The sequence below is a fragment of the Salminus brasiliensis genome, chromosome 14, assembly GCF_030463535.1.
Source record: "Salminus brasiliensis chromosome 14, fSalBra1.hap2, whole genome shotgun sequence".
In the NCBI taxonomy this organism is placed as follows: domain Eukaryota; kingdom Metazoa; phylum Chordata; class Actinopteri; order Characiformes; family Bryconidae; genus Salminus; species Salminus brasiliensis.
Window position 1 is genome coordinate 28,263,386 of NC_132891.1, and position 72,089 is coordinate 28,335,474.

The 72,089-nt window shown below is 39.0% G+C and overlaps 1 protein-coding gene across 1 annotated transcript; it reads right to left on the bottom strand.

The window, feature by feature from the left end:
• Nucleotides 1-6,259: 6,259 nt before the first annotated feature.
• Nucleotides 6,260-11,380, bottom strand: zfp64 (zinc finger protein 64 homolog (mouse)). Its single transcript, XM_072696775.1, has 6 exons — nt 11,110-11,380; nt 10,695-10,850; nt 10,212-10,358; nt 10,042-10,104; nt 9,702-9,953; nt 6,260-8,843 (listed from the first exon to the last, which is right to left on the bottom strand). The coding sequence occupies exons 1-6, from the start codon at nt 11,129-11,131 to the stop codon at nt 7,375-7,377; spliced, it is 2,109 nt and encodes a 702-aa protein (XP_072552876.1). The 5' UTR covers nt 11,132-11,380; the 3' UTR covers nt 6,260-7,374.
• Between the last annotated feature and the right edge of the window lie 60,709 nt (nt 11,381-72,089).

A 72,089-nucleotide genomic window follows, 5' to 3' on the forward strand; every position in this document is an offset into this window, starting at 1 on the left:
TCTTACTTTACATAAACTTCTGTTCTAAGTTAAGAACAGTTTTGCCTTCTCCTGTAAAGTCACCATTTCAGAGATGTTTTTCAGTGGACGATATGCAGATATTTCCTAATATGTTTCATGTTTAACATACCAACGCCACAATAGAAAAACTCAGCTCAACTAGGCTTTTGCTTCAAACAATGATCCGGTGCTTGAAAAAGCTGAAAGAAGGTTGGTGGTCTTAGGAAACACTGTATCACACTAAATGGGCCTTTTACAGCAAAATGGAGCCTGGGCCATTACAAATGCTATTGCTGGGCTGCAGTGTGGAATAGCATTCCTTTGTCCATTAAAGGACTTTTATAGGGCTTTAACCAGCACAGTCAGGCACTTTTCATTGGCTGAAAAAAACATACTTATTTCTCCTCCCCCCAAGAGCAACTGTTTTAAAACACAGCTCTCCATCCTGAAAGGCAACAACAGAGTTTGTCACATTTCCTGACAGGCTTGGATAGGTGAAAACAATAGTGTAGTGAATGGAACACGATTGCTACCATAGAACAGATGCAAACTACTTTCAAACTTGTATAAAAAAATCAGTTTATAAATATAGGCTTAATCCTAGTCTGAAAAATTAGTCCTTTATGCACTTTATGTCATATTAGCCCAGTTTAAATGACATCTCTGCTCAAAAGTTTGGAATCCATGTTTTCATAAAAACATACATAAATGTACATAATGTAAACCTTAATTTAGTTTAATATAAATGTATCATTTGATGCCAATAAGCCTTCATGCTGCACGTAAAAAAATAAGTAGAACAAGTTTCAAAATAAAGTAAAAGTGGGGATCAAATCTCTCTCTCTATCTCTCTATCTATATATATATGCCTCATTGTCTTTCATAGTGTAAATGTGTCAGACTGCTTTGCAAATAACTTCTGTTATCAGAATGAAACAAAAAAGCAAAATTTCAAATGCAAAGGTGGCAAAAATTCAGAAACATCAGAAAACTTTCAAAACATTGAAAAACTTTTTTTCTGTTAGCAAGAATTTGTTAGCTAGGTATCCTATATAAATATTCAGCTGTAATTGTTATAGACATGATCCAGTGATCAGAAAACCCAAGTGAATCTTCATAGTGGGCTTAAATTCCAATAGCATTATTATATTCTGAATGAAGACTTTAGATTCATACAAACAGAGCCCTAAATGGTAGTAAACCAACAGGGAGGGGGCCAAGCACACATGGTGAGCGATGGAATGCATCTTTTGTTATGAGCTGTGATTGCTCCCACACCCAGTGTGACATTGTGCTGCTTTTTTAATAACAATTGCGTCTTTATGACACAATGGTCCATACACAGATTAATCCCTTTTTACAAATAAACCTCTCTAATTCATTCAAATGTAAAGCAACCTTTTTCTTTTCTGAGAAATGCATCTTCAGCGTGATGAACGCATATAGGCCACTGATTGAACGGAAGGCAACACGCAATCAAATGGCTTTTGTGCACAGATGGTCGGTCTGTCCAGTTTTTTAGAATTTTACCTCAAGAATACGCACAACTCAAGAGATAAAAGAAGCCACTTTTGCCGGGGACTAAAAACCTCTTAGAACATATCAATACTTTGATTTTTCAAGGCAGAAAGATGCTTATATGAGGTGGAGGGAGCAAAAAAAAAATCCATATCAACATTGACCGGGCCAGTTAATTACATTAGAAGCCATTCAGGGCCTTTTGGTAATGGGCCGCCAAATTGCATGCAAACAAAACAAAGGTCAAAAGCATATTGTTATCAAGCTGTGAAAGAGCCAGGCCAGTTTTGTTGCATAATGGCTGATAAGCAGATCCCCCCATCCTGCTTAAAACCTCATTTCGACTCCCATCCCCCAAAAAAGAAGATAACAAAGAGCAATACAACAAAAAACAAACAAAGACTAAATGTATAGAACGAAGCAGAATTGTTTTCTTGGGTGCTCTTCCCTTCATACTGGGGTAGTTCCTGCTGTTGCATCTTCCTGGTTACCTTCTCTGGCCATGTTGACGTCAGATGTGCACGCGTCGCAAAAAAGAAAAAAAAAACTATTTCTTTGAGCAGCTGCGAAGGGACTCTGGCTTTTTCGGGAGCCCTTTTACGACCCCATTCAAAGGCTGACATTTCAAACACAGGAAGGAAGGAACTGAGAAGGGCTTTACAGTATCAAGAGGTCCATTTCAGCTTCCTGTCACCTTTTTAAGCAGACCTAACAGAGCAGAACACCACATGCTGACCATATATATTTCACTTTTGATATTTCCTGTCTCAGGATAATCAGAGCAATCGTATTGAGACTGATGAATTCCCCAACTGGAGAATGACCCCACCCCCTCCAATTTCTAGAGCTAAGTATCTCTCTATAAGGAAGCTCATTAGTTGTGGCCTGCTTTAGTGGCAGTTCTTCCTAATCAGTGATCTTGTGGACAGGACCACCAGGATGACCAAAGAGACCCCAGAGAACTCATTAACAACAATCCAGAGTACATCAAGCAGCTACACTCTTAAAAACAAAGGTTCTCAATTTCATGAAACTTTTATTTTTATAGAATCTTGACAACATGTGGAGTTTAAAAAGGTTCTTCACACTAGCACATCTTATCTCCAAAGATTTAAAGAACCATGCACTCAAAAAATGTTTTTAGTACTGTTAATAGTACTTTTAGGAAGAGATGGATCCAAAAAATGTTTGCCATCTGCAAGTCACCATCTGCAAGATCACATCAACAAACACCTACACAAGAAAGAGGAGGTATGACAATATGGGAGAATGAAAGGAAGAAAAGAAAACAAGAGAATGAGTGAGAGAGAGAGAGAGAGAGAGGGGGGCAAGACAGGATAGAGAGAGAAACTGGGAAAAACTCCACCTCCTTATGGATGCCTGGGATTAGGCTGTGAAAGTCTGTAAGATAATAGATCAAAGAGATGCAGCAGAGAGCACTTCTTGCTTTTTCCCACATAGCAATCATCTTTACGCATAATGGCATTTTACAAGGACTCAGGATGGAGAGCTTTATGACGGGGGGTTGGGACAAGGCCATTCAACTGGGATAATAAAGCAGAAGTAAGGCAAAAAAGTTTCACATGGATCAATAAGCACATAGCTAAAATGACCACTATTAAAGAATAATAAATAATAAAGAATAATACACAGCAACTCAGAATGATCAATAAACTTAGCAGAACATTCAGTTTTTCCAACAATGCTTTTAGCATTTCAATGTGAGCAGCAATGCTTTAACAGTTTACTAACAACAGAAAAAATGAAAAGTTAAAAAGCCCTACAATACAAACTTAAAATTCACAGGTATTTATGAGAGGTCACATTCCAACTTTTCCCCTCCACCTGGATTACATCAGTCTGAACACTGTAATGGATTTTCACTGACACCTATAGGTAGATTAGAGAGTCACATCAAGGAAGATAATGTGCAGTGATAAAATATAGGGAAAGGAAAGGAAGGAAAACACACTAAGTAGGATAAAAGTTTCTTAGGGGACTCCAGAGTAAACCATTCACTCATAAAGTAATGGTGCTTCAAAAGGTTCTTTGAGCGATGCCATTAAAGAGCCACTTTTGGTTCCATAAACTTTGTAATCAAGATATAGAGAATTATACAGAGCTTGGTTGAGAATCTTTGCATCAAGTCAAGGTTCTTTATACCTATAAAAAGCTTTTTCATGGAACCAAAACTGGTTCCTCTGTGCTATTGCTCCAAGAACCATTTAAAGCACCTTTATTTTTAAAAGTGCAGCATTTTAACAGTGCAAGCAACTCAAGTTTCTGAAATGCTCTGGTTGGACCCTTCTCAGAACAAGCAACTCTGATAAGCAAAAACTGATAGTTTAGCACTGGCTGTAAAAGAGCTATTTTTCCACCACGAGATACCACATGATAAGGACAGATCCTGATAATTATGATACTTGCAGTGCGATTACTTCCGCATGTCTGTCTGAACCACTGATATGTGCATGTTTAAGGACTGCTGTCTGATGTTAAAGTGTGAAGGAGCCTAGTTGTGGTTAAGTACTTTCAAAAATATAATGTAATCAGATCCAAACATTGAAATAGAAACGACAAATGTATCATTAATGTCTGTACTGCCAGTGTGGATTGTGTTTATGATTTATGTGCCACAAATTGTATGATAACCTGTATACTTTGCATATCTATGAGAGCATGTACAGTCTGTATATCTATCAATGTGAATAGCTATCCAATAGCCTAAGGGCAATATTTGACATAATTCATGTATGTTTATAATTTTTGTATGCAATTATTGTGTTCCGCACAGCTCCTGTCAGAGTCCTAACTTTGGTGACTGACTGTGAGATGTTTGATATCTTCTCCCCATGTCCATGTGGGTTTCCTCCCACCAAGAACACACATGGTAGGTGAATTAGCCATGCTAAACTGTTTCTAGGTGTGTGTGTGTGTGTGTGTGTGTGAGTAATTGGGTGTATAAGATACCCTGCAATAGACTGGCTTGCAGTCTAAGTATTTCTGCCTTATCCCATAGCAAATCTGACCATGAAGAAGCAGCAAATAAGATGGATGGCTGGATATAGTTATGATTCCATGTAAATCCTGTCAACCTTTTGATGAGACAATAAAAGTTGTGTGATTCTGCAATAGTATTAGCCAACATAATACTCTACTGAACAGTGTCTCACCTTTGGTTAAACACCGTAAATTAGTGGCACAGGGCCGACCAGGGCATAACGTATGTTATGAAAGAGAGAGTGAGTGAGAGAGAAGGTCAGGGCTGAGCTGCTAACGCTATTGGCCATGACAGAAAAATCAATGCACATTTGTTCCTCAGAGAGACCCGCTCAGATGGAGTTTTAGCTTTCTTGCAAAGCCTCACAAAAAAGACAGGGTAGGAGACAGCGACAACAAGGTCGCCAAATATTGACTGTTTTCAACACAGGGCTTCTGCTTTCGGAAATATGAGGAAATTGACTTAAGTTTAGGGAGCTCTTATTGCGGACGTCTTGAAGCACAATTCAATCCACCAAGATGTGCTAATAGCTCTGACAAATATACAGGGCAAACGTGACCTGATTGTTGCAAAACCACAAAACAACCCCCAAGCCGATGTCCATCTAAAGCATCACTTAATTTGCAAGAACCTGCCTTCCTCAGCATGTCAAGCCAACTAACCAAAGGTCAGGCCTAGAGTTTTGCACACGTTTGTGGTCTGTCACAATTGGTCAATTAAACCTGGTCATGTGATTTAAAAATGAATTGACAGTGACTAGATGTTCAGTAAGAAACAAAGCCTGATAGACACACTCACTTATGTATTTTTTTTTTTATATATTTAAATTAAACATCATCTTTGAAAGGCCATTTTTATTATTTGATTAATTGTCCAGATAAGTATTGCTGGCATACCAATACATTGAATTGTGACAGACCTGTATTCAGTAAGGTATAGGTTTCATGGGAGTTGTTGATTATCACACACAGGTGCTCTTGTCAGCATCCTCAGCCTGTCAGAGGAAGAGGCCGCATACATTATCTGCATGGACTAGCGCTGTGTGAGGGTGCAGTCATGGCATGTGGCACAGGAAGCGGTCTGCTGCAACTCCGGTGGTCAGGCAAACGTAGGGGCAAAACACCACATTCATATTTCATGTCTTTGTCTCTGCATCTCTGCAACTGCCTGAGAGATGTTATCTGGTAACTGTCACAGGAAATAAGATTATTCACACATGTGTCTGAGCGCAGACACAGACTAACTGTTTAAATGTGGAGATGAAGTAAGTTATCAGCACAGCAAATCTGGGCCTCAAATGTGTTTCAATTTCTGCTCGACTGTATTATCTTACATTTTATATGAGTTTTTGTTTGGGGTTGGCTAAATGTTACTGCACTGTGAAGTACTTTAACTATACAGTAAACACTGCAAAGGGCCTAAATGATGTGGGCCAATTCCAGCTACATAAAACACATTCATAAAGACTGTGCTATGGAATATGGAATATGGAATAATCTCAACATATAATTGTTGGCACTGGCATGAGCCTAACTGTTGCAAAGGTGGTCCCAATCATGTGCTCCAATAGCTCTTTGTCGCCATCTTCAGGGAAGAATAGAATGTTTTACATTTTTTGGATACATATTGAGAGATGAATGTTTTAAATATTTAGGAAAACACTGGGACAGTGTAAATAAGTATGGATTTTTATAGCGTGACACAGAACTACAGAACTGTAGCCAATTCTGAAATGCCAGAGAAAGGTATAAAGAATTTACAATGAATCTATAATAAAACAAGAAAAAACAGGAAACCCTAGTTTTGCTGGACCGCCATTAGCTGCATAGAATCGTTAATGGCATTTGGGGGGTTTGGGAACAAAATATATGCTATATTATCAAAAAGGTGTTGTGGCACAAAATTACATCTTTTATGTTTCAAATACCATTTAATGTGAGATAATGGCACCTTTTGGCAGCACACAAAGCTGTTAGGGCAAAATGTCCTCAACCCATCAGTACGAGAAAATGTCTACTATGTAAACATGACATCCTTGCGCATGTGCATTTTAGCAAATCCGTCAGTCACTCACAGAGCCAGTCAGTAAGCAAAATTGCCTCCTCTAGGCCAGACCACCAATGTGGAATCTTGTTACATCATTTATCATTTTGTAGCTTATAAAACACCTAAAATACCTTTTGCTAGTTTGTAATATTTTGCTGTTAATAATGATAAAATAACCCAAAAAAGGTCATTGGTAGTTAATTTCAAACTTTTGAACAAACAGTGTAGCAGTTACTACACTTTTTGTTTTGTTTTTATGGTTGAAACACCAACAGCTGATTTATACCAACACTCACAAGACATTCAATGTTACATGTTTCATGTGTCCAGTGTAACTGCGCTTATTGAATCTTTGTTAACAGCGTATGGGTCATTAATAAGACAAGCTTTTTCCAAAGCACATCAGATCAACAGATGTGTATGTTATGTATAGACTGCCACCTGCTTAATGGCACATTAAATATTCCAGACATTTCCCAAACTATTTATATAGAGAACTACATGAGAGAATGACAAATTTAACTCATGATAATTTTTCCCAATAAAATAATATGAAAGCATACATTCCACAATTCCTGATTCTGTATTAGTGACAGACAAATGTCAAAATTCCTAAAAGCTGTAATAAAGAACAAAGCACTATTTTACCAAGCCAATTTTTTTTGTTTACAAATTCTCATAGAAAAAGTGTCATTTCTGTTAACATAACAATAATTTATTTCAAGTTTATTTCTATTGCTTAATTTATCATAAAATGTTCACGTCAGTGACACTGAAAAACTAAAAAGTGTTAAGTGTTTGTGCTTTAATCAGTCCTCACTGCTATCAGCTGTATTAGAGTCAGAGAAGATATTATGGGGTGATAGCTGGTACATGGATGGCTGTTGGTCTTGTGTTGAGATGGACAGCGGGACGCTGTGTACAAGAAGAGTACTGGAGGCCTCCATTCCTAAAGTGGACATTACCAAGCCAGGTGGTACCAAGCCTTCACCTGGAACCTGGTCAACTGACTGTTTGGGCATTTCCTGAGGAGACCTGTCTATGTGTAAGGGCAGTCCGAAGGAGGAGTCTGTCGTTGCAGTGACTGCAGAGTTGCCCTCTGTGACCACAGTGACCTCTGTACCCCCTTGCTGGATGAGAGCATGGAGGCTGTCCAGGTCTGAGCAGGCTGTGATAAAGGTGTGGCTGCTGTCCGAAGAAGGAGCGGAGCAGGTGCTGATAAAGCTCTGAGTAGGGTCTGTAGTATGAGAGGAAATATTTGTTGGTAGTAAACCCTCTTGAAGTGGGTTTTCTTCTTCATTGGGACTAATATGAGTTAGCAATACTGTCTGGTGCTCGTGGTTTCCCTCTACTGCTGTGCCAATATGCTGCACTGGTGTTAGCAGACTCACCTGCTGTATTACGGGGTTCAGAAGCACGTCTTGTCCTTCAGAACCGAGCAAGACTGCCCCAGGTTTCGAAGAGGGCACGTCCACTGTCGACTGGAGGAAAGTGCCCTCTGCACCCAGAGGAGGTGCGACAATGATCTTAAGTTGTGTGCTGCTAAAAGAAGGGATTGAGTTCTTTGCAACGGTCAATGAAACCTGGCCAGAGTCCTGCAGAGGCATTTTAGCCATGGCTGAGGTTTGTGACTGTGCTGTGGCATTGTTCTGCTGCTGTTGTGCATTATTACTGTGCTGCCTTTTATGACTGCGCAGCGAGTCCTCCCTTACAAATGAAGCATCGCACAAGTTACAGCGATACGCACGAGTTGCCTCAAGCCTGGCCCGGTATCGTGAGCCAGGGGGTTTGGGCGACGGCCCCTGGTCGGCTCTGCTCCCTCTGCCGGCCTTAACCCGCCTCTCAACTTTCTCCCCATGGCATTTCCTCCTATGAATAAGGAGGTTGCTGTGCTGCTTGCTGGCGAAGGGGCAGTGCTCACACTTAAAAGGTCGTTCATCTGAGTGCACACGCTCATGTATCTTGAGTGCCCCTTTGTTGGAGCAGGAGTATGAGCACAGGCTACACTGCAGTGGCTGGGCAGGCTGGTGCTGGCGGGAGTGGTGGCGCAGGGCTGCTTTGGCTGAGCAGCGAAAGTCACACTCTGGGCAGCTGTATGAGCTGGCTGCACTGTGCTTCAGCTGCACATGTGATTTTAGGTTGGCCTTCATGGCGCAGCGGTAGTCGCAGAGATCACACTTGTAGGGCTTCTCTCCCGAGTGGACCCGGCTATGCCTCTTCAGGTCTGAATTGATTTTGAATTTGGCATCACACTGGTTGCACTGGAAGGGAGCGTCTCCTGCAGGTGAGCAGGTGAAATCACAGAGAACAAAGAATTTATTCAAATCAAACAAAACAAAACAAAACAAAAACACAAACAAAACAAAAAACCCTCATTTGTTGCCACTGAAAAAGACATTAATGACTGCATAAATGCCACATTTAATACAATGGTTTGTTAAAGATTTAACTGTTGAAAATATTATATTGTGTATTACATAATAAGATGTGTTGTCTAGTAGTCAAAAAATATGAAGCTTTTTTGATGACCTAGTCAATTTACATAACCATTAGGTTTGAGACCATAATTGTTTTTTTTTTTTATCAGTTCTACTGTCTTATTGGAGTCATAACCCAACCGAATTTCTTGGCCGTATGTAAACTTTCAGGAGTGTGCCTCTTAATGATGCTGCATCTGTTTCTTACTTTTTGTCAATTAAATTCTCTTATTTTATTTTCTTTCCCCCCAATAAACCCACAACAAAAAACACTGCTGACTCTACACTGCAGTGATTGGGCTGAAATCTGCAGGAAATGCTTAACCAAGCATCACAAGAAAAAATAGAATGTATCTGAACCAATCCTGAATCAAATCTCGCCTGAAAGACCACACATTTGCCAGCAATGTCATGTCATTTGTCCCATGAGAATAGTAGAGTGTTACAGCATGATTATCCTTTTTTGTTTATTTACCTTGCTTTTTGTTTATATTAGTGTACGTATGTGTATAGGAAATAAAGTGATAACTTGCCATCTTTTGCACTCTCTTATCTATTTACCAAGAAGTAAAGGACAAAGAAACTAAACTGTATTTTGGTAAATGCTTCAAAAAAGAAAGAAAGAAATAAAGAAAGCACAAGTCAGTAAATGCACGAACCTGTGTGAGAGCGCAGATGAACGGTAAGCTGGCTGGAGTTTCGGCTAGCGTACGGGCAGATCTGACACTTAAAGGGCCTCTCGTCAAAGTGGATACGCAGGTGCTTCTTCAAACTGCTGCTGTCAGCAGCAGCATACGGGCAGTGCTTACATTTGTGTGGCTTCTCCCCTGTGTGTGAACGGCTGTGCAAATTCAGTTTGTCCCGTCGGCTGAACCTCTTGTGACAGAGTTCACATTCAAAAGGCCTCTCACCTAAACAAAAAAGCACATTTTGACATGGTCATTACAAATAATGTAGGTAAAATTGGTCAGTTATGCAATAAGAGTAGACAGTTCTTACCGGTATGAGTTAGCATATGCCTTTCCATGTCTTTTTGGCCATACTGTGTTTTGAATGTACAACCTAACAACAGACAATGTGTTCAGAAAAACAAAAGAAAAAATATCATAATCATAAAATATCAATATCATAAATGCTTTTTTTCTAATGACATTACTAGTCATACAAACCCGAGAAGCAGCATATGTGTCTCTTTTGAGCCAGTGCAGGTTTTAGCTTTTTTGCAGGTGTTTTCTGTGTTTTGGTCATTGTCTTCTTTACAACCTTTGACACACATGCTTGAAATGCTTCCTCCAAAGCAAAACCTTGAACAGATTCTATACAAAACACACAGAATAAGCTTTATTAATTCATTTTATAAACATGTTTTCAACACAGCCCAAAGATTTGTCTCTACAGTTTTAACATGCTGACTGATGCCAGTCCACTTGCATGTGAAATTCTGAACTGTTGACATACGAGCTCCATAAACTCAACATCTCACTAAATCCAAAAAGACCTATTAATGGCCAGACAATTCATTATTCTGTAATGTTTCAAAGTGCTTTCCGAAACAAGCAAGTGTTTCTACAAGGGCATAATCTCCACTTTGCATTATTTCGCTTCTTATTTACTTCACAATACATTTGTCTTATCTTTGTAATCGAACCCACCAGCAGCTCCAGGATTTGGGGCTGATATTTCTGTTGTTGGAATCTGGCAACAGTTTTGCTTGTGGACAAGAAAGACTTCAATATTGTTGTACTGCTGCTTGCAGAAGCCGCAGATGTGGATATCTGGGCTCACCTCAACCAGCAGTTGACTTATACCTGCAAACGAGCAAATCGTTCATTAGCCATGAACATTTAGTCACATACTTCGACTTAATGAACTTATTCCATACCCAACGCCACCTGACCTTAACAGTCTGGCACAATGATAACCTGTAGTTGTAATGGTTTATCCGTGGGCGCTGAGAAATTAGCAGGTAAATATTACATATAACTGAGGTAGCTAGCTAGCTGTTTAACAGACAAAACTGTCTAGACCTGTCGGAATAGCTATTAGGTAGAATTAAACCTGACTTACCATCTCCGTTAAACGATGCCATTTAGCTAGATGACAGTTTATTTTTAGCCTGTCAGCTATGCAGCAGATGCACAGTTGAAGCCATGCAAATACATCGCAATACAGCGCTCAGTTAAGGCCACATTTGGTGCGTAGCAGAGCTTAATTGAATCACTTCAGCCCATTAGTAGCTAACTCTAATCTATCGCCATTGATAGCCATGCCGGGATATCTATCTAGCTAGCTAGCTAACAACACTAGGAGCAGCTCCACGACTGTGAACGCCATTTCTTCCTCGTCTTCTACTTCTTGGCCTTCGTGGAGCGTTGCTGCCACCTACAGGTGGGAGGTTGAGGCAGCTGGTCATCTCAAAGAAAACAGTGTAGAAAATAATAAAACAACCGTAGTGCCATCGTATTTCTCAGGTGGCACAAGCTGATGTGCAGACAAGAAGTGGCCACAAATCTAAATACAGCGCCATATGACCTGCAACGCACACATTGTAACGCACACACACTATTTTATTCTTTGCCGTAATTGCCTCTTTACGAAGCACACTTATCTACCTCAAAGGTCCACTAGCTATACAGGTACACACAGAGCATGTAGTCCACGTTTTGTCAGCCATCCCCGCCGCTCTCATTTCAAATTTAAATTTCAACGGAAACTCAATGAATCAGCGCGAGCCTACAGTAACCGTCATTTGAACTTACATAGGTGAGAGAGTTTCCTACTAATATTACAGTGCATATCCTGAAACATATTTCATAATTCATAAGCTACTTTTACACTTTACTATAAATTATTTTTTATACTATACTATATATTATTTTGATATCTACGGCTCGCTCTTTAAACTCGCTAGCTACCTCAGTTATGTGCAATATGTAGCTAGCTAACTAGCTAGCTACCTTCTAAATTCCCAGCTCCCACTGATTGACCATTACAACTGATATAATCTCAAAAGGAATCTATTTGGAAACTAGTTAACAGTGACCTTGCAAGATTGTGAAGATTTGTCTTTGCAAAATCATATGTGGGTATGACAAATTGTCTTTAGATGTGAGAGTATCAGACTTTAATTTTCTAAATGTATTTTCGGAGTGTATTTCCAGAGTCATCTATTGTATAGTTAGCTTGCGTAGCTAACATTTCAGTAGGGTTTAGGCCAGGACTAGAATAAGGCCATTCCAAAAGCTTTAAATGTATTGTTTTTTACCCAGTGGGAGGCAGACCTGCTGTTGTACTTTCGATCATTGTCTTGTTGCATGACCCAACTGTGCTTCAGCTCACAAACAAATGACCTGACATTCTCTTTAAAAATGATCTGATACAAAGCCGAATTCACAGTTTCACCACTAACCACACAAAACTAACAGTAAACAGTGCAGACCACAGTTAACAATGACCAAAAGTACAGCAGCAACAGTAAAAAAGGTAAAGGAATTATGTCCAAAGTGATGACGTTTTAGCGCTAGATAAGCAGTCTGGTTTTGTTTGTTTGGTGTTCCAAAAAGAAAGTTGCATGATGATGTTTTACCAAGTTTGCCTGGAAAAGTTAATGTGGCGTCCAGCTCCGCCCTCGATTAGTGATCGTCATTGGCCCAAAAAACACTGGTTTGCTTGGGAAATCTGAGAAAAATATGTGCGTTTTTTCACGCCACAGCAAAGCAATGGGCTGTGACTGGTCATTTGGCATGTTAGTGAGTAGAGTGCATTCAGAGTTGGTGTTTCTTGGCCACATAAAGCAATGAAAAGCACCAGGCACCTGCCAACTTCACTTGTCAAAACTGAAGTGTTTTTGGTGTAGCACTACTTGGTAGCATAGCATAGCTGATCCAAAACGGATTATTTTTAATGTATTGTGCGGCTGCATTTTCCATAAAATAAGTATCGGATTGAGTGGGAGAAACTGGATCAAGACTTCGCCAGTGACTGTTATGGGAAATGGGAACTATGCTTCTACACCAGCATGGTGCTCTATTCCCCAGTGGAACAAGAACAACAATATGGAGGAGACTGGCCCTGTCACTTCATTTTAGCGCAGCCGAGCTCGCCAGCTGTGTACAGCTGCTTAATGGCCACAGGCTGTCACAAAGCATCTACACAATCAGGGTTGCGGGAGGAATTTTTAATTGCAGGCAAAATTGTAGAGTTCACGCTGTAACGTCAATAGATGGCCACCAGGGGGCACCCACGTCACAGTGCCAATTTTGGCAAAACCTTTTAGGCCATGCTGTTTAAGGCTCTGAAGGGAGCTTGGAGAGAGTGCTGAGCTTTACTTGAGTAGACTGAGACTGATCCAGTGCTCTGCTTCACTTATCATCATTGCTTGCGTTATTTTTGCATCAATACATTTTAATTGCATCCACATATCTTTGTTAGCAACTACACTTCCACAGAATATGTGAATGCCACATTTGCTTCTTCTGGTTGCATTTTGATGAAATATTTACATATCATTCTTAGTCACCTGAGGGCTTTCTGCTCAGGTCGTGATGAGGAACGGTCTGAGTAATCTTACTCATCATTAATTTATGTCTTTCTGTTTCTTATGCAGGAATTTGGAGGGAGCTCATTATTGGGCAGCTGCTGTAGTCTTCAGGACAGTGTTGTTACAGTAATGCAGCAAAGCCCCTTTGTAGCAAGTAAGGATATGTTTTGAAAACACTTTCTAGCCTAGATTGCATATTTTAGTAATTTAATAATTGCCAGGATTTAATTTGTAGTTTCCTTAGTGGTATTTCAAATTTCAACAGGCATCATCCCAAAGCAGCTTTGCAAAATCTAGATTTAGCCCTCTGATGAACATGCTGAGGGTGACAAAGCAGGAAAATGTTCTAAGGGATCCCGAAGGGAGAAATCCCTTAAAAATGAGAGGCATCAGAGAGTGGAATTAAGGTAAATAAAATATGAAAATATGATATTAAAGGAGAAGTTTAACAGACACTTTACACAATTATTCAAATGTTTGGCTTCCGAATTTTGTGGTAAGTGCCTTTAACATTTCTTAACATTGGACCTATAAGGTTTTTGCATGACAGGGAAGATATGTAATGCATGATGCTCCCTAAACCACATTAAAAACTGTGTGGCCTGGATGTGGATTAAAGGAATGTTTTGGGATTTGATTTGGGTGACTATTTACTTCCGGTGTTAACAATGATACAATTAGTGGAGCAACATTTGGGCACCAAAAAAGTGGGTTTTTTTTGTTGCACCAACTCATTGCTTTAAGCTCTTAACACTCCAATACTTATTACACTCTAAGGTGTTTTACTCTGTTAATCTCCCTTTTGTGGGAGGTTCCAAGTTATCTTTACCATCAAATAAGCTGATATGCGTACTACATTTAGATCACAGCCAAAAAATAAAGAAATTACATTTGAATATTGTAAGATTGCAAGAAAAGCATTTATTTTCAAGTTGCATGATTCACCTCGACTCATGTGAATATGTGAAACATGAATAAATAGTAAGATTAAGAGAGTAAGTAGTAAGAGCAACACATTGCACAAAGAAAACTGCTCTGACCTCTCCTGGGTCATGGAAGATATTCATCCAAGTATAGTTAGTCTGTCACTTCATGCTTCAGAATTAGACTTTTTGTTTGTACAGTTATTTATTAATGTTATGGAAATATAATCTAAGGAAAGGAAATATCATGCGCTACTCCTGTACTCCGAGTTCCTGTACAACAATTTGGATTGCATTTGTGATTGCCTGCAGACAGTTGTACACAGGTAATTATTTCAAAAGTAACTTTTCCAACTCTGTTGGCTGATCTGCACAGTGTGGAAATATAAACCACGTTTAAACCAAATAGTAGGGATGCAGCAGTGTGTTCTAAACACAATGCAGAATAGTTAATATTTTTTTCATTTGCTATTACCCATGCACAAGCAGTGACATATCGCTCTTACTGTGTACATTAGCAGCCATGCGGCAGATGGGAAAGCAGATTTAATCAACATATTGTCAAACAAATATTTCAAAAAGAGCAGGAGAGCTCCCCACAGGACCATTTTTAACAATCTATTAAAGTTCTTGTCATTTTAAGTTTCCATAATTCCTCAACATCCCATAAACAGATGTTAGTCAATGTTAACATTATTAGTCAAATGGTCCTGTTTGCCTGGTGTTTATGGAAAAAGAGAATGAAGACGGAGCCTGTTTGAACTTGCTGTCCTACATCCTTGCACATACAACAACAGATAAAAAGAGTTATGTCTAATGCGTTAGGATGAATGGATCGCTTGACAATGTGGATAAGGGGAGATGAAGGGGGAAAGGAAGCTTAAAAACACCCCTCCCTACCCAGCTTTGCAGTTAATATCTGAATACTAATGATGTTAATAAAACTGGCGCATAAAATCTTTCCAGAATTCATATTAAACATACAGTGGCTTACAAAACCACAACGTTTTGGGTTTGAAAAAAACAAAAAAACAAAGAAGAAGTGAGATTTGAGATTGCATTTGGCAGCCTGATATGTTTATGACAAATAGAGAGCTGGGAGAGGATGTTCTGAATTTGTTCTGATGTTTGGTTGGAGCCGCATGACAAATTATACACACATGTAGAGTATGAAATTCCTGCAGTCAACAGCTGCCGTCATTGAATCAGATAAAACAGACAATGTCTGGGAAACATCACATGCCTCTGACCCTGTCTACATGATTGCACAAAGAGACAGAACACATACACACACACACACACACACACACACACACACATACCCCCATCCCTTTCTTGCAAACAGTGTATACGGACACACATACACACACACACACACACACACACACACACACACAGAAACCTGTTTTTATACAATGTCAGGGCATAGAGTCATAAATATGTCCCATATGTATTATACATAAGACTAACCCTAAACCTAGCCCTAGCTTTAAAGGGCCCATATACTGCATTTCTTTGGCACATAATTGAGGTCCACTTATTCATTTTGTGTGGGTTGAATAGGTTGAACATGCCGATATATGTAAATGTATTTGTAGGTTTTGTGACACTGTAAAACAGTGAATTCAGAAACTGTTTTTGCAGTTTAGTTTCCCCATATGGACTGTATTAACTAGAGTGAATGAAGCACTTCACAAAGTAAGGGCAAAAACACGTTACAAAGTGGTGCCCGTTTTATTAGTCCTGACATTGTAGGTTAACCCTGTTTTCCTCTGGTGTTCCAACAAAGTCTGCCCATTATGTCCTGAAAATGTATGAAAACAAACACACCCACAAAAACCACACACACACAGCACATGGCAGATCTGGGTTGATTGTCTGGGCCAAGTGATGCACATGATATGATATCCAGCTTTGGAGCTAAAATAACGAGAGAGACACCCAACACAAGTTAATCACATGCGACAACATTTGGTACCCAGAACCATGTTTAAAAGACTAAATTTGACATTTAAATCCACTGGGTACTTCCTTATCTACAGGGACCGAGCATATCCTTGGCACGTGCAGGACGCTGGAGCCAGATCCAGAGAAAAACCAAACTTTGAGTTTTAAACCAATTTAATATCTGGTTACAACCCAAGAATTGGCCCAAATCTCAGAGCACTTCAAAAGGAGCTTCTCAGAGAGAATCCTTATGTTCAACTAAGGTATTTGTGTTTGTTTATCTTTAACCATTTTAAAAGCTGTGCTATGTAAGGTTTGGGGTATTCCTTTTGTTTATTGTACATATGGGACATTTAGCTTGTTTAAGAATAATATATATACATGTAGATAGAATAATATATAGATATTTCTATTATTTGATGTTTCTCATATTTTCTTGTAGAAGGGTGAGAGTTTCACTGCCTAGATGTCTGTATAGAAAATGTGTATGTGTAGGCCTATGCTGAGTATGAGCTGTTTTGTTGTTCTGTCTTTTGGTTCAGTGATTTGAAGAGAATTTTGTAAGTAGCTCATCCACTCCAGTGCATGATCTGTGTCAACAAGAGGCAGTGATAATGCTAATACAAGGCCTAGTGAAAGCTTCTAGACTTACCCTTAACACCCCCTGCTGGACAGTTTTTGTCAGAACAAGAACTTCAGGAACATGTTCTGAAGCATGATTCCAACTCTGCAAAATTATCAGAATAATAAGTGAGGTTGGTCCTCTTCAAACCCACATGTACTTTATTAGTTTATGTGCTAAATAAATCAAAAGTAAATACCTTGATGTTTTTAGGCCAAAATAGTGCAACTATTTTAAATTCTGGAAAGTTTAGGTTAACTAAAGACTAGGTTAATAAGTGACTTGTAACTGATGCCACACTGTAAATGTATGAAGCCTGATTCTTCAAATAGGTAACGCATTTTTTACAGTGTTCTTATTACAGTGTAAGCAGCAATTTAATTAAAATGATTTAATGGTTAGTTTCATGGTTTGAGATATGCAAATCACACTATTACACAATAAGTTACAGTTTGTGTAATGACATATCAGAATTCCACAACTTGTTGCTAATATGGATTTATATCTTTTCAACAAATCAGCTGAAATGAATCTTTTTTTATTGAGTCTAGGCAGTTTGTTGGACATACTGTTGCTATGTAAAGATCAGCCATTGCTGACCAAAGGTTGTATAATCTCCATAGAGAAAAGCTCTAATGCCAAGTTTCTGCTAGAAGGCTATCCATCTTATTAGCCACGCCCACTTTCAAGAGTTTGTTTCTTTGACTTTTGTGTTGAATTTCTAGTCCTTTCGTATCAAATGGTTTGTGATTTGAATATTTGAATGCAGTTTGAGGTAGGCTGTTGTTGTGGACACTGATCATAAAGTAACGCAACATGTCAGCAGGCTATTTAACACTATTTACAGCAGAACACAAAATAAATAAAGATGGCCACTCCCATTGTTTAATGGAAAATTAGGTGGCATTCTCCAGAGTGGTGGAGCTCCATACTTTTACCTTTGGGGTAAAATTTGTGATCCAAAACTAATCGATTAATTAATATCGACATTAATACCTGACCTTAACTACCGATCATCTGACTGAAAACAATCAAATCCTCACAGTAATGTTTCAGTATCTAGTGTAAAGCCTTGCATCAAAGAGTAAGAAACTCTACAATGGCTTTGTCATCAGTGCATGCTTTTTATATAGTAACTGAATTCACTAATTACAAAGGCTTTCTGGATCCTTTTGGGCATGAAGTTGCGGTCGAAAATCTGTTTTTTTTTTGGGGGGGGGGGCAGAATGAATGTACATCTGTAATAAATCATTGAAAAAAAATTAGGTTCTTAGGAACTAACTCTAAGTCAAAATACATAAAGTGTCAGAAATATAAAAAATGGCACATCTAATGTTTAATAAATATGTCTTAGCAAGTTGAACCTTGACCAGATGCATTTGGTAGCCATCAACAGGTTTTTAGAACTTTTAGCACTTTGCAAAGAGACTGCAACTCCCAAACACTTGTACTTCCATAGAATTGTATAAAACAGGTATGACTGCCTAATGATCATGAAATATGCAGTTGTTTATAATGGCTCAAACATTCTTGAATCTCTGAAGCTACCAGCTGTAGTCAGACATGATAACTAACCAGAAGTTAAAGTTGTATGTTTTACACTGATTCTGCCCAATGAACAGTTCAAAGAAATCCTTGAAAGCCCAGTATTGCCATGACACTCATACATGGGTGTATGTATGTAAATGTTTTTTTTTGGGTTGTTTCTGCATATGCACTGATGCCTAAAAATCTGGGAAAGCTGTTGAATTGTGCATATCTCAGTTTTGTTTTTTGTTACTATGCCAATATTAATTTTATAGTGTTTTATATCTTAGTACCCCAGTAACTATATTTACTTCAAATGCTGTGCAAAAAATAAAAAATAAATAAATTGATATGTGCATAGTGGTAGATACTGTGGATTAATATCTTCTGTTTTCCTTTGGACTATTTATCTGACAATATATAATATACACTATATGCTATAGTGTTGTTGTAGTAGTGAATGTTCTATTTTTTCATGTCTCTCTTTCATGTGTACATTACAGCGGTGGACCATGACTATCAGACCTATATTCTGTTTTGGCCAAAATGTCAAAAAAGACATAAAAACTCACCTATGTGGAACTGGTACCAACCTTTAGAAATTGAAACGTGAGTTGTTAGTTCCTCTGTCTCTTTCTAATTAAATTGATGATTTATCTGACCGCCTAAAAGGCACAGAAGGCCCTGAGCCATTCCAACTGTTGCATAAACCTGTTCCCCTCTCTCTGTTTTAATTAATACCAGAAATGATGCACAGTGCCACTATCGGGAAGTGTTTCTGCGACAGTTTGTTTTTAAAGAAGCTGTAATAGTATAGTGTAGTGCAGTAGTGTATTTTCAGATATGGTGTTAGCTAAAAATGGCAGAAAATATACAGTTGTTTAATGATAGGCAAGGCTTATTCATACAAGTCAAACCTATACCTGCCCAAGATAGTACAGGTTTTCATGTTGATGTCTCAAAAAAATGTGCTGACTACACATGTTCAAACTGCTTTGGTGCGTTCTGAAAACAGGCCTTACTGCTGCAAATTGTGAATAATGGTCTTTTATGGTGCTTTTAACACAAACAAATAAAACGGAGGATACAAGGATAGCATTAAATTTTAATGGATTGATACCCGATCCTTAAAAATATGCCTGGATCATCCTCTGTCCTGATCCACTGGCTTGGTTTAAGACATGCTTAGTCATAACTGATGGATGTTTGTTCCTATTTTCATAACTTTACCTTTCTGACTAGACTATTCTCTCTCAGTCTTTCATGCTCAAAGAACTCAAAATTATTCCATTTTAAGAACAACACTTTTGGGCTACCATGGTCTTGCCCAGTATTCCTGGCGTAACACAAATGGGGGTAGACTATAGCAACTGAGATTTTAGCTGTTTGACACCCTGCCAGCATAAAGTTCTGCTGTATTTACCCTGAGTGTAAAGAGATGTAAATGAACTACTTTTTGTGTGGCAAAATACAAATAACAAGCGAGGCCCAAACCACCCAGGAATAAGAGCCACACACATACACACACACTTTCTCTCTCGCACGCTCGCTTGTCAGCGCCGGAGCACGGCTCATAATTGGACGGAGGTGTTGGGAGATAATGAAGCCGGATCCCACACCTGCCACACCGCCGGGATTTCTCTTGACTGGCCACTTATATCTTCCGCAGTCCCTCTGTCTTAAGGGCAAGGGTGTGAGTACCAAACTAATGGGGGGGATAAAAAAAAAGAAAAGAAAAACAAGGCGCTGTTGGGGAAGTTCCCGCTTAAGACTTTCATATTCCCCACACCACACCACACACAGACACATACACACACTCACACCTTCCTTTAGCCTACAGTCCCAAGATACCTTCTGGTGTCAAAAAATTCAGATGGAAATGTGAAAAGTGCTGCGGCAGCGAATTTAGTTGGGGGTATCTTTGTAAGGTGCACTCTGAAACGGCGCTGTCTTTGGTGACAGCAGCATGTGCTGGATGAATGTGGCACGGGGAGAGGCTTAAGAGGACTACCTGGAGGAGGTTCCACAACTCAGAGACAAAAGGAGGCAGCAGCAGCTGGAGCACAAATAAATAAATTAAAATACCAAGATGAAATGTCTTGCTTTTGAAATGCTAGATACAGTATGCATAGTCCTTACATTACTCTAAACTTAAGTTTGTTGTTATTATTGTCAATTTTGTAATATTGTTTAAATGTAATTAAATAGATACTTAATTATAGTTGGCATAAGGGACGTCCTTACCATGTCTGACTTTTTAGTTTTTACAGCTGTACCTTTGTCTTCTAACACAGTGCCCTCTGGCTTCTTCTAAGTGCCATAAACGGACATTCACAGGGTACATTCCCAGAAAGTAACAGAGCAGTTTAGAGTCTGCAGTAAAACATTATAAACATGTGGCACTGAAGCACATGTTCACAATTTACATAGAGAGGCAGGCTAATGTGCACACTTAATAGAGTGAATAATTACTCCACAAAGTTAGGCATAAGTAGTCTCAGAAAATGAAATGAAATGAAATAAATAAATTATATATATATATATATATATATATATATATATATATATATATATATATATTAAATTATATATATAATTATATAATTACAATTATTATCATTATTTTGCTATACTATTTAAATCAAGTTACATCATTATATAGGCACTTACAAAATCATATAATAAATTATATATATTATTTTTATGATGCTTTGTACATGTGATATTTTTTCATCTAATTCAAGTAATTCAAATGAATTAACTCCTCTTCTGCTTACAAACACAAATGTAGCTCAGTTGAAATCCATACATTTGTAAAATAGTTTTCAGCTTTTTGCAAAAAAATACATGTGAGAAATAATTAATGCAGGATTACAAGATACTTTTGCTTCTATTGGCTACAACTGACTGGTAAGGGTTAAAATCTTCGCTGTCAAAAACTCCAAAACCTCCAAAATGCCAACTTCACAGGAGAAGAAAGAAACCCTCCTAACTTTTAGTGGAAGTCAGTGTAAAAAGGTTATATTCAAAGTAAGTTTGAAGCATTTCTATTGGTCACTGTTAATGATGACAATTTTGGTGTAATGTATAGAACAGCTGCCAGACTCAACTATTTTTGTGTCACAGTGACAATATGCATGTAGTTTGCCACAAAGTGTAGTGGCAAATACCTCTTCCCAATCTTTAAGAGTCCTTGGGCAAAACACTTTTTGTTATTTTCTCATACCTCTGTAACCTGAGATTGATCTTGGAAGTCGCGAATAGGAGAGTCTGCTAAATGCAAAGAGATAAGTTGCAAATTAGAGACTCTGCTAAATGCCATAATGTAAGTGTAACTACTCCCAGCCAAGTCTGTGGACGCTAAACCTAATCAAGGTCATTAAATGGCATTATCTTTAATGAAACCAGCTTTCCCCTACACTTAATAGAATGCCTTAACACCAAGGAAAGTTCTCGCTTGTGCCTTTGATCCTAGTATATGAAGCAGTGGATACGGATCGGAAGAGCGGAGCGTCAGGATCAAATGACCTTTTCATTTGAGGGGTTGAGGGAGATTGAGCAGACACTGAATCAGCTTCTGATAATTGACTTTGTTGGTTTAATAGGAGCTTACCGACCTGTAGGCTCTGCTGTGGAACAGCCTTGTAGCGCTCAGGCACACACACAACTTATTCGCTCCTAAATACCATCCTGTCTGCTCCGCCATTTATGAGGGGTCACTTATGCCGAGGCATGAATCAGTAGAGACAAGACCACGTCGTTGGCTGTTTTAAAGGAACGTTTTCAAAGGTTACATTGATAGTATGCAGCTGCTGCATAGAAAAAAATAGCTTGCAGTTTGTATTATACATGGTGTATGGATAATTGTAGATTATGGATAATCAGTGTTCTTTACAATTACCATTCAGACATTCTTTAGGAAACATGCATCATGAAATCTCATGTCATTACAAATTGATTGAGATTAATTATAGATTATATTGGTGCAATTCAGAATTACCTTAAAATATGCTGCATACAGTGTGACTGTTAATAAATAAACATGTAATAAATAACCAATATACAGTAAATAAAAACACAGTTATAAACAGTAAAACAATACACAAAGCTCTTTTTGACTTTGGAAATAAGGACTTTGGAATTCATTTTTATATTACAAAATTGTTGAAGAATTAGCATCTTTACATTGATACACCATGTTTGCATGTAGGTTTGAGTCCTTGGCTTACTCCACAAAAACTGCTGAACAAGTTAGTAAAAAGCACAGACGATATTTCTGCAGCCAGAAGCTACCTCAACAAATGACAAACCACAAAGCATATTCCAGCTGCTTCATGATAGCTCAGGCTGACCTGCTTTACTAAAACTTATGAATATAACTTTGCAACCATAAAGCACATTTTTGTATTTTCATGCTGCCTACTATGGTTTTCTGTGAGCTTCTCCAATTGAGCAGTAATACTAGTAGTTAAGAGGGTGCAGGCTTCGCTTTTCCTGATTCATTGTGTTTGCTCTCTGAGAAGTGTGTGAAGCTAAAGAGGCCTATATGGAGTCCAGCATATTGGGTAACCATAGATCCACCCTCATGCTGTCCCCTCTGGTAATGCTGCTCTCTTTTACGTAGGGTTCCATTTGCTAATGCGTATCTGATTTCTTCTAATCGCGCTGATAAGCAGTGTTGCAATGCGTCTGGAAATAACAGACACCCGAAAGCTGGGCCTTATCAAGATGAATCTCTGCGCTATTACGACCCGGAGTTATCCATCACCATCCGTCACAGATCTGACTGCGAGAAACCGATTACACACTCCCAAACCTTTATGGAGATATTATATTGCTTTCATCTGCATTTTTTATAGAGTCTGATTTGAATCTCGCACAAGGCATTACATACATCTCCGGCTATCAAGCTGGGTATCTTTGGATTGCGCTTCTATCCTCAAATGTGTTTTTTTTCCTCGGTCGGTATATTGCATACAACTCCACAGAGAGGATGATCACATTTCCTTTTGAGGAAAAAAACAGGGAGGAAATCAGGCCTCGGTTCTTTTTAATACAATTTGCTCTCGGTCCGCAGACCAAAAAGGAGCTGTCAATCGGGCTGCCGTCGCTAATGAGTTGGCTGGTAAAATGGAGAGTTGGTGGGCCCAGCTGTCATCCACTAGGTGATGGTTTTAAGACCAGGCACTGATACTTCATTAATTAACCTTCACATTCTATGTAGATCCGCTCATCAAGATGCAGTTAATTAAAGAAAGGTCATTCCAAGGGCTGCTACGATGTGGCATCATTACAATGAGAGAGACGGCGGTGCTCAGAAAGAGAGAGAGAGAGAGAAAGAGAGAGAGATGGATGAGGAGAGAAGAGGGGGATGGTGGGTAGATGGCAGCTAAAGTGCCACAGCAATTGCTCTGAACTTTTACCTTAGTGCCAACTCTAGGCTTTTTGCAAACACATTTGTGTTTTTTTTTTCATTCTTCCTGTTTTTCCCCTCTCTCTTCCTTTCTCTTGCAAAAAGCCTTAATGGACAGAGCAACTGTAAAATATTCATCACTGTCGATCGACAGCATCTATCTTTCATCTTGTCTTGTTTTTACCCTCCTCTCCTTTCCCCCTATGCCGGCTGCAGGCGTGTCATCCTCCTCTTCTCCTCGATTACCATGGTGAGAGTGACTCTTGCTAACCCCGCGTAGTGTCCACAGGAAAAAAAGAAAACAGCATCTAAAGTAAATAAAAGGTCTGGAACCAGACAAAAAAGAACATCAAATAGTCATGTTTCATGTCTGAGGAAGATTCACTTTGAAGCAGTGACTTATTTATTCTTCTATCTGACTATCTGAGCCTCAGAGTCCCTCTGCGTGATATGTGAATAGCCGCTGTCCACAGTGAAAATTACATGTTCCTTTTTTCTGCCCCTCTTCAACACGCTCTCACACGCTAGTGTTTTTCTACAGCCAAACCTTTTGGTTATACATATTATATGTAGTTCTGTTGTTGCCGCTGATAATTACAATAAAGTGTCATTTTTGTCCAATAATAAAAAAATAGCACAATGTAGCACAATTATTTTTTAACTGTTAGACCCGGTCAAGGGTCAGGTCATAACAAAGCTCTCTCCCAAGACCCTCTGCCAGACCAAACATTGGACACTCTTTGTTTGCATAAGGATTTCTGGAAGTTTATTGAAGAGTTTCAACAATTAGCTCTGGGGAAATATGACTTTAGGGACGAGCATATGCCAAAAATTCCCTCTCTTAAAGAGGACATACCCCCCATGTAGCCAATCATGGACCTGCACCTACAGAAACACAGCGGCAATGCACAGGAATATTACGGGCTCGGAACAAATGCCAAAACCATCATTGTAATAATGCCAATTTTTGATAGCATCTCTGTATTTGTGTTTACATTTGTTTATGTTTATGTAACATTTGTTTCCCTGCACTGCACTCTGACACATGGGGTGTGGATGGATTTGTTTTTTAGTGAAGATGATTGTTTTTTATAAAACCATAACTACTTTAATAACCATTTGAACAGTTTCCTTGTTAATTGGTTATTTAAATACAAGGAACATCTCTTGTAGAGGTAGAGGTTTCACTATTATTACAAGTTCTTACTTACTTACAAGTACCTTTTGCTTTGAGTATGTTAGAGAGTGGGTTTAATACTTCTTATTCCATTCAAGTTGTATTTTACTTTGTATATTGAAGACTTACAGTTGTTCCATTTATCAGTGTGCTCAGTTGTCTGTGAGAGAAACAAAGCAGTGCTGCATAATTCATTTATGTGTAGGAGTAATAAGTGTGCATATATTGAGTGTTTTACAACTGCTTTGAAAGCAGCGTAGGTAATTAGATTTTAGGACCTGAACTATCTGTTTTATAATTATTTTCTGGTGCTTATGACTTGTTAGGTATTGTTATAACTTACCTGATTAAATTTGTTTGATTTCCCACCACGAGTGAGCATCTAGAATATAAAAGCTACAGTTTCTGCCTCTATATTATTATTTTTATTGCATTTTATATGATGTAAGTAGCTTAGCTTAGGCCCCATTTACAATTCACCATCAAGTTTAATTGACAACAAATAATACACAGACTGCAAATTGTGACAGACAGGTGCTCTTCAAGTCATGTATGACAACATAGTGAAACAACTACAACAAAATAGAGTAACTTGCCTTTAACCTTGCAATGCTAAACTTTTTGAGGAAAACATTTACAAAATAGCGTGTTTGACAGGGCAGTGGTTTTAGGTTTCACAGTTTAATTTTCAATTACCTGGAATTCAGTATCAGGCTGTTGAACAACGACGTGTTTATCATCAAAATCTACAACATTTTCAAAACAACACAGACAGCTTAAAATATATTAGCTTATCAATATTAGGCTAATTTTCGACTGTGGATAAATACAGAATTGAAAGCATAACTGCAAAATTGTAAACAAGTCACCTTCTGTATCAGTTACTTACTATTGATTTGTGCATTTAGATATAGGCCTGTGAATTTAGAGGCCATTTTAACCTCAATGCTTTTTCTCTGAATTTTGTTTTCTAAAGTTTCTAAACATTTCCCATAAGGCTAAAAGACTCACTCACATCTCATGGGAAAAAGGGTTTGACTGGCAGTTGGAGGAAAAGCTATCACACAATCTAGCAATTATGACTTTGCCGACTAAGCAAAGTCAACAAACTGCTGAAATTGGCCAAAAGAGATTACTATTAGAGAATTAATTTAGCCATTGGGTGCCAGTTCATGCTTTTATATCCAATGGAAATTTAGTCATAACATAGTAAAATGTATGTCATACGTACTGGAAAGAACAGACAATGTCAAAGTAGACATGTCCAGTGTAGTTATATGAAACTGGATGCAGGGCCAAAGTACAGTGCTAGCTTGCATTAACTTTCCCTGTGCCAGGGTTAGAGTAGGACAGTGGTTGGAATAAAGTGCTGTGAATGTCTTCTTAAACCACAATCAGGAAAGATATGTCATTTCAGTCAGAAAAATGCATGAGGCTTTTCACTTTCTCGAACTGACATGGGTTGAAAATTGAAGCAGCCTGCTTTGCTCAAGGGCATCTGAATTGCAGAGAAAAGGACTGCACTCATTTCATTATGAAAGAGAGAAATTCTGTGATAAAAAGCATCTACTTTTTTTTCAAGCCCAGTGTGCCTGATTTTGCTGACCTGCCTGTACCTTTTTCTACTTAAGGATATTATTCATCTGCTTGTTAAGCAAAACTTAAACAAAAGACCTCCATAGTCTTAATAATTTTCTTGAGAAATACATCAGAGTCAGAAAAAGCAGAGCCATGTGTTTAAGTTGCAGACTAGATTTGTGTACTCTGTCAGAGAACGCCACACATGGAAGAGCTCTACCTCGGGCCTTGAGCAGCACTGATTGACATCGCTGGCAGTCCTACACATCCTGTTTTGACAGAAAACGGCCTTAGCTTTAAAGAAATCGTAGGCCGTTTGCTTTCCGAGGACATTGTAGGTGACATGTTATACCGTATTAGTAGCTCAGGAACAAACGGGCCGATAAATAAGTAATGCTGATGTTCAGATTGTATTTAGCCCAGACTCCCTGCTGGTGAGGATCTGATTATTGATGAGATTGTAATGATACACAGCATCCCTCTGAATGCAGTTATGAAAGCGAGGTGTTCACGAGTTGAGTCTCGAGTCTCTGGGGTGCAAGTCTGAATCTAGTCTTGAGTAGAGAGATTTTTTGTTTAATTCAGTTCAATTCAATTCAACTTCATTGTCATATTATTACAGAGTTGTAAAGTACAATAAAAGACTGTTAGGCTTTAGAATTGTAGTCATTAGCTGTAGTCTTAACATTGCACATAGGAAAACTCCTAAATCTTTTAAAATAGAAAAAGGTTTATTCAGAAGTACAGGACTAGACACAGTCCTTTAACAGTTTTGTTTAAAATAAAGATGCAAAGCCACAATAGTTTAGCAACAAGTGAGCTTTGCTGGTTAGCTAAAATCTACTAAAATCAACTTCAGTTTTAAATGAACTTGATCTGTAACTTACTAAGACTTTAGCTAATGTAGATATTGCCTTCCAATGATAGCACATGACAGCTAACTATCTCAAGTTATTTTGCCTCTTTCATTTAAGCACTACATTTATTGCATTTAGCACTTCATTCTGTCCTTCACACTGAAGGCGTTTTTTATAATGATTGTCTCATTATTTGAACTTGTTCTGAACTTGCACTGTAAGTTACATTTAAGGTATTTGGCAGACACTATCCATCCAAGTTACACAGGTAGGCAAATGTAGCATTTGAGTGCGCCCCAAGTGGCCCTCTGTTGCATAGCGGTGGGTGATGATCTTCCCAATGTTAACATTCTTTTTGGTTGCCACAGCGAGATACCAAGCAGAGAAGCCGCTGACTGGCTCAGTTTTTTCTTACTTGCTCGTCACTAAGCCCAGCCTCTGCACGCTCATTATTGACTCCCTAATGTTTTTTTTTTTTTTTTTGCTGAGTAAACAGGAGGCTTGCTGATACAGGGGATACATCTATTCTTTAAAACCAATGAGAAACAGAAATTTGGATTCAGTCATATACTTTGCTTAGTGGTAATTAGCAGTCATAAACTGTCATTACTTCTTACATTAACCATATAACTGAGACTTCGGACACCAAACATGGTTTCCCATAAATTACTATATTGGTGAAAAGGGGAAAACTGTGCAAATTTGATTTTTTGACAAACTGCTTCCTTAAATGGCAAATGTAAATGCTTACAGTGACAGGACTTCTATGTTAAATAGTTAAAAGCAGATTATATAGTTTTTCAAAGGGATTACCATTACTGTCAGGGCTGTATCGTTTAATGGAAAAAGCAAAGAGTTGATGGAATAAGGCCTACTCAGCTCCTGTCTCCTCTTTTGGCATAGTGTTAAAGCCAGTGACACTCCATGACAAAGAGAGAAAGGGAGAGGGAGGGAGAGAGAGAGAGAGAGTCGGATGGAGACAGGGGGAAGGGTGTGCGTGCATCTCCTCCCTCACTACAGTAACTGCCGACCCTGGCCACGGCGCATTAGGGCAGGTGCGGCTGCTCTCCTGCGGGCGACTGGTTGGCTAGTTGCTAGGCGGAGAGGCATTAGGGCCAGGGCGATAATTTATCCGGGCCGTCATGTAGAGCGTCTGACAGAGAGCTGCAGCACTTTATCAGCAGCGCGGTAAATCAGCCGAGCGGGGAGGCGAGGGGGGGGCAGACGGCAACATTGTTTGATCTCTTTCAGACACTCTAATAATCTGCTCCGCTCTGATTGATACCTTCACACAACAAAGCGCATTACACCAGCAAAAAAAAAGCAGAGCTAGCTGGGGGTGTTTTGTGTGTATGTGTGTGTGTGTGTGTGTGTGTGTTTGTGTGTATATGTGGGTGTGTATCTATGGTCATCAGCATTGTCAGGGCCAAGAGAGGGAGTGAGTGAGGGAAGAGATGTGTCTTCCGAAGGCACATGGGGTCATTTGGAGCGTTTAAACGAATGGTGGCCTAACGGGCTCACAGAATGATCAGCGCATTGGAGGGTGAGGCAGTAGTGGGGGAGGACAAAAATGTCTGGTGTCAGACTGACCCCTTCTGATACATGGAAAATAAAAGAAAGCAAATGGAGGAAAGGTTTAGTCGAGTAACCGTGCTTTCTGAAGAATAGCTTTACCATCAAAATAAGGGGTAATCTAAGATGATTTCTTTTTACCAAAACTCATAAAATGGACATTAATACAGCATTATGTGAGAATCTGCATTTCCTACTCTTGGGGTCCCCTATAGTCAGAATGTTTAATTTGTGTCTAAAGGACATTTTGGACAAGCTGAGAGATACAGAACTGTCACTAAGAGCCTGTTTCCCCTAGCATTAACGTGGGATTAATGTGTTTTTGGTGATCAGATTGTTTGGACTAAATATCTGCATGAAAAGCCACATCTAAACACCTCCAAGGCACATTGTGATCACACATTGTATATTGCTTTACATGGCATCTGGGCCTAATGTAAAAATGTATCTATTTTAGCAGTTACATCTGCTGTTTACCGTTAATAACCTGCTCTCTCAGTGCCACAGACTAATTCTAATTATTTAGAAATGCAGTGTATGAGATTTTACAATGCTGAAACTTCTGCATTTGTGAACAAAACAATACATGGCCAATTCTGTTATTCAAACGTCAGTTGAGCTAAACATTAATATGTGCCTGCAAATATAAACAGTGCTTTAAAAGTGAACACACATTTTTAGACAGAATCTGTGTGCAGCCAACGTGTAAATAATCCTGCTGTGTCAGTACTGTAGTGATAGAAAACACAAAACAGCATGAAATACGCAGATTTGACACATTGGTTGCTCATGAAAACGTGACGTGCATGTGGTGGACATAAGCAAGTAGCTTTCTTTACAGAAGAAGCTTCAGGATAAAAATGATGAACAGAACTGAAGACAGAACAAATATGCCTACACACAAATGTACACAGCTAGCACAATTTAGAAAGTAATACAATTTTTTTTATCTGTAACTTTGTCTCTGAAACTACATCATCAGTTGACATCCTAGCCATTGCATGAACTAGCATACTTGCTAACTTGTATACTTAAGGAATATTAACAAATGCATCCCTAATGTAAACATACTACTTGTAGCTCTGTTCTGAAGGTCTTTCTAAAATGATAGACTTGTTATTTGAAGCCATATTGAACTTAAAAGTGCTGCGATTTGTGCGATACAGTAATTACAGTATAGTCTGCACATGACCAGTTGACAGGCAGAGTCATACATATACAGTTGGAAATGAAAGGTTTTATTCTTATTCTTACATTTATACTCCTATACTTAATTTGATCAGTTTTGTTGTTTCTCAAGCAGACCTTGTTTTAAATTATGAAGTTCTATGTTTTATGAAATATCTTATCAACCAGCTCTAGGTAACTTGGAGAATGTACTGTATGTATATAACTCTGGTCTCTGGTGTCAGACTTTACTACACAATAATTGTTTTTAGGTTGTCTGTTGTATATTGTTTTTGTTTTATCCTTGATCTGATGATGATGTGGTGCATTATATGTTATCATCCTGCGCCCCTACTCTCTCTTCTTTTTGTGAAATGCAATTTAATGGAAAGGAATTATGCATTAAAAGTCCCATGTCTGAGTTGAGTCACGAGTCAGTCAACATGCGCCTCAAGTTCCCATCTCTAATAGTTTATAAATTTTCTTTAAAGTACCTTAAGATAAAGTTTTAATCCAATTCAAATATTTTTGTTTGTTTTTTGTTTTCCATTAACACAAATGTTTTTTTGCTGTTTAATGTAACACCAGAACAAAAACAAACAAACAAATAAAAAGGTAAAAGTTGGGACACCCACTCTTGGCTGAAATAACTTAAGTTAAATGTTTCCTATAATGATCTACCATACTCTGACATCAACTGGGAGAAAGTTGTTACTGCTCTTTCATGCAGAATTCTTTCAGTTGTGTGACGTTTCAGCATTTTTAGACAGATGGTCTTACATTTTCCTTAAGCCCCCTTTGATACAATAAAGAATTCTTAGTGGATTCTATGTTGGCTCTCCAGGGCCTACTGCAGAAAAGCAGCCCCAAACCATGACACTTCCACCTTCACGCTTCACAGTTGATATGAGTTCTTGTGATAAATGCTGTTTCTGGTTTACGCAAAATATGTCCTCTGTTACTGTGTCCAAATAATTCAACTTTGGATTTCTGTCAAAAGCACCTAGTTCCAGAGGCCCTGGTCTAGGTCTACAAGTTCTCTGGAAAACTTTAGTCAACTTTTAAACAATGGTTTCCTCCTTGCACACCTACCATGAAAATAAAATGTGTGTGTACTTTTTCTGATGGCAGATTCTGTACTTTGACATCAACTGTGGTAAGAGCTAGCTGTAGATCTGATGATGTCATTTTAGGGTTGTTGGAGACACATTTTGTGGTCTGGTTGACTGAACTTGCAAGGACGACGTGACCTGCCATGTTAGCAGTTATTGCACTTGTAAATTAATTTGCTGACAGTGAAACAGCTGACTTCTAAGTGTTCTGAGATCTTATTAAATCCCTGAAATCTACAGCCTTCTTTCTGAAGATCTTAAAAGGTTATTGGGATCTCACAATGGTCATAACAATCACCAATTAACAGCAAATCAAACTAAATGTTGGAGGTTTAAATAAAACAGGCTCCATTCACTTATATCTCATCTGTGTAATCCATTCCCCTGAGCTCTCATTATGTTTTTTAATGGGTTTATGTACCAAAAAAGGTAGAATTAATTTTCTTTATTTATTCATTCATTCTTTTCTTTTATTCATTTTCATTTCATTTAATTTGTCTACATGCCATTTATTTTTGATAGTTTTAAAGCACCAGCCCCGGCTATGCAAATGTCAACTGCATTTCCAGTTGAAAATCAGTGGGAAATGGTGAGCAGATTCATATCGGAACCCATGTGAGATTAGGGTGGGCTGTAACAACGAGGCCCATTTGGGAAGCCCAACTGGGTCCAAGTTATAACACATGTACAAGCCCACTTAGAGCACATGTCCACATGAAACCCACCTGGCCTACCTTTCACCCATGTGAGCCCCACATGATCATGTTGGCTGGTATGGTTTCCTATTTACTACTTCTTACTTACTTACTTACTACTTCTTATTAAAATGTTTAGTTCCACCTTAAATGATATAGTAGTTACCTGAACAAGAAGCCATCTTAAGCTTCTTTGGGTTTTGTGTTATTCAAAGGTGAAGCTGTGCATGAAAGACCGACAGTTGCTTTGTTCTCATGTGCAAAATACACTGTGTGAATGTAATAATATCTATACCTCAGAAGCATTCTGCATTGCATGTCATGCTGCATCACATTTATCCACTAGAAGTAAGGAAGCCATTTGTCCATTTGTGCTACTAGCATCTAATACAAAATACACTTCTGTGACATTTTCATTTCAATAATGACTATAAAAATGTTCTATTTTGCCAACTGTAATCAAGAAGTAATGACAGGGACTAGTAAATACATGCGGCAGTGCCAGTAAAGTTATATATAAGCTGGTAAAATACAGTTTAAGGGCGGCAAGTTTAAATGATGCATGATTCCCTCTTTTACTCTTCAGTGCTTATGAGGATGTCTGAGTGATACAACATCCATAATTAATCAAGACCTTTGGCAGATTTAACATAACCCTCTTGTAGAAAGACACCTGTGGATGTTGTTATGCCCACACTGCTAATATTGAAGTTAAACTGCGTCATCTTGTTCCATGAGTCAAAGTGTTATGGAATTCCTGGTTAAATAAAGGAATCTCATCACAGCTGTTATCTGAAGTGACAGACTGAACATTTCACCTTTTTCCACTGTCCAATGACTTTGGCTTTTGTTTATTGGGCAACATATATATAGTGTGGTCCAAATCGAGTTAATTGTACCCAACTCATTTAGAGACAGCTTCAACCATAAAATGAGCTATGCAGCTGCAAATAGAAAGACAAAATAAGAAGCACTGAGTAAAGTAAAAGTGATATTAAAGCAAGGTGCAGTTTTGTGTGTGTGCAAGCCCAAGCACGTGTGCGCTCATGTGCATGCGAGCGAGTTTGTGTTCGTTCACCATCAGCATCCCATCCAGAGGCCATAATGGATGCAATGTACCATGTGGTCATTGAGGTGTGTGTGTTCACCCCTCAGTGCTTCGGTGAAGTGAACAGCAGAGCGATAACGAGGAGTGCTCTAATGAGGCCCATTTTCACTGTACTCATCCCCTACATCCAAACAGAAGAAGCAGTTTCTTTGGTTCATCCTTGCAGTCCCAGCAAATTGGAAAGGGACTGTCGAGGGCATTGACAAAAGGTTTGATTTCAGTAAATGAATCATTCAATTTATTATCAAGTGAGGCATTTGTTTCCATGCACAAAATACTTTTGTAGAGTAAGTTAGTCTGATATACCTTTGCTCACAAATAGTGTCAGAATAATATCCTAAATTCTCACTCAACACAGATACTTCCACATGTTGACAAAATCTTTTCCGAGCCCCATATGCACACTCCCTGTCCACTATATTAGAAAGTACTTTGTACTTCCACTCACTGTCAGTGCCTAATAGTGACACCATCAGTGTCACTATTAGGTTGAGAGTAGTCCATCACCCATACAATATCTAGCCAAGAGCGATTCTATGGTCAGAAACTGACCAGTGATGAAGGGCTAGAGGATGGCTGACACAAATTGTGTGTAGAAAAAGATAAAGTACCATGTCTGAGGCTATGTACCCAGACCTAAGTGCTCAATTGTGATTTACAGCTCAGAGCTGAAATCTCATTTGTTTTAAGACCTCCTCTAATTCTGTCGGTCCATATGTTACATGGTTACCCGCGTCACCGCATGCAACAGGCCTTCAGCATCAGAACGCCTGAAAGCATTTTTTTTTTTTTTTTTTTTTACAACAGCATAAGGTCTTTAGCTTAGAACACAAGCATTGTGCAGATGCAACAAAAGTCATTTAGTTGTGTTGATTCATATAGGAGTCATGAAGCAGTTCACCTGATTGTTGTGAAGATCCAGTTAAGTAAGTAAGTATGATACATTCACAGTTGGACATTGCTTCTCAACAACTATGTGTCAATGGCTTTAGACACATATAGTTTGGCTGGAAGTTTCTGAACTAAAACCAATTTTAGAGGAAGAACTGCACAAACTGTACAAAGAACATAAATTTTGTACTGTTCCTATTGTCTTCATTCCACTACTGTAAAACTAAGCTCCCGATACTAAAACATTATTCACTGTGTGTGTTTAAGGTGGTAATAACTCCTGCAGATGGCATTGCACAAGGATGATTAGGCTATAAATACCTGCAGGGTGTGCGGTGGGATTCAGACATTGACAGTGGTACAATGCAGATGTTAATGATTAGGAAAAAGGAGTGATTGCATTTGGGCATACCAAAGGCCATAGTGTAAAAGAAGTAGCTGAATATGGGCTTACCAGCATACCAGCCTACAGGTAATTCTCTTCAGAATTGTGGCTGAAAGACAAATCTAATGGACAGGGACCACTGGTGTGTTTCATGGCTTGTGAATAAAAACTGCTTCGCCTACAGGCAAGTATTGCTGAGTGGCACGCAAGAGGCCTTTACTCACAAATGGCAAGAATTTCCTAGGATTTTTTCCTACGATTTTTGCCACTGCTGGTAGACCTGTATGACTATACTCTTCGATTCACCTGCAAATTCAGCTACTCCCTTCACACTATGGCCTTTGGCATGCCCACATACAATCACTCCTTTTGCCACTATTTTTTACCATCTGCTCTGCTACCCATTTTCTACATGTTGAACAAGACACTCACTTCACTGTACCACCTCTTCTCAAAATGCTGCACAACACACAACACTTTATTAGGGCTGGACCTGAATATTTGAGCAATCGGATATTCGCTCATTGAACAGGTGTTTTTTTCTTTCCTTTGCTCCACCTCACTCTAAAATTACAGTTCAGTTCAGGTTAATGGAATTCAAGACAAAATCAGTGTGTGACTGCTATCCAAAACTAGCTTTTGCAGTGGAATATTGCCTGCTGGTTGGAGTGGTAGGTGGCAGCTGATCTGACGCACGTAGAGGGGACCCCAGCGAGCAGTCTTCCAGCAGGTCAGGCTTGGTGACCATTTACTCGGAGAGGTAAAGAGACAGAGTTAGTTCTGAATGGATTTATGGAGAGCAGAGAATGTTGAGTAGTATCAGAGTGTGTCTGACAACTCCGGCAGATCTGACTATAACAGCCTAATTTAAAGGAGAGAGCTAGAAGGTAACACAAATGCCTAGCGCCTGAAGCGATAACGTCCATCTGCTCCACTGTCCACAAACCTGAGTGATCGCGTGCAAGCAGCGAGACGACAGCTCCAGAATTTCAGTATACTACAATTCCCTGTGTCCGTGAACCCCTGGACCTACAACTGTTATCTAAGGGGAAACATTACTTACCAAAGCTACTATACATATGAGTTTTCAGCCTAGATTTAAAGACTGAGACTGTGTCTGAGTTTATCTGGAACATTATCTGGAAGGTTATTCCAGAGTTGGGGGGAGGCTTTATAAGAAAAGGCTCTTCCCCCTGCTGAGGTTTTCTGAGTTTTGGGAATGAGTAAGAGGCCAGCACCCTGAGATCTATGTAGTCTTGATAGTTCATAATATGTAATAAGATCTTGCAGGTACTCAGGAGTGGAGCCAAGCCATCTCAAACTTAACATTCGTATCTAAGATATTAGAAAAAGCTGTGGCCCAACAACTCTGCTTATACCTGAGTAAAAATGACATGTATGAGAAATTCCAGTCTGGATTTAGACTCAATCACAGCACAGAGACAGCCCTAGTGAAGATTACGAATGATCTCCTTCTTGCCTCTGATCAAGGCTACGTATCTTTATTAGTCCTACTAGACCTTAGTGCAGCCTTTGATACAATAGATCATTCTATATTACTAGAAAGATTAGAGAAAATGGTTGGAATCACAGGGACAGCCCTATCATGGTTCCAATCATATCTAACGGGACGCTTCCAATTTGTAAAGATAAATGATTTATCTTCAAACTACGCAGAAGTAAGATATGGAGTTCCGCAAGGCTCAATTTTAGGACCACTATTATTTACATTATACATGTTACCACTGGGCTCAGTTATAAGCAGACATGGCGTTAATTTCCACTTCTATGCAGATGACACACAGCTCTATATATCAGCCAAACCTGACGATAAATTTAGACTACAGAAAATGGAGGACTGTGTAAAGGATATAAAACTCTGGATGTCACATAACTTCCTTCTCCTTAACAGTGACAAAACCGAAGTTCTCCTTTTAGGTCCAAAAGACTCTAGAAATAAACTATCAGACTTAATGTTAGACTTGGCAGATTCTCCCATCATTCCTGGTTTAGCAGCTAAAAATCTTGGCGTCACATTCGACTCAGATTTATCATTTGAGCAACATATAGCTAATATTAGTAGAACAGCCTTTATGCAGCTTAGGAACATCTCCAAACTAAGAAACTCCTTATCACTACAAGACGCAGAAAAGCTAGTACATGCTTTTATTACCTCAAGGCTAGATTACTGTAATGCGTTACTGTCAGGTTGTTCCAGCAGGAACCTCAATAAACTTCAGCTGGTGCAAAATGCTGCAGCCAGGGTCCTTACTAAAACTAGAAAATTTGACCATATCAGTCCAGTTCTATCAGCACTTCATTGGCTCCCAGTTAAATTCCGTATTGAATACAAAATTCTTTTATTAACATATAAAGCCCTACATGGCCTCGCTCCTGAGTACCTGCAGGATCTTATAGTATATTACGAACCATCAAGACTACTTAGATCTCAGGGTGCTGGCCTCTTACGCGTTCCCAAAATTCTGAAAACCTCAGCAGGGGGAAGAGCCTTTTCCTATAAAGCCCCCCAGCTCTGGAATAACCTTCCAGATAATGTTCGGGACTCAGACACAGTCTCAATTTTTAAATCTAAACTGAAAACTTATATGTTTAGTTTAGCTTTTGGTAATTAATGTTTCTTAGATAAGGGCTGCAGGTCCAGGGGTTCGCGGACCCAGGGAATTGTAGTACTCTGAGATGCTGGAGCTGTCGTCTCGCTGCTTACACGCGATCACTCAGGTTTGTTGACGGTGGAGCAGATAGATGCTGGTGTTCTCAGGGTACGCCCGTGTCCGTGTTACCTTCTGGCTCTCTCCTTTTAATTATGCTGTGATAATCAGACCTGCCGGAGTCATCAGACATACCCAGATGCTGATGATCAACATTCTCTGCACTCCATAAAATTCCTCTTAGAACTAACTTCTCTCTCTTTACCTTCCCCGAGTAAATGGCCACCCAGCCCGATCTGCAGGAAGATTGCCCGCTGAGGTCCCCTCTACCTGCATCTAACCAGCTGCCACCTACCAGTCCAGCCAGCGGGTCCCCCCCCCAACCCGCCACCACCCATGGCTCACCCGCCAGCCGCTGCTGCCTGTTTGGTGGCCGTGCTGAAACCTAGATGGACTCGTGCCTGTCTGACACTATTAATATCACAACTATTAACTTTCTGTTGTACCTGGTTTGGTAATTTTTATCATTAATGTTTAAAACAGTCTGGCCAGAGGAGGATGGGTCCCCCTTGTGAGTCTTGGTTCCTCCCAAGGTTTCTTCCTCCAGCTCTGAGGGAGTTTTTCCTTGCCACTGTCGCCGTTGGCTTGCTCACGGGGGTCTTTGACGCTTCATGTTATTTCTTCTTTCTTCTCTGTCTCTGTTCTTTATTAAGTAATAATTATGTAAAGCTGCTTTGTGACGACAACAGTTGTAAAAAGCGCTATACAAATAAATTTGACTTGACTTGACTTGACTTTATATGTTAATAGAAGAATTGTGTAGTTAATACTGAATGTAACTGGATAGAACTGGACTGATATGGTCAATGTTTTTAGTTTTAGTAAGGACCCTGGCTGCAGCATTTTGAACTAGTTGAAGTTTATTGAGGTTCCTGCTGGAACAACCTGATAAAAGTGATCTAGTCTTGAGATAATACAAGCTTTTACTTTCTGCATCTGATAGAGATAAGGATTTTCTTAGTTTGGTGATATTTCTAAGATGTAGAAAGACTGTTATATTAATATTAGCTATATGTTGCTCAAATGATAGATCTGAATCGAATATGACGTCAAGATTTTTAGCTGCTGGACCAGGAATAACAAAAAAATCAACCAAGTCTAACATTAAGTCTGAGAACCTCATATATGTGCTATTGTGTAAAAAGATTTGTGTTTAAGGTTTCTACATTTATTTTGTATTTAAGTGTTCTTTCTGTGTCAGCTGCGCTGCTAACAACTAGATGTGTGGATATATACATAGTGTTAAGTTAAGTTAATTGAAGTTAATTGTGTGTTCTTTCTATTTTAAGGGTGTGACGTTGGCTACTTTTGTAAAAAAAAATTATTAAACTTAGTGTTTTGGTATTTAAGGTATTAATTTAAAATGTTTTCTTTGTCTGCTATGCTATTTTGTTTGTTAAAATGTTTTCACTACCTCCTATTCCCTCAAATTGAATATTTGCTACCAATCAGTGCCGAATATCTGGAGCATAAAAAATGGCATTTGGGCCAGCCCTAGTACTTATAGCCTGATGATCCTCGTACAATGCCATCTGCAGGAGCTTGACGTTACTACCACCTTAATCATGCAAGGTGATTATTTTTTGTTTGGTAAGCTTAGTTTCTATAAGTTGTGTAAATTTAATTACACACTGAATCTCTTTCTGAGGAATCATAATCATCTCGAGGCCACAAATTTCACCCCTGGCAGACAACATGTTTGAGGGGGCTGAAAAGGGTAACATTCATTTTTGCAATAGTTAGAAGAAGTGAGAGAAATTGGGAGCATCCAGCGTGAGCCTACCTCCTTGTCCATGCATCAACAGCAGCCTGGTGGGGACAGAGCACAAGGAAAGGGTGTTATGCATTTCAGCCTTATTAAAGTTATAAATGAGGCACAGTGCATGTGTGTCAGTTCAGACTTATACACTGTGCCAGCGTAAATCCATTACACTATTTGGAGCATTTAAACAGGTGTACAGCTTCTAGCCTGCATTTTGTTCTGTTTTTTTTTTTTTTTTTTTTTTTTCGCAGCACCTGTTTCCTATTTTAGTTCCATGCTTCTGTAGTTATTGCTCTGTAGCATTTAGTTACTTAATAACATAATGATTCTAGTGTAAATCTGTTATAATTGTGAAAGTTCAGATTAAGCAACATTTTTTAGTAGTAAAAAAACAACAAATCCACAGAAATACTTGGAACTGAAGGGGATGCTCACTCAATACAGCTTGTTCTACTTTCACATCTGCAGGAAAGCTTTGCTGTGCTCCATATACACTCTTTCTGTCCACTTTTTTTAGAAAGTACTTTGTACTTCCGCTTACTGGCCTGGACTGGTTGTGGGTTGTGTCGGTGGCATTGACTGGTATGAGTTGCTCATGGACAGCAGTGATGCTGGGGTATGCACACACGTCAGTGTCACTGTTAGTTTGCGAGTAGTCCATCACCCTCACAATATCTAGCAAGGAGCTAGCTTCTGTGGTCACAAACAGGGCTAGAGATTATCTTACACCAACTGTGTGTGGGGAAAAATAGAGTTCAGTCAACGTTTCGAAGAAAGGTCCACAATGGTTTTCTAAAGTTTCCGATAGTGAGTTTCAGATGTTTATGTTGTGGGGAAAAGATGGAGTAAAGTCACTGATGATATGCACCTTAATTCTGATTTACTGCTCAAATCTGATTTGGTCGTTCACATAATCATTGTACACAGCGTTGTAAAGCTGAACAGATCACTCCCCCGAACTAACCCATATATGCAGATTATGTAAAGTACTCCACCCAGCATGCTCATCCAACAAACACAAATGTCCTTTTTCCTTTCCGTTAAATGATCTGATTCCTTCACATGTCAAACAGTTGATGACGCACAAAATGACAGAGATAAACAGGGTTTACAAAAAAATAGAGTTGTGCTGTGTTTGTTTTATTTATTTTTTTGTGGAAGGAAGGGAAACAGAAGGAAAGCTATTTCTTTTGTTTACATACTGTAAAGAGGAATACTGTAGCAAAATGCACCAAATTCAGTATTCAATACATACCATGCCAGTCTCCTTTTAGTCTTTGGCTTCTAGATTTTTGTAAAATAGGGTAAACCTGGTTATTTTGCCCCCCCTGGTCCTGACTATCAGCTGTCTATAATAGGACATTCTGGACGGATTTATTTAGTTTAGCAGAGACTTATTATTAAAATGATTGTTTTATAGTATGTTTACTCGCCTCCCTGACCAATCAGCTCCAACTTCCTTTAAAACACTGTAGTTAAGTCACTTTGTGTGTGTTTGTAGTAGTACACACTGTTGCTTGCCGACTACTGGTGTGAAATAACAGCTTGTGAGGTGAATGTGCAATGATTTGGGTTTCAGTAACGTGTGTGTTTTAAAACTAATGTTAGCCTCCATTCGGTTCTAAATGCACTCATCAGTTCTGGTTTAAAAAGAAAGAAAGGCGTGCGGTTCTCCCGCTGGTAAAACTATCAGTGATAGTTTCAGATATTATGTTCTGTTTTCATGTTTCACTGTGAAATAGTTCCACACTGCAGACTCTTAACTCTTTATTAATCTTCTGAGAACGTTCCTCTGTGCTTCCGACTAAGCAATAATGTCCATTGAAGGTGGCTTGAGGACACTAGATGGCACTCTGAACATTGTGGTTAAAACAAATAAAAAAAAGCTTAGACATCCCTAATTGCATTGTATTGACGTAAAAGTCATATAATTTTCTAACTGAATGTTCTTAAAGAAATTACTATCATTAATGTTTTTATAGAAATTACATGGTCAATAAATACACACTGATAGCTGATGCAAAGTCAAATTCTCCAAAACTTCAGTACTGCTGCTCTGTGTCTAGCTGTGAAAAAGAGCACTAGAGCCTGAAACAGTGATCCTTGTTCTGCACTCTCCACTGCTTCCTGACCTCCCCACATCACAGGCCCACAGGCTGCTGTAAATATTACCTTTCTTGTTATCTCTCAGACCTGTTTTTCCGGTAAATGGGGAAATGTGTAATCCAATACAGTTCCCGGGCAATTTGCTTTCCGAGGACATTGTAGGTGACATGTTATATTGTATTTGTGGCTCAGGAACAAACAGTCAGATTAATAAGTAATGCTGATGTTCAGATAGTATTTTAGCCCAGACTCCCTGATGGTGAGCATTTGATTGTGGGTGAGATTGGAACAATAGGCCGCATCCGTGAAGCACCTCTGCTTTTTTGTGTCTGATGCACTGGGATGTCTATCACAATACATAAGGTGTTGGCAGGTAATACAGGAAAGGAAATCACAAATCAAACAAGCATCAACCAATTAGTCTATTAGTCTACCAACCAAGTTTGGTGTCAGAAGTTTGTTTCTTTAGTTTTGCATCATGAGGAGCTTTGAGACTAACGCAACAAAGAGGGTCACCCAGGTCAATCCAGCAACCTCCCAATGAGAGGGCCATTTTAAGGTAGAATGGAAAATTTGAATGAGATTCTAACCTTAACTTTATTAAACCATATGGTGTTTTTACTACTTGATCCCTGCCATGTGTGTAAAATGTGCTTCTGATGAATTCATTAATGTCAATGTAATTATTTCTGTTCACACAAAAAGGAAGAAATGGAAAAGGGCCCTTTTTGATCATGTTTTGATTATTTTTCAACATTTTGTAGATTATTTCTGATAATTCCATTTTAGACTAATGGACTTCCAGCAGGTCATCTTGGCTAACTTTCCCAAGTAATATATCCAAGAAAAATATTACTGTTTCTATGGTCATCAGGCCTGACCTCAAAGCAGTGGCCAAGGGCACAATATGATTTTCTATCCGTAGTTCAGTGTTGTCCCTCTCACTGAGCTTAACCACACCCCACATCCTCCATCTTGATCCTCAATCACTTGTCAAGGGCAAACGGCACAAAACTGAGCATATGTAGAGAGTGGATCCGTCAGACTTTTTTTTATATGTTCCGTGGATCAAACAGAGGGTTGATCTGAGGGTTGGCAGGCTAACATGAAGCTTGATCTGAAAGACAGAGATCACAGCTGTCCTTCAAAAAACCCACAGCGGCAATGCGCAGGGGAGCGCGCACATCCATCTGCATCCACCAGCTCCCAGCGCTGATGAGAGGGCATTGTAAACATAATTATTGCAGCTAATGATAACGGCAGATAGATGATGAGTTTCTCTCCAGCTCATTTACCTTTGGCAGCCATAGCAGGTGTATTGAAGATTTTTCATTTTGCTCCAAATAATGCCGAAGTGCTATTTTTCTTGGGAGGCATGAGGCAAAAAGTTACAGCATGGAATACTAATTAGCCTGGCCACCTACTCTTGTTGAATGAAGCACATGAAATGGTACAATATCTGTCGACAGATACTTTTAGAATGCAAGTCATTAATCCAGAAAGGAATGGTCCCTTAGCAAAATGACACGTGGAAATCATGGGTCTCTTTCAGGCCATCTTTAGTTTGTATCCCATAAAAAGGGAATGCTAGCACAAAGCATATCTTCCTTTGCTGTTCTGCATTTCAAAGATGAGAAGTCAATAAATTTTTTATTTTTTTATGTTATATTTGTTTGCCAGTTTATTTGCTATTACCCTACTGTTTACATACATACAGTAATACTGTGGAATGCAACAAAAACCTGCCAAATTTGGCACATTATAATTTAGATATCAGTACATTATCTATGCTGCATTTATAGATCACCATTCACTTCCCTTGAAACACATACGGTACTTGAACTATCTGGCCACCTAATGAGGTCCACTTTACGTCAACTACAATATATACCGAAGTGCAAAATTGCTGGCTGTCAGACACCTTCTACCCCCTTCATCACTGATCAGTTTCCCACCACAGGAACATTGATCAAGTATTTTTTGGGTGTTGGACTGTTCTGAGCACAGCAGTGTGTTGGGGAAATCATAAAATGGAATTTAGACAATCCCATTAATTTGAGTAGACAAATAATTTTAAAATGTAGGCCATTAATCTTTAGAGAAATTGATACTTGGTAAAACGCACAGGGCTCCATGTACATGGAAATCATGGCCCCATCTCTGAACATCTACAGACTTAACTTCACTGGTTTGCAATAGAAGGAGAGACTGAGACGTAGGAATTGCAATCTTTTTGACTGTAATGCCATATACCCAAGGCGCTGTATTATTTGTTACAGTGGCTGTGCTCTCTTGCACACTTTAATATCACGTTATTTGTTTCATCTCGGCCTTGAAATAAAATTCTTTGTTTTTGTTTTATGGGATTAACGGCGAGGTTGTGGAGTGTCTGGAGGTATCTGTTGTGTTTTGTTTTATTAGTGAATTATTTAGACTCTGGTAAAGCAGCCGACGGAGTGAGAGAGACAGACGGAGGATTGAGGCCTGCTGGCTTTCCCATTCTCTTCTTTCAATCACTTGCTTAATTTGGTTTGGTACTGTGGAACCGCAAACGGGTGAAAAGGAATTCGCTGTCGCTGTGTTTCTCGACGTGGCGGTGGAAGGGTGTGGTAAATGATTTCCCAGAAGGCAGAGCATGCTGAATTGGTACATAATGATAAAGAAATATCAAAACATTAGGGGTGAGGAGATTTGAAAATGGATTTGGAATGAAAAGGGAGAGGACGCAGAGCGGGGCCTAACTGGAGTGCTCTCACTCAGCATGGGTTTTTATGTTTGACTGTCAGAATAGCACAATATCAGACTTGGTGAACTTAAAAAAACAGCAACCTTTTTCTTTTTATTATTATTTATATTATAGTTTTATATGATTTTATTGTAATACTTTACTTATTTACTTTAATTCCATGTCATTTATTTATTTTATTCCTTATATTGTTTAAGCTTGAACATACATAACATACCTAACCAGGCCTGGGACTGCAGAATAAAATGAGCTATTTGGTATTTGGTTATAAAGTAGTTTCCATGGTGAAAAAATAATGCCAGATAATGTGTTTTGTCCCTGTTGAATAAATAAAATATTAAATTGTGTAATTTTCTGAGAAAGTTCTGTGGACATTCAGGTGTTAAACTCAATTAGCCTAAAACATGTTTCAGAGCAAAAAATAAAGTGCCCTAATTTCTGTTCAAAAGGTCATGGCAATGAGTTATTAGGGAGTAAGCACCTGAAAGCCATTCCCCTGTTAGACGTGACAGAGAGGCTGTCATTTCTCCCTTTAAAAATAGTGTAAGGTAATAAATGATCATTTCTGAATGTGTTAGCTACCGGCAGTAACTGCTCCACAACTTCCACTCCCTCCTAAGAGGGATTAGTCTGGTGAAATATAATCCCTGATGTGAGGCCCTCCTCAGACATTTACTTATTTATTTCTTTTTCTTTTTGTCAAGATCAGCAAAAGTGGGCACATCACTGAGAATGTTTTGGTTCTGACTAATTTTGGATCATAATCCAGAAGTATGATATCTTGAGAATGTGGGCAACCTTCCATACATCAGCTTACTATTCCTGTGATCTGACATGGAATGGGCTGGGAACACCTTGAAATCAATGATGCTAACATAGATATTCATACAATTTTGGTATGATTCAGTTATCTACTGTGCTATTGTTGTTGCATGAGTTAGAGGTGTATAAAAGTCCACCAGCATTGTTCTCTGAAATGATGGTGTTCCATCCAATACTTTTGGGGTGAGTTAGGGAGTTGGCAAGGGTGGTACCTAATTACTAAGAATAATACATAGTTCATTCATCTAAATCTAAAAAAAATAAAAAAAGTTTTTATTTATTAGTCTTTATTTTTCAGTTGCACCTCTTGCAGGTCTCATGCAGGTGCCTCGGCAGTGGATGTGGCTGGTCCGTAGACTGGAGGATCACTGTGACAGTTTCAGGTGGAGGAGTCTATTATTAGTTTACCTCTCCGCCATGGCATTTTATCACTGTTGAGTCTGATGGCCTCCCTACTTTAAAAAAGAGGAGAAGTCGTGCATCTCAATCCGCCCGTTCATATTTCATGGGGCTCAGTGTCATAAATAAAGGGAGCACGGCTGACCTAGGCTATTAGTTACACACCTAGCTGAAGCCAGTGGGTGCTTTGTCTTTGGTTGGGCAGCACCACTGTACTCTATATGGAGTCACTTGCAACAGGATAGAGAGAAACGACATGCTGCAGAAGCAAACAAACATAGACATGATATTTACACTCACACACAGCATAGCCTTAGGTGTGGAGGGGAAATACCAGAGGAGAACAAAAGGTGAAAGTAATCCAATGTAAACCTCTGCCCAGCAGTGGAAAATCTACTGAACATGTGACATCAGACTAGGGTTGCACCCCAGAGTGTATGTAGTCAAACAGGGGGGTCAGATTGTAGGTCAGTGGCGACCAGAGCTGCCCAGACTGTCGGTTCCCCCTGAACATATCTCACTACACAAGCTGTGTTGCCTCTCCACCCCCCCCCCCCCTCTCTCTCTCCCTGAGCTGATGGCTGGAGTAAACAGAGGCCTCTCACTCTCACCCCTCTGCCCTGGACTCCATCTGTCCTGTCCGACAGATAAGCCTAATGTGTTCAGCTTTGTTCAGTGCTGTGTTTTGACTAGAACCCCTCTGGGCCTGAGCCTGCCACACAAAGTTTGCAGAAAGAGCCAAGTATTACCAGTTTCTGACTTGATCTTAAGTATGAAGCAACTAAACCCTAGTTTTCTAGACGTGGATTAAGCCTAGCTTGGATTAGTTTAGCACTAACTTTGGTCTGGAGGCAGGGACAGAGAAAAAGATGGCTTTTTTTTCCAAAGTTCCAAAGTTTTGATTGACAAAACATTAAAATAGTTTTTTTCCAATTAAAAAATGAATTGTAAAATAATAACGGAAATAGAAGTATTAGAAAGTAAAAAAAAAATCAAATAGACGTATTATGCTAGCTAACGTATCTACGATAATGTAAATAGTAAAAGTAAAAGGAAACATCGGAAAACTAAGACCATAAAAATTTATATAAAACATTGCGCAAAACCCAGACTGAATAAGTAGTAATTTGCATTTAAAGGTAATATTTTCAGCTCCTCTCATGTCTGCTGCAGGAACACATAGTTTATGAGACCATGTAATGCCATATATACTAATAAAGAATTTTGAAATCAAGACAATATTTAACATGTAGCCATTACCTGAAATGTATGTACACCTTCAGTTACTAGCTCATCCCACTAACCCATACCTTTTTTTGCCATGTTAATGTGTTCATGTTTGCACACTTACCACATAAAGTTTGACAGTCTTACACAGTGTGCATTTCATGTTGTGTGTGTCTGTCAAGAGGATTGCTCTGTTTTATTGAGCATATTGTTTAAATATGTTATAGACCTACCTCAAAAAGCAGTTGTGAGCCATTGTAATGCAAAATCGTAGCTTGTCATACTAAAATGTTTCAAAAAGCTTAGACCAAAATGGTAAAACTCTTGGAGTTTGGCTAAAAGTGTTGGGTCCAATTTTTTCCTTTTTTGAAAAATCTAATTTGCAAAGAGTTCTCCCAAAAATAAGGCATACAAAATATAAAAGTAGTGTGATAGTGTGTCATTCAGTGTCAGAAGCCTTATAAGCAACTCTAAACACATCAACCCTTTAACAGGTAGCAATGTCCTGAAATGTATGAACACCTTCAGTCACCAGCTCATCCCACTCTCTTTTTCAGGACAGTAATTTATTATTAATAATTGCCACGTTAATGTTTTTTTAATGTGTTCATGTTTGCACACTAACCACATAAAGTGAGAGAGTCTTTTACATGTTCAGAATTTCACATTGTGTGTCGGCATTTCACGGCCTACAGAAGCCTGTCAAATGTTTCACTAACCAAAAGGCTTAGGCCAAAATGGTAAAAATACTCTTGGAGTTTGGCTGAAGGTGTTAAGAGTGTTAAGAGTTACCTGTTTTCTTACAGACATTTAAGGTCATTTTGCGCCTGGCATGTTATCTTGTGACATATTTTGTAGACCTTTAAAGACAATCTAAGGACCATTCTACATTCCTACCTAGATTTAAATCTGAATCTGAGCTATATGGGTCATCTCTGTGTTCTGTTACTGGTCAGAGCTGGTGCAGGCAAATATGCAGTATGCAGTATGGTGCAGTATGTATGTAATGTATTTATGGTTTAGAAAAAAATCATTATTTACAGTATTGATGTTACTTAAAGATATCTCTTTTTTACTGTTCCTCATGGAGACTCTTTCTCAGACTGCAACCATAATACCACGTATAGGCCTCACCTCTGAGCCAGTGCTTTTTACTGACACAGAACTTTGTGATCCATTAAAAATAGACACTCTTGCCGGCCTTGAAGACAACCGAAAGCGCTGTCGCCTGCGAGAATCCATCAACAACAAGCCGCTTCCACTACACAGTGCCGGACCCGTCAGAAAGTTGAAATCATCTCCCATCAAGCTGACTGGTGACCACCTGAAAATCAGCGATTGACATTTCTCCTCCGATCGTGTCTCATCCATTTTTTAATTGTGCTCATTCCCTCCTGGCCAGTCCCACGGGGGCCGGCGGACTGACGCGGTGGCCACTGTCATCCGTCTGGGCTGACAGGAGGAGCGAGAGAGAAAGAGGGAGAAAAGGAGAAAAGAGAGAGAGAGAGAGAGAGAGAGAGAAAGAAGAAAAAGGAGAGAGAGAGAGAGACACCACGCCACTTCCAACCCCAGTGCTGATGTGTCAGGCTTATCACACAGCCGAGCGCTCCTGAGGTGACATCCTCCACTGAATCAGTGACATTTCACGGACGGTGCAAATCTATCCGTCTTTGTCACCAGTTCTAACCCCTCCCCGTCGGCCTGCACACACGCGCTCTCCTGGTTTTTGCATTCCTGGAGTTAGCATATTGATCACGGTCGAGTCAGTGGACTGTGGAAGGCATTTTTTAGGCTAAAGTGGGCATCTCCACTGTCTGGTCACTGTCACTTTCCGCTGAGCTGGGTTTTAATCCTGCGATATGTGTGTGTGTGGGTGTGCACTTTGGGTGACGAATGTCATTGGGTTTGATATTTGGTAGGATGGGACATTGGCTCCTTAGATACCAAAATAACTTTAATACTTTTTTCCTCCCAGTGCTAGTTTTACAACTTTTAATCAGCATATTATAAAGCACTCATTTGACGAAAGATCTAATTTGCAAAAAGTTCTCCTTAACCCAAAAATAAGGCATACAAAATATCAAAGTACATACTAGATTTAAGCAAAAATATTTTATCCATATTTGTAGTGTGTCATTCAGTGTCAGAAACCTTATAAGCAACTCAAAACACATGGATAACTGTGTGATGATTTAGGCATGCAGTTGTTATGTTGCACATTACGTTAATTGATGGGTATACGCTCTCATTACTTGTTTGCTACATTAGTCTTGTAGCTCCAGTACAAAACTAAAGAAATGAACTTTAAGCACCAAACATGTCTTGGCTGATGGACTACGTTTGGGCTAAGAGGAAAATTGTGCAAATTAGAATTTTTTGCTGAACTACTGCTTTAATACTGATATGGATGGTTGTAACTTTGGTAATCACACTCGGGTCAACAGCAAGAAACAGGAGACAGAGACCTCAATGTCTCATACTTAAATAACAGGGCCAGTGTAATTCTTTTATTTAGAGATATGTATCTGTAAGAGTATGGAGGGTCTTTGGCAAGAGTATTTGACAGTGCCACCATGAAAACTTGAAAACCTAATATAGAGATATTAGAGACATGCCCTAACAGAGCAGGCCTTTAAGATTATACAGTTCAACATATGTTGTAGTAGGCGTGCATCATGTTTAAAGTTGTACTGTAAGTAAAATACTGTTTGCAAAGTTTACATTCCACATTCTCTATACAGTTGTGGTTCATAAACACTCATTAAGAACATGAATGTCAAGGCAATAGTGGGCTTTCAAATAATCTTTTGAACTGTACAATCCACCTAAATAGAAAAAAAAATGGTGTGACCTGACCAAAAAACTCTCTTCCACAAGGCTTTTTCTTTGTTGATGTGGTTAGCTGTAAACTTTAGTTAAGCTTGAAGGGGTCAATTTTGGAGCAAGGGTTTCTTGCATGGACGGCAGCCTCTTAGTCCATGGAGATATAATACATTAGGCTAGGTAAATAAAAAGTCATTTTTGAATTTCCACCACAAATGATTGAATAATCATTCACACTTGTATATATATTTATGGCCTTGTATGTATAATTTGTGCCTTGTATGTATAAATTTGATGCTGAGTTGATTTCAGAAAACTTTTTCTGATGTTGTACATTCATTACAATTTAAGTTTAGAAATCAATCAATATTAGCATAACATTCTTATCCAAGAAAAGCATGTGTAAACTGTGAATTTAGAAACTTTCATATAAAAAAAGCTTTGTAAAAGTAAAAATAGGGAAAAAATACTACAGAAAATTTATTATTTATAGTGGTTCTTAGTTTAAATGTTTAAATGTTTAAATGATTTTCTTAAAAGATTGTCTCTGTTATTCATAAGCTTATCAATTATTAAAATGATGTTCCTCTCTTGAACTATTACAATGTCTGGGCATATTGGGAAGACAGTTGAGGCCAGTCCACATTTTCCACTTAACATTACATTTGCTTGTTTTTTTGTTTTTTGCTTTGCTTTATTAGAGAGGGATAAAGATATCATACTAAAAACAGAAAAGTATATAAAAGTACAATTAGATTTAGGTGAGCCTATATGGTGCTTTTACCCTTATTTGCAGAAATGACTTGCTTTAGATCACTTTAAATCATCAAAGAAGTTTTGCCTACTTACTGTCACTTTAAAACTGTTGATGCTGATAAAAATGACTTCAGGCTGTTGCCCTGCTTAAATCTGTGCTGGTATTCTATTTTTTGTCATAGTACAACCTTGTTAGATGTACCAAACAGCAATAATTAAGTGGTCTCAGCATCCTACCTGGCAGTAAACATTCATTTTGTGTGGCAAATCTGTTTTCTATTTGCCTTGATAGATATGGCACATCATTTGTTACAGTCAGATTAATTATATCTGATCATCTTAAAGTCTGCTTAATAATTTAAATGCAGTAATACCTCTGGAGTCTCTGTGACTTTTATTTCAGGTCTGCAGACCAGATATAGCTACTCTCTGTGGCTTCAGATGGAGGTGCACCATATTGATTAGTTATTCTGTTAATTAAAGTCAGTCTCAGGAGAGAGAGGCTGTTCCAAAATTAGAGCTGCCCCACCAGAGGAAGGAGCACCAGGGATGGCAACATCTGTAGCATGCAATGTTGAGGTTAACTCCCTTTGTGACTGTGTATTTAAACTTGACCAGCAGGTGTGACACCATCAATACACACACACACAGTTGGTAGTAATGTAGTAAACTACACACTAAGAAAATACTTCTATAGTACTGAGAAAGGATTCTTTGACTTGTGACATTAGTGGAAACTATTGGTGCTATATAGAATCATCTGGAAAAGAATCAGTAAACACAGTCTAACTGAATTTGAATCTCAGTGTACATAGAGGAGAATTAAGATGACTTAAATTGTTGAATTATACATTCACTCATATTAAAATGGACAGTTTCTTATGAATCTGTGTCAGTTCAATAAACAATCTGGATAATTCGGGTGCTGGGTGAATATGTATATATTCACTGCCAACCCAAGTAAATACAACCGAGTCAGCCATTTGACTGCACAAGTCGGAAAATTATATTTCCCTTTTACCAACACTGTTTGAACGCAGGATACTCTATACTAAACACTAACACCTCAAATGCGGCTCCATTAGTGGTTAAATGCAGGCTTCAAGTGGGTCATCGGACTAAGATGCTGTACTGTGAGCTGAGTATCACAGGTTCGAATCCTGGGTCATGCTGCTTCACTATCAACAGCCAGAGCCTGAGAGAGAACAGTTTGCTATGCTCTTTCTGGGTGGGTAGATACCGCTATCTCCCCTTACCACTCTCATTGTAATGCTGGCAATCACAGGTGCTTCATCGGAACTGGGACTCCGGCATGTTCCTCAGGGTGCGTAAACTGCCTGGTGATGATGCAAAAAGCTGGTGGCTGACTTCCCATGTATCGGAGGAAGCATGCGCTTGTCCTGACCCTCCTAGTGTTGAGAGCAGTCATGGTGAGGGTGGGTTAATTGGCTCAGGTAAATTAGGGAGAAAATTGGGTGAATATATGTAAAAAATAATGTCTGATGTCTGACTAACTTGTTGAAACTCATTGTACATTAGGAAGAATCATTGAATCATTCAATTTGATTTGAATCATTAAAACAAACAGAATCTAAAAGATTCGATATTGGTTCTGTAAACAGAACTTTCATCATTAGACTAGTAAATAAACTTCTAAATAAAGCTTCTCCTGGGAGTATCTGTGGCTGTGGAGTTCCTGCATTGAAAGGCCATGAATGAGAAGGCTGCAAATCGATAGGGACAGGGAGATGCGGCGTCTGGCAAATCCAGTGACGACTGACATGTTCTCGGTGTAATCTCCCGCATTGTGTTGCGCGGGGGAGAGATTATCCTCCAGTGACGGGCTGCTAAAAAGGTTCGCCTCAGGATGGGGGGGCAAACGCCTCACAAAAACCCGCATTCTACCCCTCCTTCCCTGTCAAAGTCCGGATTACGGCGGGAAATTATCCCCTCTGCTTCTCAATAAAGCCTTTTCTTATTCACAGCCCCCCACCATTCCTTCCCCACCCCTTTTCACGCGACATCCTTGAATTGGTGACACCGGATCCCTGTGCGGATTCGCTGCTAATTCTGACAGGTTGCTATAAGCGTGTGTGGGATTAGCGGGCCTGCTCTCTCTGTGGGCCTCTCCCACTGTACGCAGTGGTGCATTGTGGTTCGTTATCATCAGCGGAGGAACCGGCAAAAGGCTGCAGTATAACAAAAGTGTAGAGAAAAACACATTTGCATTCTGATCTGTGTCCTTGTGATCAGAGTGCTGTTGCTGTTTGGGGGGGGTTGGGGGGGTGAGAGGGGGTGACTACATTTGATTCGTTTTTGCCCTTTTTTGCCCCATTCTTCTCCCACTCGTTTGATATCCAAGGCCGACAGGGTCCAGTGTAATGGAGCGGTAATGACTGGCTCTGATGAAGCGGTGGAAAAAAGCCTTAATCCGTCCAGCCGCTCACAGTGACAGAAAATTGAAACTTAACTCTCTGGCATGATTTACAAAGGCAAAACAAAAAGACGATGGGAATGTGAGGGAGTGTGGCTCTTGTGAAAAGCACACATGCTGTAAAATGTAATATGAAATACAGGAGATGACTTCCGTCGAAACAACAAAAACCTCAGATTCAGGCTTTAGACAGTAGAGTCAGTCACTGTTTTCTGGCTGTTTTTCTTGTTTATTTAAATTATATAATAAACTATGTGTACAAATATGTACACTATATTTGTACAATGTTTGTGCACGCTCCTTCTAAAGAATGCATGTATCTATGTTAAGTTTTTTTTTGCTTTTGTTGGAGTAACTGTCTCTACTGTCCAGAGAGGGCAGGATTTGATTGCAATCAGCGACAAGAGTGTTAGTGAGGTCAGTATGTTGGATGATCACCACCCCACCTTATCTCCAACTCCCTGGATCATCACAAAAGTGTTCAGAGAGCACAACTATTCTTAGGCATTAGGCATGGTGTCAGTAGGTTCATGTTTATCTGCTCCAAGAAATTCTATTCTATTGACACTCCTCTACAGCTGTGTGTGTCATTTGCATCTGTGTCAGTAATGGGTGCAACTTAATTCATTCATTACAAGGGACCACATAGTACATGCATATGTTTTTGGCCATGCATATCCACCTGCACATACATACATCTGTCTGTCTGTCTGTCTGTCTGCCTTGGTTCTAAATGTGCCTGTATGTGCATGTTGGTGCCCACGCATGTTCATCAGCACATATCTACATCTGTCCTACATCTGCCTTTCTGTCTAGGTTCATGTGCCCACACATGTTCTTGGGTGCAAACATATACCTGTCTGTTTGTCTGCCTTGGTCCTGTGTGTGCATGTGGTCATGAGTGCACACACACATGTCAGTGCGGTCTCTCAGACGCAGGAGGCAGACAGTCACCTTCACCAAGCACTCTCCTGGAATGGAATGTCATTGTAAACCAAAAGCAGCAGAACGCGACACTGATGGAGTGTGTGTGTTACTGTATATCATTTTCATTACACCACTCTGTCACTGTACATATGTGTATGTATGTGTGTATGTGTGTGTGTGTGAGTGTGTGTTGTAGTGCTTGCATGTGTGAAACTTGCTGTCTGTTTGCATTTATATGATGCTGACTGAGCTGTATAGATCACATGAGCATCCTGAGTTCATTCTGAGATCATGCTGAGTTCATGGCATGTTTAGCAAAAGTTATACATGCACTATCATGAGCTTCCGCCAAGACACATTAACACATTAAGCCAGCAAATCACATATTTCTATACTCATATTCTAGCAGTTTCGTTGGACAGCTTAACATGCTTGGTGGAGGACACTAACTGACAGTCTGTCTAGAGTCAATTGCAAATTTCATGGTTGACCCTGACAACACAGAAATTGTACTTGGTACAACACTTAGACAGTGTTGCCACCCATTGTTATGACACTTTTCACTGTACCCAATGACAATGAAAACTTTTGCTGATGTTGTCGAAACATCAATGTTTAATAATTAATTTAATTTCATATGAATAATAATCTCAATTTTAAACAATTGTTCCATCAAGCAATGCGGTGTTGGTAGCAGTCATGAAATATAATGGTAATAATATTTATGACAACACAATGACAACAGTTATCCCCCTTCCCGTTTTTGGTCATTTTCAATTCCCACCCCTTAGCTAGGACTCCCCCTTCAATGCTGGAAGGGAGAAGGCTATAGAATGCCACTGGCACAATGTCACTATCACTGCCACTGACACAATGAAAACATTTGGAGGAGTATGCTAACTTTATAAATTGGTTACTTCTGCTGCCACAGATGCCTAAAGGGGCCTAGGCTCTATTGGATCTGGATGGCTGTGGCTAGGATCTCAGGATGATAGGGCTCATTTTTAATAATGTGATGTGTCACAACATAATTCAGTTCATGTATGTGGGCATATGTATGTATATATCAAATATTATAGGTTAGCTTTAAACCAGTCTCATTCTGTCAGATTTTAAGATTTTAAGTACTAAGAAAGTTTTCTGATTTTGAAAAGAAAGTTTACTTCCATGATGTTCACCACAACGAGTGTATTGTGAATTATAATGACCCTTTTTTAGTCCACTGTCTTTCTCTGTTTGGCCAGTGGAGGAGGAAGGTGGGGTGGGGGGGTTGTCCAGTCAAGGAGCGGGCATGGTGAGTTAATAAAGCCACGGCCAGTTCCTGAGTCTGCCCTTGGAGATCGCTTACATCAAAGCACCAATCAAAAACTGGTGCAGATATAATTTGTCATCAGGGATTTCCTGTAGGAGAATTATAGAGAAGATCCAGAGCCAATCGATACTATGGATTTTCACTGCAGTGGCTGATTGTCCAATTGCCGTGAAACATGTGGCGAGATAGAAGGGCGCGCCTGCCATTCTGAGGCGTACTGCCGACTCAGCATAAGGCCCTGTCAGATACTTATAGGAGCCGCCGCGATAGAAAATTATCATGCTGCAGTGTCCAAGTCCTACTTAACCCGCTCTCTCTCTCGTCGCGCGTGATTCATTGGATGCTGTCCACCAGCTCGCTGTGAAGAGATGTCACTTTGGGAGGGCTTTCGGGAGGGCTTTGGAGGGGGAGTGAGAGAGAGAGACAGACAGAGAGAGAGAGAGAGAGAGAGAGAGAGAGAGAGAGAATGAATGAGAGAGACAGACATGGAACACAATCCACCCTCCTCCCCCCAGATGTCTGACTGAATTAGTGAGGAGCTGTACCGAACTGGCTAAATCCCATACTAAACTGACCCCTACATTTAGCTCACTCTTCATAAACCCTATAATCTTTTACGCCAAGGCAGCCCAGTGCGTGAGGGACGTGACATTTTATATATTTGTTTGGATGTGTCGGACATAAGTAGCGGAAACGTTTCTCTTTCTCATGGATATGCTGCACTTTTTCTGGCAACCAGTGATATTTCAGTTTGTATTTATGCTGATCCACCATCACTCTGTTATAAGAGGTGAAAGCAGAATTTGAAATGTCAGCCATATACAGTTTGTATATGCAATTTGTTAAACCTTAACGAATCAAGCTTTAAATTTAATTTGTTATCAAAGTTCAAGTGGTTCATTTTAGACCTTCAAAGGTTTTCAGAGTCTTTGTAAAAGTTTGTAAAGAAATAGTTTGGCTTTATATAGCTTCTAAAAATAGAAAAAGTCAAAAATCCAATGTAATGATATTAATAATGTGTGTTAAAAATAAATTATATTGGGCAGAGCCTAGTATCCTCCGGTAGATAAGTTATGGAAAACGACAACAGTGTGAATTTTCCTGTTGTATCATGCAGCATAACACACATTGCATCCATGCGCCCCAATATGCCACACAGTGTTTTGACAGTAATACACTAAAATAAAGCCAAATTACCACAGTAGATCACATGTGACTTTAAATGTACACAAAGAAAGGCAGCCAGTCCTTTGGTAAACAAACAAATAATAATGCCAGGTTACCTTAGCTAACAGTACTGTTCTTATCCAGTACAGCTAATTTTTTTAACTTGAAAACAGCCAGTTCACAGTGGGTGCAATCTGCCACTGCTGCTGAAAAAAACGTGTAATGGAAACACTGTATTGAGCATGTGTACATTGCGATGGTGATGGTGAAACTAAATATTGTGCAGCTATTATCTAGGTCCAGTGCAAAAAAAAACAACTCAGATAACAAACATATATTGCTTCATCAACTACATTTAAGGTAACTGATAAATATACCATTAAAAAATTATTGGTTAAATAAGCTTGTATTAAAAAAAGAAACCATTTATTATTCACTTGACAGTGTAGTCAGAGCGAAATAAATAAAAAGGGACTTCTAATTGCCTTAAAGAGCCTTAGAGCCTGCTGTTACTTTTAATAAAATTCTTCTTGTATGAACTACAAGTGACGAATAATAATATTAAATTACAACTGGTTTTGTTACCACTGACAATACCTGCAAAGGGTTAAATACTAAAAACAGCACTTTGACTGCAGAGTTCACTTCACTTTCACTTAAAGTAACACACCAACTAAATCTCCTTGTAAAGCAACCTCCTTATACTTGTCCTACAATGATTCTGAATGAGGATTGCTTGTTTTCAGCCCAGAGTCTCCCCACTGCCACAAAGGCAGTCTCAAGCTCATAACCAAAATAACTCAAAGGAATGGTAATGATAATAATGATGATGATGGACTCAATACATGCCATAGGCTAATGTACAGTAATAAACTTTAAACTGATGGGGACATTGAGTACCTATTAAAAGAAATGGCTTTTGTGAACGCATCAGAGTGTGGGTGTGCGTGCACAGTGCTTGTATTTTCCCCAGACATGTTAATTAATTTAGTAACAGAATGGTGTATTTGATTATATTTGCTAATTTAACAGCAGTACCACATATATACCACATCCACTTTATTACAAACACCTACCTTCCACTCACTGACAACTTTATAAGGTCAGTTGTCAGTTCACTATACAGTCATCTCTAAAAGTGTGCTTCTTTTCTTTTGGTAGGACATTTGGGGTTGAGATCCATATGTAAAAATATGGGATGATAAACAAACCTTAGCAGAATATCCAGTTGTTAGGTGATGAAGTATAGGGACAGATTAAAGTAAAGTAAGTAAATATCTGCTTGCATATCCCTTGCTCGCAACACCTGGGTTATGGTTTGGTAATTGAATTGGTGGTTGAATCAGTCTGGGGCCTTTTTCCAGATTAAGTCATGTACTGTGTTGGTGGTATATTTTGGGTCATGATCTTAAATTTCTTGAATGAATTTTGCTGAGTTACATCATCAATAAACATTAGATTTCACAACTGAAATCACTTAGAATTGGTAAAAATTGGTAAAACCTGTTTTGTTGTCATTAAATGAACAAACTGCCACAAAACACATGATTCAGAAGATTTCAAGTCAGGTCTTTGTTTTTGTATGCTTTGTCTGCTAGAAAAACAGTGTTTTGAAAAATACATAGACTGCAATTTACATTTTTCTCTCATTCTAAAGCTGGGGAAGTGAGTTATATTGTCCCCTTGATCACTTTCACTATGTACTTTTCAAATAAAAAAGCATACTGCAGTTGTATTCTCTTCCACCTCTACACTATGCATTTTTTAATATTGCTACACTATGGCATACAAAAAAATAAACAGTATAGTGTGCTTCAACCTGTACTGTGGCTAATACTGTATTAGCAGTTACTATTCCAGGCTACTGTTTCTGTGTGTTAGAAAAAGTGGGAATCGGAGAGGCAGGGAGTGCTAGGGAATTGGAGCGAGAGAACAGACCATTTCTTTTGTGTGTAAGAGTGGCGGGGATGTGCCTGTGAATGGAAGAGTTTCTGTCTGACGTCAGTGATTCACTGTTTCCTCAGTATTTTTTTCTTTCTCAGAAATGGATTGCATTTTTCCAAAGCACTGGAATCACACGGTCTTCTGATATTAAAAATAGCCGACTGTAATAGTTTACAGATTAACCTTTGATCTGGTACAAGGAAGAGTCACTGTGCAAAACCAAACTTCTGTACTCTGTCTTGAATTTTCATTTTACTTGTAATGAGAGTTGAATACTATTCAAAATACATATATCTGTTAATCATATTTAATTTATTGATTACTATTATTAAGTTAGTTATGTTTTTAATTGCATAGTATTTTTAATGCACTGTCCATAAATCCGCCAATTAGAGAAGATGGGAGTTTGTAGTAACAAAATGTAATTTAGTGTGTCCAATATATATATATGATATATGTATATGAAAAGATATTGGCATGTGTGTTCACTGTGCTCTGATAGAGCAGAATGTCGCAATATGATGATATTGTATTGTAAATCTGTATTGTATTGTAAATCTTCATCTGTTGTTTTGTATTTACTCTGTCAGGCAACATGTTGAATGAGGTCATGTTTAAAATATTTATCGTCACATTAGCCATGACATTAAAACAATCTGCCTAACGGTACAAGTCCACTTGCACGATTTTGCCACGGTTCGATGAGCTGGATCTCTATTCAGATAAATGCAAAAAATTAGGAACTCATTGTCTTATTTTTAAGATTTGACTTTTTTTAGCAGCCAGGGCCCCAAGTGAGCACAATTGGCCTTGCTATCTCCTAGTTGGGTAGACTGCACTTCACTCCAGTGCAATGCTGGCTGGCATGGTGTTTGCTGGCAGATGCATCAAAGACGGGTACATTGTGGGAGGAGGCATGTGTCGGGCTTTACCTTCCAAGTGTAATACGGGGAGGATATGTATGGGTTGTTTAATTAATCAATAATTTTGGTAATCCAACTATTGCCGTCATCAGCTTCTCCTCCATGTCTGAAAGGGGTTTGTTCTGTGTGTGACACATTTATGACATACCAACATACTTTTGCCTCCATTGGCTAGACGCAATCTACTGAGCTTTTTTGACGCAATGCAACCCAACCCACCATGTATTACATGCAGGGCAGCATCGCAAGACATAGCCAGCACTATCTATTTCAGCAGTTTGTGCTACAGTAACTTTTCAGTGGGATCAAACCAGATGCTAAGAACACCACACTGATGTTTTGGAGATTTTCTGACACAGTCGCCTAGCTATTACAATTTGCCAAAGTGGTTAAGATCTTATGCTTGTCCATTTTTCATGCTTCCAACACATCAACTTCTAGAACTCACTCTTCACTTGCTGCCTAATATATCCCACTTCTTGACAGGTGTCATTTGTAATCAGATAATCAGTGCTGTTCCCTACACTTCATGCCAGGTACATTGAAGAGTATTGATAAAAAGGAGATTAAAATTCAAAAGGCAGACAGGTGAGGATCTAACCAGTGTTCTTATCAGTAAACATTGTTTAGACCGTGATGTAGTTTTCTTTGGTATAAGCACTGTAATACATCATGATACATTTTGGATTTTGATCAAAATGAAAAATCTGCTACTGAACCACACTTAGAAAAGATGCTAGGGCTGAAAATGGGTCACATTTGGAACAGAAAAGATGAAGTAGTCTGCATTTGAACATTTAATGTATAGAATCAGCTTTTCCTTTAAGGAGGCACCATGCCACTGTTCTCATAAAAAAGACATTTCCTGATCTGCATCAGCCTGGCACATTGTAATGAGGAAGTCTAGAGCAAAACCTTTCAGCCACACAAGAGTCTAATATGACATCTAGGGGAGCTGATGATGCTTGAAACTTTAGTAGCATAAAAAGCAGTTGGATGGAGACATTAGCTTCATGGCTAGTGGGAGGCAGAAGTTGATGTCGTGGAGTGGATGTGTCTGCTGTATGGGGAAGTTGGGGGGGTGGGGCTTGACCCAAGTACACAAGCCTGATATTAATAGCAGTGATGATTCAAATATGCTTTGTTGCCGCAGCTTTAGACTCGTGATCTGATGTGTAGCCACTGAGCTGTGTGCCTGTGAGCGGGCGACTGCGGTCAGATTCCCTGCCTTTATAGAGCTTTTATTCTTTCAGTGTGTGGGTTTTCAAAGACATGCCTCCCTCACAAGCTAGGGATCTGATGCTCCGCGTGAGCTTGCAGACCATGAACACAAAAAGCACTGTCTGTAATGATGGACATCCTCATTTGTGCTGTCTGCTGGCTAAGGCCGAAGGTTTGTTGGTATTTTAGTTCATTTTATGTTGTTGTGTGTTTGTTTGTTTGTTTTGGCATGCATTTTCCATCTAAATGTGTTATTATTTTTTGGAATTAAATATGCTTACAATGACTTATGTGCATTTTCACTGCCTACTTTTATGCTTTACAAGTAAATTGAATGAAAGCACACAGACACACAGTTTCCCATGATTTACAAATCACAAATCTGTTGTGATCTTTGACTAAAATGAAATGAACAAGAAAATAGGTAACACATATAAAAAACAGTCACTTATTTGTGATTGATAGACCTTTTTATAGACCTGTTAATGGTTTTCAAGGGTTACTTAGAAAGTTCAATTGTTGTTTATAGAACTGTGACAACACAAAAAACATTTAAACAATATAAGCATTAATTGCATGCATAAATGGTTCAATGGTTCAGTGGTTCTTTACATTCTTTCGTGGTAGTTCTATGTGAGTGTTCTATATAGTCCCTTTTGGCAAAAAGTGTACAGCTTTAGAATAAAGGCCAAATCATGTTTATCTCTGAAGGTCGTGCAATTGTGAAATTGACCTCACTTTCCCTGGCCCTCACCTTTCACCCAACACCGAAATGCAAGAAGACTGTTAGGTGATGTAACAGAAATGCCAATTAGTGCTCTTCTCCAAGCATGTTAAATTGTCCAATGACAATGTTGTTTAAGCACTGACAGTTTTTCGATGAGCCTAGGAAAGCATATTCTATATCGCAATATGATATAATATCATCATATTGCGACATTCTGCTCTATCAGAGCACAGTGAACACACATGCCAATATCTTTTCATATACATATATCATATATATATATATATATATATATATATATATATATATATATTCTGTAAATATTTCATTCATCTCTTGTCAGTGTGATAAATGACATCACTAAATAATTTTCTGAGTATATCCTGGGTGTCAGTGCTTTACAACACTGAACAACTCAATGTATTTAGACCAGTTTATATAGGGAGCATGTAAACAACAGCAGGCAGTGCATAACCTTGATATGTGGATGATATGTGGATGACATGTCACTCAGTGGAAGACCTGAGCGCCCTAAAAAGTAACGTAAAACAAAAGAGTGAAAACAGAGTAGGACTCGACTGTGAAGAAAACAAAGGTAATGACAGCAGGAAAGACAGCTAACTTCATAACGGGTAGTGAGAAGATGTAGAAGTGCTGGACAGCTTATGCCTACTTGGATCAATTATTAACAACAAAGGATACAGCAGTCAAGAAATACGACACAGACTGGCACTTGGCAGAACAAGGATGACAGAGCTTGAAAAGATCTTCAAATGTAATGATTTGTCTCTAGAAACAAAGATCAGAACTGTCCAGGCTGTGATCTTTTCTGTGCTTCTATTTGGGTGTGAAAGCTGGACACAAAATGGATACAAAAATGGGACAAAAAAATATATCGATGCTTTTAAACTTTTTATGGATTCTGGAGAAACATGGCGTATTTTGGATTAACACTGTCCACATGGTCACCAAGAGTCAGAATTGACTTCACGGCACTTAATATAATGATTTAAATGTCATAGTAAAAAATATGATCTTATTTTATTAAATGTTTTACCAATTCTATTCTTAAATAGTTTACTCTGGTAAAAAAAGTGAATTCAAAAGACAACTGATTATTATATATATATTTTTATATATGCTTTTTTCCTTTTTTAAGTTTTTTGGTGTTTATTTGATCTATTATTTATTTGTTTATGTTTACCTGCAGTGGAGTATTGCTTTAAAATACCATACATTCAAAATGCATTGCCACCTTGAGGATAAGGAATAAGTCAGTATTCTCAAGTGAAGTAATAATGACCCACATGCTCCCAAGCAGACAAATTAGTGCGTTTAAGCCATATATACTACTAAAACATTAACATGAAAGCAACACAAGTTCTGTAAAGTGTTTTTTTTACTATGAGCTTGATTAAATAGCATGTTTACATTTTACTTTATAGTGTTATAAAATTGTATTTTTTTCTGAGCCGTTCTTGCTCAGTCCCAGGTTCGCTTTTGGTTTGCCCTTTTGTTTGCCACGTTCATGTTTTTGTTGATCACTGTTGTTCGTGGTTTGCTGCTTTTTTGTCCCACTTGCCCCCTTTTGTTTGTCTTATTTTGTTAGTAAATCTGTTTGCTTTGACTCCATCTCTGCGAGTGTTCGTCCCATCTTGGTCTGGCCTAGCACGCCATGACAGCTTGATACAAATGAAATCAAACAAATAATTTTATCTATATTGTTTATTGTAATGTCTGAAATTTTAAAAGAATACTATATCCAACAGTATAAGTGTTCTTTACATGAAGCCTCACTCCTCCAAAACAGCCCTTAGAGGTGACTCCTTGTTGCCTGTTAGCATCTCCACAACCTAAGTGAACAAGCCATACTAACAACCAGCACTACATACTCCAGAAAGCTCATGCTTATTTATTAACATATAATCGTAAACATTCCATTAAATAACAGCATGTAGAAATATTCATGTGGCTCTGGGTTTTACCCTCCCTGGTAGGATTAACACACAGTTGTGTGTGTTGACATAGCATTTTACATGTATGAATTTACCCAGTTAAGCAGCAACAACCATGTAGGAGCGTTATCACTAACTAAGATATTAGTGATCTGCTGTACCTCTGCTACATTATTAAACAACTCGGCCATATCTACACCCATGTAGCTCTCATTCACTGGTCTTGATTGGAGAACACCGGATGCTAGCTACCACTCTTCTGTGATAAAATGTGCTGTCTCGGGGGAGGTTCTCAATACAAAGCATGCCAACTTTGTACTGGTGTAATTAGTAGTATTAACTTGACAAGTTTGACTAACTTCTACGGACGGAAAGGCGCTGTATGGTAATTTTGCTATTGGAGCAAGAGTGTGTTGTGTAACAGTGTGGTTCTTGCTTGAAAGCCCCGGTTCTCAGAAACTGAATACAGACACAGATCTTTGCCATAAGGCTGATGATAGTTTGTAATTTGTATCGTTTGTTAGAAGCTTTGACATGGCTTGCTTGATGGTCCTCTGGTTGGCAGCAGAGGAATATAGTGCATATAGTGTGTCTTTTGTCCAGATACTTTTTCCTTTCAGCTTCTTAGAAGCTAAAGTGCTTCCTGTTTTCTTACTTAATAACAGCTGATAATAATATAAAAAATAGAACAATAGAATATTATACGCTCCATTCATCTCTGTTATGTGCTCACCACAGACTATCCAGTTACACCTTTTGCCTTTTATATTATATTTTGCAATTTAATACTTATTCAATACATTCATATTTCAGCTTAAAGCCTATATTTTTTAATGGAGGGACCTGTTAGTCATCTTTTGTGCTTGTTTCAAACTAAGTTGTGCTTGTTCCTACAAAGTGTTTACATTGCATGCAGATTTTCAGTGGAAAGGTAGAAAGTTGGGAGTTGGAATAGGAAGTGTGCAGTTCAAGCCACAGCCTGTAGAGTTTCTGTGGTTCTGTGATTATCTGTGGAGATTTATACTTCTCTGAACATTCTGTCTGAATTTTAGCACATCTGAATGTCTGTTAGGGCTGTGTTTTATTTTAATGTGTTCATTTCGCTGCTTCACTAATCTTGCTGCATGTAGTGAGTGGAGAAAAGTAACGTGATGCTATTATTATTTTTTTTTTTGCCATATCGCCCACCCATAAATTAAGGTGCCACCCACACTAACAGTTTTGGAACTATGTATAAAGGCTATGTAAAAAGCACGGAAATCGCGTATGTCTTCCTGCGCATATACGCACATTCCTGGGTGTGTGTGCCTACTTATGCCTGCGTTTCTGCTTCCATGTGATTATGTAGTGCTAGTGGTGATGGGAAGAGGCACATGAAGGACTGATACTCTGGCAGAACAGCGTGCTATATTGGAACAGCCACTCTCTAATGATAGAGATATTGAGGCCTGTAATTGTTATTATTGCCAAACCCAAATTGAAACTCATAACCTGCCTGACTCCAGCTATCAGTTGTCATTAAGTAAGAAAACAGGCCTCTCTGCGGTGCGCCCTCACTGCCGCGAGCTGTCTGTTGACACACAAAGTAATTGAGGAGCTAGTCAGGCCGTTTGAACACACTCAAAAAAGGAGAAATGAACACTTGATCAGAGCATTTTTATGTCTTTGGAGATGATTTGATTTCACATAACGTCTATTTTATAGCCCACTATGCTATTAATTTGCATGGCGGCAAGTCAAAATGTGACATTTTTATTTAGGCATTTTCACCGTGTTTGGGGAACAATTGGATAGTGTTTTTTTTTTCTTCTTCTTCTTCTTCTTTTTTCTGTGCTGTCAGTCTCTACAGTGTGTCGTCTCATTATATCATATCTAACAGAGCGGATGAGAAGGTGCTGCCACACACACACACACACACTCTCTGTGATGTGGCAGGTCATTGTGGAGTTCTTTAAGTCGAGATTTAGTGGCAACTTCTATAGGCTGTTTGTTGTTTGTTTTTCGAGCTGATTTAAAGATGCATTCTGACATTTCATATACACTCATCATCTACTTCATTAGTCTACTTTTTGACCACTGTTAGGTCCATCCACCTTGTAAGATGGTACTATATTGCTTTACAGTTACAGACTGTGGCCCTTCTTTTATCATGCTACCCTCTGACCACTCATCATATATCAGCTTCTGGCCACGGGATGCTATTGACCAGATATTATTTGGATGGCTGTCCATTCTCATCACGGCAGTAACACATACCTGAATGGCCTTAAGTGATGTTGGCTGGCACACGTGTCTGTTAGCTAGTGTGGTGGAGCTGGGGACCCGGTACTTTCTTTTGTGTTGACTGCCCGGCAATGCCACATCAGTGTCAGTTCGAAAAGAGATGGTGGCTGGCTTCACAAGTCTTTACCCTCTTAGAGTCAGGAGCATTGCTAGTGCTAGAATTGAGTTACTAATGGGTGGGTTAATTGGCAGTACCAAATTGGGAGAGAAAAGGGAAATATTTATTTTAAAAACATTTGCTTGGATTTAACCTGAAGTAATCAATCACTTATTTCTATTTTTTTTATTTGCTTGATGTTTGCTATTTGATTATGTTTAAGTTTTTTTACTCAAGAAAAAAACATTCTTACATTCTTAAATGTTTCTAAAAAAGATAATAATAAAATAATAAATGAATAAATACAATTGTTGATATACAGTTAAAATATGTCTTAAGATGTTGTTAGCACGTTTTCATTTATTTTCTCATACTTGGAGATGTACTTACTGAGTTATTACTGTGCATGCTGAATAACTGATAGAAGTTTATTTTTGTATATTAATTGTATATTCTTCTCCCTACTTTCCCTACTAATATTATGGATTTACATCATAAAAACTATTATAATATCCAACATTTTTTTTTTGTTACACAGTGAAGTGAAACTGCAGATTCTTCATAAATCACTTCTTGGACAATATCTAGATCACTAAACTAGCAACTTGTTTTCATATTCTTCACCTGCTGTTAATGTCTGGCTATAATGGAGCAGCAAATGCTGTCTGTTTTCTTCATTCTGCAAACTATATAGCTGAGGCTTGCATATGCCTCATGCATGTGTGACTGTGAGGGCATGAAGAGAGTATTACTTAGAGTTTTAGTGTAACCTGGGGTTTATCACCCCTGAAATCCTGAAAGGGATCATTATATCCTTTCATCCAAGCAGCTGGTGAAAAAGAGCTGGTGGGGGGGAAAGAGTTAATATGTAAAGTTATTGGAGGTATAAAACCTGTAAATGGTTATTTGAGCTTTCAATATTTTCAATAAATTCCTGCTTCCTGCACCCCATTTATACTGCAAATTCATCATTTTCAAATTAAAGGGGCACCTGGCAGCTAAACATTGGACCGTCATAGTCTTGGTGTCAGCAGCGCTGGTTGGCGTCAGCTCGGCTGGTGTGTATGCACTTTGAGCTGATTTAGTAATTGTTCAGCTGTGGCAATATCACTCCATACATCTTGCAATATCTGGACAGCTCAATATCTAAGACTAGAGGGCTTCTCTATTACCTATTGGCATTTCACACTGTAATACAGTAACTTCAAAAATGCTCACCTGAACTAATAGCATAGCATAGATGCTGCGGTTATGACACCACCAGTATAAGGCAGGAACAGCAAAATAGTGTATATAAGCACCAGAACCAACACAAAAATACATTTATGTTCACACAGCTCAGACAAAATAATAAGGTTGAGTTTAGATACTGTTGACTTTGAGGATCGGTAAGAGAAAAAATGGCTTGAGGCTTAGTGTTAAAGGTGATGCCACTGGTTTTATGAGGCTAAATCATTTTGCACCAAACAGAGGAATGCATTAAAATATACATTATTAATCAGAACTAGCAAAGGGAAATCTGTTCCATGAGTATATTTGTTTATTTATATGTATCTGAACTAAAACTAATAATGAATTAAAAAGAACTACAGTATTCAACATAAGGTATCTACTCCTCAGTGGATGATGTGCCAACATGTTCATTTGTCATATTTTCACTGTTAAGGGCCTAGCAATATCAGCTAGAGCAACTAGTTAAAAAGCAAATTAACGTAATTGATCATTTACCCCAGATCCAATCAGTCCACCAAGACATGATTTAGTTTACGTTGAATGCACTTTTAAGAAAAGGAACTTGTTTACATGGTTTTTAAAGGTAAAGCTGCAACTGTCTGTCACTGTTTTGTGTACAGCGAAATGTGTCCTCTGCATTTGACCCATCTGTGGTAGTGAACACACACACTATATATACATATTTCTATAGGGCTTTTTTTACAACTGTTGTTGTCACAAAGCAGCTTTACACAATCAATAATTAGTTAAAGACAAGAAATCAACATCATAAAAAGACATGAAAAATCGAAGACCTCCAGTGAGCAAGCCAACGACAACAGTGGCAAGGAAACCTCCCTAGGAGCTGGAGGAAGAAACCTTGGGAGGAACCAAGACTCATAAGGGGGACCCATCCTCCTCTGGACAGAATTATTTATAAATTATCATAATAATTATGGTGTAGTAAAACTTAATATAGTCATGACAGTGATGGTCAAAGTAATGAGAGTAATGATAGTTAATAGTGGTGTTGATAATTGTAGCAGAGAGTTAAGAGTCCATTTAGGTTTTAACATGGTCATTAGGCAGGTAGCAGTGGTAGGATGTGCAGCTGGTCTAGCATGGGTGGTGGTGAGGGGCGGGGGTGGACCTGATGGTCGAACTGGTAGTCAGTTGGTCAGTCTGAATGGTCAGTCTTCCAGCAGGTTGGGCTGGATAAGTGGAAGTCCATTTGCTCTGAGAAGGTAAAGAGACCTTAGTTAGTTCTGAATGGATTTATAGAGAGCAGAGAATGTTGAGCAGTATCAGAGTGTGGCTGATGACTCCGGCAGGTCTGACTATAACAGCCTAATTAAAAGGAGAGAGCCAGAAGGTAACACAGACACGGGAGCACCCTGAAACTCTAGCGTCCATCTGCTCCATCGCCCACAAATCTGAGTGATCGCGTGCAAACAGTGAGACGACAGCTCCAGAATCTCAGTATACTAAAATTCCCTGAATCCGTGAACCCCTGAACCTACAACCTTTATCTAGGGGGAAACATTAATTACTAAAAGCTAAACTAAATAGATGAGTTTTCAGCCTAGATTTAAAGACTGAGACTTTGTCTGAGTTCCGAACATTATCTGGAAGGTTATTCCAGAGTTTGGGGGCTTTGTAAGAAAAGGCTCTTCCCCCTGCTGAGGTTTTCAGAGTTTTGGGAACGAGTAAGAAACGAGCACCCTGAGATCTAAGTAATCTTGATGGTTCATAATATGTAATAAGATCTTGCTACACCTGGAGTCAGTGATAAATTATGTTTATTTAAAAATTGACTGTTTCTTTAAAAATTGGTCTTTGGAAATGTACTTACATTTAGACACTCTTGTTGTGGAGTAGCACAGTGTAATACACTCTCAGTCAAAAGTGTTCTGTATACTAGTATAGTTACATAATATAAAACCATTTGTGGTGCTGAATTGCTTATTTTCTCTAAAAGAGTCACCTACAGGTGATTTTTAGTCATGGAAAAGAACACATAAAAACATATACAAGTGTTCAATGTATACATGATCGGGTATTGGCTATTTTGTTTTTACCATTCCACCAGAGCACCCTCTAGGTGTCATAAATGGACATTAATTACAACCTTATTCACTGCTTTGACTGTATAAGAAGCTTATCCTGTAGATTAAAAAAAAAATTAAACAGTTCCAATAATGGGAGTACTCAACGTGACTCAAATCTGATGTGAAAAGTTTGCATGTTTGCATTCAAAACAATTCAGAACAATTCACGTCTGCATTACATTTAAGCTAAAAGGGAGATAAACCTCAGTAATATGAACATAGATTTAACATCTTCATTTCAGGTACTGTCCTTTCCACACCAGGTTATTAGTCCCCAGCAGACAGCCTGTAGCTCTTGGTGTTTTACAGACAGTGAGCGGTGAAGCTGAACTGGATAGGTGGTGAGGGGGGAGGTGGGTGGGTGAATGGGGAAGGCCTCGCCACCCCTCCCCCTTTGTGATCCGGAGCCAAGCGACAGTACTTAAGGTGAAGGGCCGAGGCGGCGGAGAAGTAATTTAATCGGAGGCTTTACCCAATTCCCCGGGCAGCCGGGTTTAAGAAAGGTCGTGCAGGGAAACAGGCCCGGCTGACCCCTTCCCAATTACGGCAGCGACGGCGGAACATAGCGGAGCGTGGCGCCGAGTGACAGTCATTTAGCAGCGCCTCATCTGAGGGTGGAAGGAAGTCGCAGATGGATGATAAGGGAATAAAAAATGATTTGCCAGGACCTGTTAGCCAGCGCTCCACACGAGGCCTACAGCCTGCAGCCCCCCCTCAGAGCTCCTGTCTCATGGTGCACACACACAGACTCTCTCTCTCTCTCTCTCTCTCTCTTTCTCTCTCTATAACTCGCTTTCTCTCACCTTCTTGCAAGTAAGCTCAAGCTCACTCTCCTGGCTCCTATGTAGTAACTTCCTGTCTCCATGTACTCTTTCCCATTTACTCAATTCACTCCCCTCCATCTGTCTTTCCCACTCTTACCTCCTCCTTCCTCATCTCTACCCCACTATCTACCGGCCCTCTCCCCTCTCTCTCTCACTCTATCTCTCACTCTCTCTCTCTTTCTCTCTCCCTTTCTCTCTCTTCCCTCTCCCTCTCCCTTTTTCTCTCTATCTCTCTTTCTCTCTCTCTCCTCTCCCCTGCCCTGGGGCCACGTGACGGCCCTGCATGATTATTGGCGCAATCACTCATGTAACAGTCTGCCCAGCTTTTCCGTGGGGCCGCCCGTATTTGTCACTGTCACTTCCCCAAGTGCTCCGCCATTGTCTTGGAAATTGTATGTGTAAGGCAAGAGATGCCTGTGACCCACTTCGACAAGGGAGCCGCCGATGTGAGGGCGCTCATCACCGCACAGAAAAAAAAAAGGCTGAAAGAGGGGGGGTACGGAAAGAGAGGGGGAAAAAAACAGCAGTTTGATGTGTCCTATTATGTGCCTCAGCTAGAGCCATAAATAATTGTGACAAGTTTTTTGTTACGCGTGAAAGTCCTTGACTCTGCCTCCTGTTCCAGCGCCTCCTCTCTGGCACAGAGACGCTGCCAACCCCCCTCCATACACACACACACACATACACACAAACCCCAGATGATAGATGGCACAGCGCAGCAAATGACAACGGGATAGATTTTTAGTTTGTGCTTTGGAAAGGATCAGTAATGGTGCTTTGCTGTACAAAGCAATAAACGGGAAGGACGAGTGAGAGAAAGAGAGAGAGGGGAGACAGAGAGATAGACGAAGGGAGTGAAGATTTATTGTTGCGGTGTGCATGGGGGGGGGTGATGATCATTGACATGAGAATTACAGAATTCCTAAATATGTATGTTTTTGCATTTTACTGAATGCTTTTGTATTAAAGTGGACAGCAGAGAATAAATTGCCAATTTTCTTTGCCAGGAAAAAATGCAGTAAAAAAGACTCTTCTGCCTGACCTGTAGAAGCTGTGTCACTTTCTTCTGCAGTTTATCAGAACAAAATAATCTATCTGGAGTGTTTGTTGGCCATTTAGGTGCTACGTAAATATTTCAGATTGCACTAAACCAAAAATGTTGCGATATGGGATGTTTACTTGCCACCTTTTCCCATATCTAAGTGCACCACAGTTGCATTTTGTCTCAGTGGCTTGTGACACGTCAAAGACAAATCTGTTGAAGGCAACTTTGAATATTCATCACCATAATTACAATATGCATACATATGCATTGAACTTTACATAATGAAACTGGACAGCGGTGAAATCGCACCCCCAACCTCATTACAAATGGATGTGACTTTTACCTGGTTAGCTGTGTGGTAATGAAGTGCCATCCACTCGTCTGTTGCCATGTGATGGATCTGTGGGCTTGGCTAAAATACCTACTGTAGGTCTTCATTGCCAATTAGACGACTGATAGATGGCATTATCAGTCAAGTTAATGAGGACAGAGTGACACGTGTGCCCGATGTGGTCCCCAAACCTGTGGGTCTACAACTCCGTACTGCACCAGTGGACCTCTCCTAGGAGCCTGCCAAACATTTGCTCACATACATAGCACATCCATGTTTTTTAAACTTCTATTTGGTAGAATGCACAGTTTGGACATAATATAATGATAATACAATGGAACATAGCGAGTGTGTAAGAGTGTGTGTGTGCGTGTTTGTACTCCCAGGACCTTGAATTTAGTTTCCAGTTCTGGAGTTTGTTCTTGTTGGAAGTTAAGGAAATAGCTAATTAACAGTCACATCTAACAAGGATTATAAAGTCCTGGACTGCAGACTAGATTTAAGACCTCTGAAATATACACTCAAACTACAGCTATTTCTAAGACGCTAACTATCATAACTATATTGCATATTGCACTTACAGTTGAAACCAGACATTTACATACATTATTTAAAAATACACATATGCATTTTTTCTCACTGTCTGACATGAATTTAGAATAAACGTTTCCCATTTTAGGATAATTAGGATTACCAAAATTATTTGTATTTGCTAAATGCCAGAATAATAAGAGAGGGAATTTTTAAGACAATTTCTATTACTTTCTTTAGAGTCAAAGTTTTAAATAAACTTTAAAAGATTACTATGTCTTTAAACAACTTGTGACAGCCCATATGATGATGGCATGTCTTTGGAAGCTTCTGGTTTATTGGCAACATCTGAGTTAATTCTATGTTATATATCATGGGAAAGTCAAAAGAAATAATCCAAGATATCAGGAAGAGAATTGTGGACTTTGTGTCATTATCTTCAGTGAAATAAGTACTGTATCGACATGGGCTGAAAGGCCACTCCGCCAGGAAGAAGCCATTACTCTAAAAGAAACATAAAAAAGGCAGATTAACGTTGGCAAATGCACACAGGAACAAAGACATTTTTGGAGACATGTCCTGTTGTCTGACGAAACTAAAATTGAACTGAAGCTTGCAAGCCTGAAAACACCATCCCAACTGTGAAACACGTTGTTTGCGGGGTTGTTTTGCTGCAGGAGGGTCTAGTGCACAAAATAGATGGCATCATGAGTAACATAATGTCGAAATACTGAAGGAACATCTTAAGACATCAGCCACAGGAAGTGGCTTAAGGATAACAAAGTCAATGTTTTGGAGTGGCCATCACATCACTGATATTTATTGTGCGAAGCTTGTGGAAGGATATCCAAAACGTTTGACCCAAGTCATACAGTTTAAGGGCAATGGTATCAAATACTAATGAAATGTATTTAAACTTTTGACTTTGAAGAAAGTAATACAAATTGCCTCTCTCATTATTCTGGCATTTAGCAAATAGAAATTATTTGGGGAATCCTAATTGACCTAAAATGAGAAAAGTTTATTCTAATTTCATGTCAGACAGTGGGAAAAAAATGCATATGTGTATTTTTATATAGTGTATGGAAACTTGGTTTCAACTGTATATTGCTATTTACACTC

Coding starts and splice junctions, on each gene's coding strand:
- zfp64 (XM_072696775.1), bottom strand. CDS start 11,131: ATGGCATCGTTTAACGGAGATG. Junction 10,105..10,211: donor ACACATATGCTGCTTCTCGG/GTTTGTATGACT, acceptor GTCTGTTGTTAG/GTTGTACATTCAAAACACAG. Junction 8,844..9,701: donor TCATCTGCGCTCTCACACAG/GTTCGTGCATTT, acceptor GCTCACCTGCAG/GAGACGCTCCCTTCCAGTGC.